The 72,089-nt window shown below is 39.8% G+C and overlaps 1 protein-coding gene across 3 annotated transcripts; it reads right to left on the bottom strand.

Annotated features, from left to right (window-relative positions):
* Nucleotides 1–35,585: 35,585 nt before the first annotated feature.
* Nucleotides 35,586–41,032, bottom strand: LOC109244604. Of its 3 annotated transcripts, none has more exons than XM_019411724.1 (4): nt 40,882–41,032; nt 39,125–39,400; nt 37,849–38,028; nt 35,586–36,444 (listed from the first exon to the last, which is right to left on the bottom strand). In XM_019411724.1, exons 2-4 carry the CDS (start codon nt 39,365–39,367, stop codon nt 35,815–35,817), a joined length of 1,053 nt encoding a protein of 350 aa, XP_019267269.1. In that variant the 5' UTR covers nt 39,368–39,400; nt 40,882–41,032; the 3' UTR covers nt 35,586–35,814. The 3 variants fall into 3 exon arrangements, with proteins under 3 accessions (XP_019267269.1, XP_019267267.1, XP_019267268.1); XM_019411722.1 differs by having other exon boundaries at nt 35,586–36,450; nt 40,882–41,031; XM_019411723.1 differs by lacking the exon at nt 40,882–41,032 and adding an exon at nt 40,061–40,420 and having other exon boundaries at nt 35,586–36,450.
* Between the last annotated feature and the right edge of the window lie 31,057 nt (nt 41,033–72,089).

Genomic DNA, 72,089 nt, shown 5'->3' with positions numbered 1-72,089 from the left:
CTTTGATGTTCCAAGGAGGGTTTTGCATCATCTTCCAGAATAATCTTGTGCATACAGAATGCGGGGCTTATTCCCCGAATATCAGCTAGAGTCCATCCAATTGCCTTTTTCCGCTTTTTGAGCACCGCCAATGTGGCATCTACATGCATGTTAGTAAGACAAGAGGAAAGAATAACTGGTAAAGTTGAATTAGAGCCTAAGAATTCATACCTGAGGTGTGGAGGTAATGGCTTCAACTCCAACACCGGGGGTTCCTCAATTGAAGGCTTCGTTGGAGGGGTCTTTCTATTTTCAAGATCCAAAGATAGTTTCCTAGGCTCATAAGAATAAGAGCCCATACCATGTAAAGCATTCACGCACTCCACTCGGCCCTCATCATCATTGACATCAAGATTCAACAACTCATTGCACTAGTATCATCAATTATCACAGCCGTGACAAGATCCACAAATGAACACACTTCTGTACAATTGGGCTGCTTCATTGACTTGCACACATGAAAAACGACCTTTTCATCACCTACCCTGAAAGTGAGTTCCCCTGCTTCCACATCCACTAGAGCCTTCCCCGTAGCAAGGAAAGGTCTCCCTAATATGATCGGGACCTCATAATCTACCTCACAATCCAAGATCACAAAATCAGCTGGCAAGATAAATTTGTCCACCCGGACGAGCACATCATCAACAATACCCAATGGTCGCTTCATTGATCTGTCTGCCATTTGCAATCGCATGGAAGTTGGCCTCGGTGGCCCAATACCCAAAGTCTTGAAAACTGAGTAGGGCATTAAGTTGATGCTTGCCCTAAGATCACATAAAGCATTAGCAAAGTCTGCACTCCCTATAGTGCAAGGGATAGTGAAAGCACCAGGATCCTCTAATTTTGGAGCCATTTAATGTACTATAGCACTAACTTGGTGGGTCATCTTGATAGTTTCACAGTCCATGGATCTTTTCTTTGTCATCAAATCTTTCATAAATTTAGCATAGCCAGGCATTTGCTCCAAAGCCTCCACCAAAGGCACGTTGATGGATAAGCTCTTCATCATGTCAATACTTTTTAAACTGATTCTCATTCTTCTGCCCGGCTAGCCTTTGAGGATAAGAGGGAGGTGTCCTAGGCAAGGGTGCCTTGGCTTTTGGCACTTCCGGCTCTGGCATGTCAATTACGTGCTCCCTAGACGGGTTCACATCACTTTGTGTTTCCACCTCGGCATCTTGAATATCGATCCTCACTTCTTCATTCACATTTTCATCAACCACATTCTCAACCACCAAAGGAACACCATCTTCTTGCAACTCAACTTCATCACCCAAAACTTGCTTTTGTTTGGAGGCATTCACGTCACCGCCTCTTCCACTCCTTGTAGTTACCGCCATAACATGATTGTTCCCACCCTTTGGGTTCACTACCGTATCACTTGGTAGAGCACCCTTAGGGCGTGTATTTAAAGATTGAGAGATTTGGCCTAGTTGCACCTCCAAATTTCTAATGGAAGTATTGTGACAAGCCAATTGAGCATCTGAATCCGCATTCTTCTTCATCATTTGTTCGAACATCATTTCAATTCTACCCATTTCATTGTTGGATATACTAGGACCCTAGGATGGAAAAGGTGGTGGGTTGCTCGGTTGTTGGTACATTGGGGGCCTTTGAAAGCCTTGCCCCTGATTTCCTTGGTTATGTGCCACCCGCCTTGGTGGTTGTTGTTTCTACCCCAATTGTTGTTGTTGCCCCAGTTTCCCTGATTGTTCCGGTTGTTATTTTGATTTCCCCAATTGTTGTTCCCTTGTTGTTGATTATTCCAGTTATTGTTGCTTTGTTGTTGGTTACCCCAATTGCCCTGAGATCGCCATTGTTGTTGTTGGTTGGAAGAATTGCCTCTTTGGCCTTGATAATTGTTCACATATTGTATCTCTTCATTTTGCTCATCATAGCTGTCATCTTGAAATCCACTACCATCATTGTCAAATTGATCCGAATTCCCTTGATTCTGTTGACCTTTTCGCCTTCTTTGGTTCACTAGCATGTTATCACCCTCCATAGCATTCACTTGGGGAGGATTTTGGACTTGTTGCAACTGTGCCTTTGCTAGTTGGTTCATGGTAGTTGTTAACTCCGCGATCGCCTACCCATGGTCATGTAATTCCTTGTGCAAATGAATGATTGTGGGTTCACCCTGGGGTACATTGGCTCTACTTTTCCATGCGGAGGATGTATCCGCCATCTCATCAAGAATGGCACAAGCTTCATCATACGTCAACTTCACAAAATTACCCCCAGCCAATTGGTTCACTATGCATTGATTCGTTGTATTGATGCCCCGATAGAAGGTCTGTTGTATCATTGCCTCTGTCATATCATTATTGGGGAATTCTTTCACCATAGTTCCGTATCGCTCCCAAATCTCATGCAACGGTTCAGTAGGCTCTTTCTTGAAGGCTAAAATCTCATCCCGTAGTGCTGCCATGTGCCCCGGTGAGAAAAATTTGGCAATGAACTTATCCGCCAACTCATCCCAAGTTGTGATGGAATGGTTGGGAAGTCGCTCAAGCCAATCCAATGCTTTCTCCCTAAGTGAAAATGGGAAAAGCCTCAATTGAAGAGCATCCTCGGAAACATTGGTTTGCTTGCTCCCCCAAAAGGTATCCACGAACCCCTTGAGATGTTTGTATGCATTCTGAGTGGGAGCACCTGTGAAATACCCACGCTGCTCCAATAATGTCAGCATCACGTTGGTTATTTGAAAATTGCCCGCCCGGATCCGGGGCGTAACAATAGCACTTCCATAGCCTTGGTTGGGAAGAACTCTTGGAGCCACTCTTGGAGGTGGCGGAGGAGGGCCTGGAACATTGTCATTTACATTGGCCTGGCGACCTCTACGTAGTCTTTGAGGTACAAGAAGTACCTCTTCATCTCCATTGTCATCTACCTCCTCCCTCGCATTCACATTTCCAAGAGGGTCATTAGCATTTAATGCCATTTTGTACCTGATGTATTGACACAAACAAATTAGTAACAAAGAAGGAAAGAAGAAAAAACACAAATCTATCTAGATAGATAGCCAAAACTGTTAGCTCCCCGACAACGGCGCCAAAAAGTGATCGCGTCCTACTCCGCACTACTATTTAAGTAGCGAGAGAGGGTCGGAGTAGCTTTTACCCGATTTTGGGTCGGGATCGAATCCACGGAGAGCTAGAATTTGGAATCGAGTATCTATCTAGTGTAAAATTGTGTATGTGTTCTTAATTGCACTTCTATTCATTTTTGGGGTTTTTTGTTTACTTCTACTATTATCAAACTACAAATGGTAATTGCAACTAAATTATGCTAAGAGTTATAATGCTACGAGTTTGTTCAAATAGGTTTAAAAGGCACTAGGGGAGTGACTACCGCCTAGGTGGTCAATTGACGGGTACTTGAATCTAAGGCATGCTTGACACGTTTGGGGAGTATGTTATAACCGTTGCACGACTTTACCCACTCTACACCTCTTGGTGGTTCGAGTGATTTTGCCCGAATTGGCTTTCCCAAGACCAATTGGGCATGCAAATTTGCACAAGCAACTAGGGTTCAATTCGGGTATTACTCTCTCGAGGTTTAACCCTTTAATTGGGGCTATCAATCTCTTGAGTACGCCCCAATTCATTGTTGGACCAATTTCGGAGACTTAGGCTCTTTTTCTCAAGAAGAGCTCAAGTCAACTCAACACAAACTAGTGTTTGCAACCACTAATTCAGAAATTTACCATGAAATTGGCCCAAATAACAAACACCCATAGTCAATTTAGCCCTAAATTACAAGACCCATCAATTAACCACACTAGGTTTGAGCCACAACCCTAACTTATAGGTCTAGCTGCTCATAAATAAAGTAGAAAAGCAAGAAATAGATGAAGATAAACTCATATTCATTAGTCACTAAGTTAAATAAAAAGATTCAATGATGAAAAGTAGATAAAATTTCCCAAAATGGCTTAAAAAGTTGAACCCACGAGCGCAGCTCCTTAATTACAATATTTGATACCCTAAAAATGGAAAAAGAAGCTATTTATACTAGGCTGAAAAATCTGGACAAAAATGCCCCTACGGGGTTAGTGCGGACCGCACAAAATAGACCGCGGTCCACACTGGGGCTTTGGCCTTGAAAAATATCTCTCTGAATCTTGGTATCCCAGAACGCAGAGAATGGACTGCGGCTGCGGAGGCTTCTAGTGCGGTCCGCATAAAATGGACTGCGGACCGCATTGGCTTGAAAACTCCAAATTGCAACTTCTCTGATTCTTGGCTCTGCGGACCGCACTAAATCGACTGCGGCCGCATTGCCTTTAGTGTGGACCGCACAAAATCTAGTGCGGCCGCACTGCCTCTTAGCCTGGAAGTTAGCCTCTCTGAATCTCCTAATGCGGACCGCACAAAGTGGTGTGCGGCCGCACTGGGCTTGTTTTGCCTGAGCTTGTCTTGTCTTTGGCACTTGTGCAAGTTTTACTCCTTTTGAGCTGATCTTTGACATCTCGTCACTTTGATGATCAAACCTGCAATCAAGCACAACTTGTGAGCCGTTTGGGACTATTTTGTATGAATTTCTACTCAAAGCATAAGCAAGAAGGAGTATAAAATGCGTCAAAATCTCTATTTATCAATAAGCCTAAGGAACTTTTAACGTGGCAGCCAAGGGGATTTGATTAATGCCCAACTATGTGACTCTTGAATCATATGGCAAGATGGCACATTTAGAAGATTATGTGGCCAAGTCATCAAATTAGTGGGGCCCACACCACTAATACAAAAGGGTTTCTTTAATACACAAAATAGAGATGCTTACATCCCATCTCCAAGTAACAATTTCAGCAAGAAAATTTCAACAAAGAACATATATGATAATAACATGAGTTACTTCAATAAGAATTCATACGAGACTTCTTAGCATAATAGCAACGGGATTTTGCTATTCTAAGAGAATACAGTGCAATCTTTCTCAAAAATATCATATTAATTTTTTCCTACTTTGATTCGCAGTTACATGTTGTCGCGATTAACGCATGTTGGAAGGATTGTCAAGAGAATCGGCTCAGGTATGTTAAGGCTATCCCTTCTTTCTTTTTGGCATGATCTAAATGATAAAACGAAACGAGCAAATGCACAACTTTAATAAATTGCTCTATTCATAGAAGTGCTAGGGTGCCTATGTTCTTGATTCCCTATGTGTCCTATTATTCTATCATCTGTTCATGGGTCTCAAAAAATAAGTAATTTAATAAAGTTTATTTCATGATATTAATCAAAGGCATAATGGTCTTATGACGTTCCGAGAGGTTTTACTAATGTACTTCTCACGCATTGCATTCATTTACATGTACATTGACACATGACCAGATGGCGATATATACGCATATATATATATATATATATATATATATATATATATATGTGTGTGTGTGTGTGTGTGTGTGTGTTGTGTGTGTGTGTGTGTGTGTGTGTGTGTGTATGTATGTATGTATATCAGATATGGAAAAAGGTTACCGCGTTATATACGCACCACCACCTGATCAGTTGGTATACATTGATGATTTTCCCACAGTGGCCGAGATGATATGATGGGATGCCCTTAGAGGCTTGATGATGTTATGTACGCATATACCTATGCATGGTATGACATTTATACGCATATGCATGGCATTATAAATATTAATGATTCACAGAGTTATTGAGACTTACATGTTGAGTCTTTAACTCCATGTTTCTCTCATGTCTATTATTTACTGATTTTCATTCCTTACATACTCGGTACATTATTTGTATTGACGTTCCTTTTGCTTGGGGACGCTGCATTTCATGCCCGCAGGTCCCGATAGACAGGTTGAGAGTCCTCCAAGTAAGCTATCAGCTCAGTGAAAGGTGTTGATGCGCTCCATTTTCTCCGGAGTTGCCTATTTGGTCAGTATGCATTATTGGACATGTATTGATTGGTATGTCAGGGCCCTATCCCGACCTTATGACGTTTATGTACTCTTAGAAGCTTGTAGACCTATGTGATAAAGATTGTATGGCCTTGTCAGCCTATGTTCAGTATACGAGTGATCATTTTGGCCTTATAGGCCGGTATGTCATATGTATAAGTTTGTATTACATGTTGGGTCGTCCTATGTCGAGTGTTCCCTCATGTTTCATTCCAGTTATCCCACAACAGCCTTTCCATTTCATATACCTATGGTAGCATGATACGAAAGATACGTTATGTTGGTACTAGGTTGAGTAGGTACCGGGTGACCGTCGCGGCCTATTGGTTTAGGTCGTGACAAAAAATCATTAATTGATAAAATAGTAGTATGTAATTTGCTTTAACATATTAGAATAATGTTAAATCTAATTTATCATGAGACCTACAAGTTTCCACAAGGTAGCTCCAAAGGTGTAGTGACAAAGCCGTTTACATAGATAACAAGTTAGGTTACTTATTCTCAACGAGGATTGGACAAACTACTAGAGTGAAAAGTCAATTTAGTATTTTACGAAAGGTGTCAAGGTCAAAATAATGAGTAAACTAGGAAGGTCCCTAACATGAGGATTGATTTAAATATTTGATTTTTGGGAGGTGGATGATTATAAGCATTTCATCTTTTATTGAATTTCAATATATTAACTTGTAATTCCTTGCGAGGGATATAAGCTATTTTGTTTCACTGTATATCATTAATGCAACGGTTATTTATATAAACATTTGAATGTGTACTAGAGATATGTTTATGTTTATGTATGGGTCAGAATCCGATCCTACGATAATTAACGAAGGTAATCCCGTCTTAAGCTAATTCATGATTGATTAGTGGTATGACCACTCGGGATTAACGGTATCCAACCCTTATCTGATTCGATCAACAAGGCCACGGCCCGTCCGTCATCGTGAAGGCGAAACCCCAACGTGGTCACGGCCACTTATTGCCAGCTCACGAAGCTCACAGCTATAAATACCAAGAGAGGAAGCCCTAATAAAGGGGGGCTTCTTCCTGACTATAGAGGGGAGAGAGAGAAAGATGTAACGAGACACATATTATAGGAAAGAGGAACATCATTGTAAGGGGCTGAACCTCTTCATGGAGAAGCAGACCAAATCAACACTATCAATAAAGGCTTTTAATGTTTCTCCTCTTAACTCTGAGTATTTATTTTCGTTGCCTTCCTTTGGTCCAATGGATTATTACGGTTTGCTATGATTTTCCCGTGATTTATTTATATTGTTTTATACTCATAAGGTATGTGATAACTTTTGAGCCAAACAATTTGGCGCCGTCTGTGGGGATTTCCTAGCAAAATCGCGTAGTTCTTCCCTGGACCAAAAGGAAAGAAACGCCAAACTCGAAAGGGAACTCGAAGATCTCAAATCAAGATCCAAGTCCTCCCTCTCTCTCCGATCTCAAATAGTGCAAACAAAAATAAGAAGCCCCCCCCCCCCAAGGGAGGATCTCTGTAAAGCATCTCCCGCATCCCCGATACGGGCTCCGTCCGAAAACCGGCACGGAGATATCTCGAGCCGAGAGTCGCTTTAAGACAGCCTACATACCCCGATTGGGAAGGCAATGTATAAGATGCTCAAGGTCTCGAATCAAAACCGAGCTTCAGCACCCGATACCCACAGTGTGAGACTTAGGCCATGAGCCTTCGCCATCAAAATCGACCAAGTTCAACAACAGTTGAACTGGGACTCAGGCCATGAGCCTTCGCCATCAAAATCGACTAAGTTCAACAACAGTTGAACTGGGACTCAGGCCATGAGCCTTTGCCATCAAAATCGACTAAGTTCAACAACAGTTGAACTGGGACTCAGGCCATGAGCCTTCGCCATCAAAATCGACTAAGTTCAACAACAGTTGAACTAGGACTCAGGCCATGAGCCTTCGCCATCAAAATCGACTAAGTTCAACAATAGTTGAACTGGGACTCAGGTCATGAGCCTTCGCCATCAAAATCGACTAAGTTCAACAACAGTTGAACTGGGACTCAGGCTACGCGCCTTCGCCATCAAAAATGACCAAGTTCAACAACAGTTGAACTGGGACTCAGGCCATGCGCCTTCGCCATTAAATCAAGGCCATGTGCCTTCACCACCAAGTTCAACAACAGTTGAACTGGGACCCAGACTGCGCGCCTTCGCCATCAAAATTAACAGTTCAACAATAGTTGAACTGGGACTCAGGCTACGCGCCTTCGCCATCAAAATCGACCAAGTTCAACAACAATTGAACTGGGACTCAGGCTATGCGCCTTCGCCATTAAATCAAGGCTATGCGCCTTCGCCAATAAGTTCAAATACAGTTGAACCATGACTCAGGCTACTCGCCTTCGCCATCAAAATCGACCAAGTTCAACAACAGTTGAACTGGGACTCAGGCCATGTGCCTTCGCCATTAAATCAAGGCTATGCGCCTTCGCCAAGAAGTTCAAATACAGTTGAACCATGACTCAAGCTACGCGCCTTCGCCATAAAAATCAAGCCCATGCACCTTCGCCAAGAAGTTCAAATACAGTTGAACCATGACTCAGGCTACGCGCCTTCGCCATAAAAATCAAGCCCATGCGCCTTCGCCAAGAAGTTCAAATACAGTTGAACCATGACTCAGGCTACGCGCCTTCGCCATCAAATCAAGCCCATGCGCCTTTGCCAGTAAGTTTAGCTACGGTCGAACCAAGACTCAGGCTACGCGCCTTCGCCATCAAATCCAACGAGTTCGACCTCGCTTGAACCATAAGGCTAGACGCCTTCGTCCTCAAATCTAACAAGTTCAACCACAGTTGAACCAGGACTCAGACCAAGCGCCTTCATCATTGAACTCAGCGAAACCCAACCTCCAACGAATCGAGTGCAGGTTAGGCGCCCTCGCCCTTCAAGTAAGTACTCCCAACTCAAACTAAGATTGGGGACACGTAAAGTCCGGCCCCGGTCAAACTATAAGGCCGCGTTTCTGTCATCACGGCTGACAGTTCGATCGCGCCCGAACTGGTACTAAGGCTAAGTGCCGCCATCGCCAAGCAACGGCTCCGACTCGCTCACCCCGAGTCGAAGAAGAAGAGTCGTCAACAATTAAAAACTAACATTCCTACCAGAGTTGAACTCGAAGGCAAATCACCCCTTCGAGCGCATGCAAAGAAAAATCTAAGGGGGGAAAAAGAGGAGGTACAAAACAGATACAAGGCAAATAACGGAACGGAGATCTCATTTATCCACGAAATTAATTACGGGTCATCCCCGCTTACACCCGGCCAAGGCCGATCAATACAAGGAAAGAGAAAAAAGAAAAAAAAACAAGAAACACCTANTATATATATATATATATATATATATATATATATATATATATATATATATATATATATATATTACGGTAGCTATGTCGAACCTTGACGATTAAGGGTTAAAGTGGTCAGTGAGGTGAAAATTTGACTATATAATAGCAAAGACAATATTGTGGGAACGATTAGATATTTTAGGGCTACTAGAGAAAAAAAATAAATAGAATATCTAGGGAAGCAAAGAAAGTTTTTTGGTCTTCCGATATTTATTAACCCGACTAATTCATATTCGCAATGGATAAGCTCATTAAGAGGATAAAACGCTACCGAGAAATTATCGATTCAGAGACTCATCGAAGTTATTGAAGTCATCTTTTTTTGATAACTTTTACTCCTATTATAATTTATATTCCAACATAGTTCTATTCACCTAAAGTTGAAATATAAATAAGTTAGGCAAGGGAACATGTTGGGACCATGATCAAGGTCTGTTTCAAGCAGTGACTGAAGCTAGGAATTTCTTCAAGGGTGTTCAAATTTTAAGTGAAAAAGATTTTCGATAAAGGATGTTCAATATGTGTTATATACCTCTAAAACGTAATATTTTACCTATGTACACAGTGCAATTTTTCGACGAAGGGTGGTCAGTTGACCACCCTGTTATCCATGTGGCTTCGCCACTGGTTTCAAGGATAATTAACTTTGTCTCCTCCTCCTCCTCCTCCCGCCACCTCCCCCCCCACCTCCCCCCCAAAAAAAAAGAAAAGAAAAAAGAACATGGAAAAAAGAGAAGAAGAATTTTGTGTTGTCCCAATCACTAATAATATTGGAAAAATGATACTGTATAGCCGTTGTAAAAATAATTGTCGAAAAAATGTATAAAATTTATATATTTTTTGTATATATATGCATTATATATGTTATATACAAAAAGAAGCAGGAGTTCCTATCCCAGTTCCCATTCAACATTCATTCAAAGTATTCTCCTCTTACCATGCTTCAACCAGCTGCTTTGCGGACTGCTCTTGCTCTTACTGCTCTTTCCTATGCTTCCTGCTTCGGACTACTTGCCTTTCCCTCACCGTCATTGCCTTCCCGCTTGATATCTCGTTTTCCTTATCTTGTTCAATTAAAGGGAACGAGACTGGAAAGCCCAAACTAAGCCAGGCGGGGGAATGCTTACCGATACCGAAGCCGTTCCGCTCATCCCTCTTTCCTTTCGAGGAGGGACTTCGCTTCACTCTCCTTGAAGAAAGCAAGTTTGCGGTTACGTAGATGATAACCGGCTTATACAAAGGTTTGTTTGTTGGAATCTTCTTCTGTCAAAATCTTTTGGGAGGCCTTGGTGGTCTCATATTATTTAAAATAGTTTAGGCCCTTCTTCTTTGCAAAAAAGCTTCTGAATTATCATCACATCAGTAGGCGCAGAAAGCAAATCTTGGTATTGACTTATTGAAAATCTCTTTGAGATTGCTTAGACAAATCTTTTTGTGTGAGGCAGCTGTTCCCCACCTTTCTTACCTTGTTTTTGGGGCTTAAAATACTGTGACTCATAAGCCCTCCGTATCTAAAGATAGATGGCTAAAGTGCGGGTTCCGCGTATAACTAAGAAGGCGATCGATTGGCTTGGAGAGGAAAGGAAACCCGGGACTGAAAACAAAAAGGATAGGAATGAATTGAATAAAGAAAGAATATATAGAACCTTGAGCATTTTCTCCTCTCGGAAATGCAATGGTTGAGAGTAAAAAAGGGGTATCCGCATAGAAGGATTGCTGGTATACCGGGTAGATGTTTATCTTTTCGACTTCAGCGAAAATGTTCAAAGCAGTATATAAATTTTAGGATGAAATTCAAAAATAGCCAGATTTACAATTGGTCGTTCAAAAATAGCCCAGTTTCAAAGTAATCGATATTTAGCCACTTTTCATGTAAAGATAAATCTGAGCGAAAACACTGTTCAAAATCCGGAAAATACGCCAGCATATTATGCTAGAGTTCCAGTATAAGTATACTTGAACTCCAGCATATTATACTGGAGTTCTAAGATAAGTATGCTGGAACTCCAGCATAATATGATGGAGTTCCAGCATAAGCACACTAGAATTCCAGCAAAATATACTGGAGTTCCAGCAAGTATACCGGTCCAGCATAATATACTGGAGTTTGGGGCACCGGTGCTCCAGTCTCCAGTATATTATACCGGAGCCAGCAAAGTATACCGGTCCAGCATAATATGCTGGAGTTCATACACAGGTGCACCGAACTCCAGTATATTATGCTGGACCGGTCTCTGCTACAGCAAAATAGTGGCTATTTTTTATTGACTTGGTAAACGCTGGGTATTTTTGAATGACCAGTCCGAAAACTGGCTATACCATGCTATTTTAACTAAATTTTATCTACTTTTTCGGCTACCAAATGTAAATAGTTTCTAGTGCGGGCTAAAAGTGATAACACCCCATTAATATATGTTCATCACCTAGCTTCAATGTACTAGATATGATTAAGAAAATTTTAAGAAATAACCAACTTTCGACAAATGGTGCCGAACCTCTAAAATTAAATTTAAATATGTAAGGAAAATATTTTATTTATAAATCTCAACAAATCTCCACACTTCTTCACACATAAACTAAGTTGCTAATATCCTTATTTATAATAGTATAAAACCTATTTTAACTAGAAACGGGAAAGGCTATTCCTATATTTATTCTAACTGCAAATCCTATTTAGATATGAATTAAATAAACCAAATTCTAAATAACTAAGGTTTCCTACTACAACTTTGAATTAGTTTTCCAACATTCTCCCGTAATTCAAAGTTGTATACGTTTAACTTGTCGTTGTGCAGTTCTATTGGAGCACTTCTATCCAGCTTTCACTTTTGATGAAGCACATGTCTCCATCCCTCAATTTGTTGAAGCACTTGTCTCCAACTCACGTTGATGCACTTTGTCACCAACACCCGATTTTGTTGAAGCACCTGTCTCCAACTCACGTCGATGCACTTTGTCACCAACACTCAATTTTGTTGAAGCACTTGTCTCCAACTCACGTTGATGCACATTGTCACCAACCCAATTTTGTTGAAGCACCTGTCTTCAACACCCGTTGATGCACTTTATCACCAACCATTGATGCACTTTGTCACCAACACCCAATTTTGTTGAAGCACCTGTCTTCAACACCCGTTGATGCACTTTGTCACCAATTGTTGATGCACTTTGTCACCAACACCCAATTTTGTTGAAGCACCTGTCTTCAACACCCGTTGATGCACTTTGTCACCAACACTCAATTTTGTTGAAACACATAATCAACTTCCAACTTTTTTAAACCTCTCTCAACTTTTAGAGAAGAGTTTCTTCATCTTGTGCTATATTTGTTTGCACCTCTTTAAACTTATTTTTTTTCCTTCTTAAATCTGTCTCGAAACTTTTCATCAAATAATCTAATTTTGTTGACACCTACCTATGATTTTGTCAACATATTTTTTGGCCAGATGAGTGGCACACTTTGGCTAGCGCCATCCCCCCGCAGCGGAAGCTACTTGATTCTCTCCCAAGATCGTAGAAGCTCTGATATCGATATGAAGGAAAATATTTTATTTATAAATCTCAACAAATCTCCACACTTCTTCACACATAAAATAAGCTGCTAATATCCCTATTTATAATAGTATAAAACCTATTTTAACTAGAAACAGGAAAGGCTATTCCTATATTTATTCTAACTGCAAATCCTATTTAGATATGAATTAAATAAACCAAATCCTAAATAACTAAGGTTTCCTACTACAACTTTGAATTAGTTTTCCAACATGCTTAAGTCTAAAATCTGTCGTACGGACCTATTAGAATTTGCAAATTCCAATTCTGTATGATTAAGCTACAAACTGAGGTGTGAAGATTTAGACACGAATGCCCTATAAGTAAGCTAATTTATAAGCAAATTTTTATATATTTTAAATTGAATACGGTGTAGTACCTTTCTAGTTTTATTGATTTAGAAAAAGGAAAAAAGGCTTACTGGCCACCTAAACTTGCACCCATTTGTCATCCCGGTATATAAACTTACAATATTCCATTTCAGCACTTAAACTCAACCATCTAAACATTGATAGCCGCATCTGACCGTTGACCGTACTTATGCGGCAAGGACATAGCTGATGTGGTCAAAGTGAGTGTTAATCACACCTATGAAGCGCGTGTGAACATGATTATTTTAATTTTAACAATATAAAATTAGAAAACCGAAAAATACAATGGAAGTAATTTTAGAAAAAACAAAGAAGGAAAATCATCTTTCCATGCTCTCCGACACCTCCTTTCACCTATTCTTTTCTCCACCCTCTTTCATCCCGTCTCCAACCTCCCCCCTCCCAAATTTTTTTCTCCTACCCATCTCTCAATCATATTGTCATAATATTGTTCTCAACACCAGCATAGGAACATAACAATGAATGCTTACTGGATAATGTCGGCTTCAACGTGTCACGACCCAAAATCACAAGTCGTGATGGCACCTAACTCAACCCGCTAGGTAAGCCAACTAACAAAAAATACAACTCAATTGAGATTATAGGATATTAAAGAATAGAAAACTGATCATCTACTAGTTTACCCAAGACCCGGTAATACGAATCACGAGCTTCTAAGATTTAGAATTTCAAACTGATACAAATAAATACATGTTCTGTTTGAAGGTTACATAAACAGATTAGAAATAACCTAAGCTACCAAGGACAAGTGGAAGCTATATCCAAACACACGAACAACTTCCGAATCAGCACCCGATGTCACCAGCAGCTCCGCTCCAAAATCTGCACGCAATGTGCAGAAGTGCAGTATCAGTACAACCGACCCCATGTACTGATAAGTATTTTGTCTAACCTCGTCGAAGTAGTGACGAGGATTTTAGTTAAAATATGCTAATTGTTATAACCTGTACATTAGATTAGCCGTAAAGCAGTTCAAAGCATAACAGATAAAAGTATCATATACAACTCGGCGAGACAGTCAACAATTACTAAAAGGATCCACAGAAGAAGATTTACGATCTTTCCTGGTATGAGAAGTATATCCAAAACATCAAATCACATGGCACGGTAACACCCTTCGTGCTTTTATATCATCCTCACCATGTATAAATAAATTTATGTAACAATTCAATTAGCAGGGCAACACCCTTCGTACGTTCAACTCATCCTTCTAAATGAACGTATAACAGAACCAACCATATGATAGAAACACAATAACAGGAATTACAAAGCGGGAAATACGCAAGTAACAACAATGGACAAGGATATACATGTGGGCAACAGTAAAGGACCAAACAGAAAGCACGTGAGTAACAACAATAATTTGAAAGCAAAAAGGGGGGGGGGGGGTATCATCGTCAATTAACTAGTATAGGCCTAAGTACAAATATGACAAATAAGAAGGAAACACATGATCTTTACAAGTTAACAAGTAAGGGCATGAATGACTAGCATGATGGAATGCTTAAACTAGAGTGCGACAGAATAGGTATGACATGAGTATAATTTCAAAGTAGGAAATATGCATGGCATATGCAAGTTAAGCAAATAAAAGACATGGACACGCAACAACAATTGAGATAGAGGTCAAGTACGGGACAATAACAACATATGACTCAGAATATTTAATTGGGACAATAACAGCTCAAGATAAAGGCGAAAATGTATACACGGAAAACAGATATCACATCATAATGCATGTCCTTCATCCTCACCTGCACGGAAACATCCTTCGTGACATGACCTCACAATATTAAAAGCATAACAATATAAATAAAATGGCACGACATCACCCTTCGTTCTTTACACTCTTCCTCCATGATAATGTATATGAAATGGCACGGCATCAACCTTCGTGCTTTACACTCTTCCTCACATGATAATGTATATGAAATGGCACGGCATCACCCTTCGTGCTTTACACTCTTCCTCACATGATAATGTATATGAAATTGTACGGCATCACCCTTCGTGCTTTACATCTTCCTTACCCAGCATATGATATCAATAAAATGACAAGGCAAGAAGAATAAATAACATCGAGGAGAGTGTTCAAACGAATATTCCAACAAATTCTCAATCACGAAATTTCCAAGCCAACAATGATTTAATAAGACCTCAAGGGCCGTACAATTCAAGTATTTCCACAAATATCACAATTTATCAGCAACACAAGTATAGAATCCAGCATTTCAAAATATCGACTGTAGCAATGTAGTAGTGATTACGCATAGAGATAACCAAACTAGATCCATCAATGTATTCTCAGAATTCTATCAAATTTGATCAAGTTATATTAGGCTAAGTCTTGATTACTAATGTTGGCCCAAGAACAGGTGTAGTTTTGAAATGACAAAAGAACTCAGTCATGAACCAGGTCCATCTTGTGAAGCACAGTCATGATCAACCTATACATATGAGATGCACGTGAAGGAGATAAGTCCTACTGATAAAGCAGCAATATCTCCTGATCTGATCGAAAAGGTTGCATACTAGATAAGGAGAGAAAGGCTCCTTATATGAAGAGAACACAATCCAGGATAAAGATAGTGTTAGAGTTTGATATCATCATGAACTCTTCTGCGATAGAAGAGCAGCAATTGAGTCCCAATCAAACTTTGATTACTAACCTATTAAATAACAGTGATTGTTCTCTTTTACAGGTATTGCACATACGCAGAAGTTAAACTAAATTGAGAGCAAAAGAGCAAGGCGATTTTGCAAGCAATTTATGTGAAATTTGAGTGTGCACTCTTGAAGCTACTTGAACGAGATAGAAGAATCAGTTCCATTGTGTCTTTCTTTTATTCTAGTTCAATTGTAGTAGGTGGTTTAAAGTTGTACCTTTCAGTTTTCATAGAAGCATTTGTATTAGGTACTTAGAGTTTTCAAGTTAGAGTTAACTTGAAGTTGTCGCAACAGTTGAGGCTGTGTGCTATAACGGGATTAGAGTTAATCCTTAGGTTTGCAAAAAGTTTTGTAAATGCTGTTTTGGCTCAGTGATTTTAGTGGAAGTATGGGAAAATCCTACTGAGTAGTAGGTCGTGGTTTTTTCACCTTTTGAGCCAGGTGTTTTCCATGTAAAAATCTTTGTGTTCTTTACTTTCAGTATTTATTATTCCGCAAATAGTAGTAGTTGGAACACCTAGAAGAACCAGGTTCTTCTATAGAGTAGTTAAGCAAAAATTGGGTACCACACAAATCACCCCCCTCTTGTGTGGCATTAATGTTAAAAACATCAATTGGTATCAGAGCAGGTTATCCTTGAAGAGGCTAACACCTTAGGAAAAGATCAAAATGAGTGCACCACCTGGAAACTGGGAAGGGCAATTCACTGCTAGGCCACCACTCTTTAATGGTCAGTACTATTCTTGGTGGAAGAACAGGATGAGATATCACATCATAGGAGAAGACTATGAACTCTGGGACATAGTCACTGATGGTCCTCTAGCAACTACAAAGAAGAATGCTGAAGGAGTGGACGTGCCAAAGACAAGAGCTGACTGCACTGCTGAAGATTTGAAGAAATGGGAGAAGAATGCCAAGGCCAAGAAATGGATTGTGTGTGGACTGGGTACAAACGAGTACATCAGAATTCAAAGTTGTACAACTGCAAAGGAAATATGGGACACTTTACAAGTGGATCATGAAAGAACTCCTCAAGTAAAGAGATCAAAAGGAACACTACTTTATTCTCAATATGAGTATTTTAGTATGAAGGAAGGAGAATCTATCCAGGAGATGTACATAAGGTTCACAACTCTAACAAATGAACTTAAATCTCTTGGAAGAATTATCCTTGAAGAAGACAAGGTTGAGAAAATCTTGACAAGAGTCTTACCAGTGACTTGGGAAAGCAAAATCACTGCTATTCAGGAATCAAAGAACATTGCTACCCTCAAGCTGGACGAACTGATTGGAAACCTCACTGCCTATGAACTGAGAAGGCAAACCATGAAAATGGATGCACCCAAGAAGGAAAGGAGTCTGGCTCTCAGAATAGCAGAAGGTTCAGATCTGGAGGATGATGAAATGGCCAAGATCACAAGAGATTTCAAAAAGTACCTGATGAGAGGAAAGGGTTCTTCAAGAGGTACAACCTTCAACAAACCAAGGGTTCCTGAGAAACAGACCAATGAGGGTTGCTACAAATGTGGTAAGACTGATCACATGATCAAGAATTGTCCTCAATGGGAAATTGAGTGGAAGAAGGAAAGGGCTGAACGAAGGAACAGGAAGAAGGACCAGGTCCAACCTAAAAGGAACAAAGGATCAACAAAGGTTATGGTTGCTGCTTGGGGAAAAACATCACATGAGGACTCAGAAGATGAAGCTGGAGATGAACAAGCACTTATGGCCATCGGAGAATCAGATGATGAACAAGAGGTAAGTGTCCTTCATCTCAAAGACAAGATTAAATTCTTGTCTAAAGAAAGGTTGTCTGAACTATTACTAGACTTCATTGATGAGTCTGAGATAATTAACAATGAGAAGGAAGATCTATCTAGGGAATGTGTGATCCTAAAAGCCAAGTGCAAAAATCTAGAATCTAGGATAATGAGAGTGATAGTAAAAATGCTGAGTTGAAGAACCAGGTTCTTGAACTTGAGACCAGTGTCCTAGAACTTAGGTCTGAGAACTTGATCACGGCCTACCCCGCACTACTATTTAAGTAGCGAGAGAGGGCCGGAGCAGCTTTTATCCGATTTAAGGTCGGGATCGAATCCACATAGAGCTAGAATTTGGAATCCAGTATCTATCTAGTGTACAATTGTGTATGTGTTCTTAATTGCACTTCTATTCATTTTTGGGGTTTTTGTTTACTTCTACTGTTATCAAACTACAAATGGTAATTGCAGCTAATTTACGCTAAAAGTTATAATGCTACGAGTTGTTCAAATAGGTTTAAAAGGCACTAGGGTAGTGACTACCGCCTAGGTGGTCAATTGATGGGTACTTGAATCTAAAGCACGTTTGACATGTTTGGGGAGTATGTTATAACTGTTGCACGACTTTACCCATTCTACACCTCTCGGTGGTTCGAGTGATTTTGCCCGAACTGGCTTCCTCAAGACCAATTGGNCATGAACCCCAATAGCCACCATTAACTACATGACCAACCGCACACCGGTTCGATTCTACAGAAACGTGCGTCATTATGACAAGCTCCATGAAGCAGCTTTTCAGTCGCCAACCGACGTCTCGCCCTCGAAATGGTTGTAACGACCTATGAACGCTGAGGAGATGTTCCGCGCACCCTCAAAATTTTGGACGTCGCCAAACACGTATCGAGCGTGCCCTTAGTCCCCTCGGCCGCACAACATATGATCCGTCCGCCATGGTCGACGGGTATGCTCCCAAACAAACGTAAGGATCAGAGCACAACAAAGCTCGACCTCACTCGAACGGCGACTTAAAGGGTCAAGTGCCTTCGCCAAGGAGGAGAGTCCAACCTCGATCGAACGGCGACTTAATAACACAATAACAAAACACTGACACTCTACAAGGCTAAGGGCCATCGCCAAAGAGAATTCAGCCTCGACCGAAGCGATAGTCGACCTCCCTATCCGAGTTTCTCAAACTACAGTCGATGAAATCCACTCATCGAGCTCGGCCAAGGCACGACCTCAATAAGCGGAGGGACGAACTGTATGGGTCAGAATCCGACCCCACGATAATTAACGAAGGTAATCCCTTCTTAAGCTAATTCATGATTGATTAGTGGTATGACCAATTAGAATTAACGGTATCCAACCCTTATCTGATTCGATCAACAAGGCCACGGCCCGTCCGTCATCGTGAAGGCGAAACCCCAACGTGGTCACGGCCACTTATTGCCAGCTCACGAAGCTCACAGCTATAAATACCAAGAGAGGAAGCCCTAGTAAAGGGGGGCTTCTTCCTGACTATAGAGGGGAGAGAGAGAAAGATGTAACGAGACACATATTATGGGAAAGGGGAACATCATTGTAAGGGGCTGAACCTCTTCATGGAGAGGCAGACCAAATCAACACTATCAATAAAGGCTTTTAATGTTTCTCCTCTTAACTCTGAGTATTTATTTTCGTTTCCTTCTTTTGGTCCAATGGATTATTACGGTTTGCTATGATTTTTTCGTGATTTATTTATATTGTTTTATACTCATAAGGTATGTGATAACTTTTGAGCCAAACAGTTTATCACTAGACAATCATGTAAAACATAATACTTATTCAATGATTTATAATGAAGTGCTTAAATGATTTTCAGGTTATATAGGCAAATAGAGAGTTCCTCAACTTCATATATCTGTTCGCATATATCATTTTACAGCTTTTCGAAAAGTTAATATCAATAAGCAAAAAGCTAAACAAGTGCAAAGTTAAAATCAAATGTTTCGCTATCTAGTGGCGTAAATGAATAACTTGTTGGATTTTAAAGCATTGGGCTTCAAAGACTTTAAGCATTGGGCTTTAAAGTCTAAGAGTGTGAATTGGAAATGGTGGGAAATAAAATGGAGGGAAATGAAAATTTGAATGAAGTGAGCTTTTGTCTTGAACTTTGTCCCTCATTGGTGAAGGACAACTACATTTGTGTGTGTGTATAGAGAATCACTTCTTAAAGCTCTTAAAAGGAGTTGAAGAGAATGAACCCTCGCGCCGTCGTCGTCGCTCGCTCGGCTTCGGCGGATTTGGATTTGGATTTGTCAATCGATCGATAAGATTATTTTTGGACAAAATTTATTTAATTAATTATTTAATAATTAATTAAATGTCAGTTAGTTAGCCGCTGTCCGGGCGTGAACGCGGTAGGACCGCGCCAGAACACTGCTGCAGATTTAGAAGGCCACTCTGGCCGCGGTCCTGGCGTAACCGCGGCAGGAGCGCAAACTTCTGAACAGACACCTTTTCCAGAACAAACATCACACCTCTTCCAATAATTGCCTATAAATTTTGAGGCATGACTTCGTTTTTAAAACACTAAAAAATTACAAAACTTCCTTCTTTCTGAAAATACTGCATTCTAATTCGCAGTCTCTCTCTCTCAAATTCGTAAGTGTGATTTTGCTCCGTTCTTTGAGTTCGTTGGTATCCTGCAGTTTGTATTGCCACTGTTGAAGGAAGGTTTATTCCGTTTCATCCTGGGAGGATGTAATCCATTACCTTGGCAACGTGTGAGGGGGTTAAAATTCCTTAAGGACGCACAAGCAAATTGTGGACTCGGAATATTTCTTATTCTTTACTGTTTTCCAGTTTCTTTTATTCTTCTAACAGTTTTCTGATTTTGTGTTTTAACACAGTAGCGGATTACATAACTTAGTTGCATTTTAATCACAATATGAATTTGATTGATTCAATTTGTCCCCGGGATTAGAATAAAGTTTGTTGTACTCTTTACGTCATAATAACTACATCACTTAGGGTGTGTTTGGTATAACGGAAAATGTTTTTCAAGAAAATATTTTCTTGGAAAACAAGTAGTAAGCTTATTCATTTTCAGTGTTTGGTACGCAAATTAAGGAAAATGACTTCTCAAGAGTATTCATAAATAATTTAGATATAATAAACATGAAGCCATAAACTTTCAAACCAACAACTTTCCGAATCCACAAATTTCATACACTTTCGAACCGCTAAACTTTCGAAACCGCGGAATTTCGAACTCGTAAACTTTATAATTTCTAAACCCGTAAACTTCCAAACACATAAGCCACCGAACTCATAACTTTGGTACTTGTAAAAAAATTTTTTTTGTCCGGAAGGGGGGGGGGTTGCTGGGGGTAGGGGTAGGGGGTGGGTGGTGCAGAAAAACGGAAAAACAGAAATTTAAAATTGCAAAAAAAAGATAAGATAATATTTTTTTTGCGGGTGGGTTTGGGGGTGGGGGGTGGGGTGGGGTGGAGGGGTAGTAGGATGGGTGGTAACAGAAAAACTAAAATTTAAAAAAAAAAACGTCTTTTTTGGAGGGGGGAGGGGTGGGTTGGTGAGGGTGGGGAATGTTGAGAAGGAGTTTTGGAAAATGTTTTCCCTTCTCTTGATAAGGAAAACATTTTCCTCCAATTGGAGGAAAATGAGTTGATAAGGAAAATATTTTCCAAAACATTTAAGCCAACCAAACATGAAAAAATTTGAAAATATTTTCCGAAAAATATTTTCCTCCGTACCTAACACACCCTTAATTGTTGATATTCTATGGAATTTCATATTGGACAAAGGTGAAATAATATTACGCAAAGATTGGAAGAGGCAGACGGGGAGAAAAAGTTTGTATTTAGGTCAGATTTTTGAAAATCTGACAGTATCATTGCACATGGTGTCTACATCAGTTCACTGAATTACATACAGAGGCAGACCCAGAATTTGAGCGTAACGGGACACCATTATCTTTAACATAAATATGAAAACAATATTAGTTGTAACAAAATTTGGCGTGCAACTCTTTAAAAACTTAGTGATTACGAGTTCGTGGACGAAAGAATATTCAGAAATCTAACAAACTTAAACAAAATCAAGACTAATAAAGGTTTGTTAAGCTGTCCAAAAAGTCTCAATCGACGTCGTTGAGTCAACGGATACTAGCTACTTTGCCAAAGTAAATGTTGAAGGGAGAAGGATAGTTATTTTTATTTTCTCTAAATTAAATAACAATAAAAATTGGTTAGAAATAAAGATTATTGACTAATGGAACTAGTTAAATCTTATCCCCTTTCCTATTGTCTTTAATCATTATTTTTATTTCTCTTTATTAACTTTTCAATGTCTACAAAGATGTAACTTCAATATATGATTATTTTGTGTAGAAAATATGAAAAACTAATTGTGAAAAGAAGTTGAGTTGTGGGGCGTTAGATGGAGAGATTTTCAAAGAAAAATATTAAACTAAGTAAGTACTATGTATTAGTACTTGTGAGCATGTGATTTTTGCCCGACACAAAATATTTCTACAAAACCACACAATAGATCTTTTTGCTAGTTCATTTTAATTTTGTAGAATTTTTAGGAATATTTGTTTAATTGTTTGCATTTTAGTTGCATTTTTGCATATATTAAAAAGCATAGAAAATACCCCAAAATATCAAAATTTCATGCATTAGGATTAGTTGGTTAATTAATTACTTTATTAAAATAAAAATCATAAAAAATATTTTTCAATTTTTAGTTCTTAATATTAGTTGAGTAATTTTCTCTTCATTAATTTAGGATTAATTTATTTTGTAAATATTACAATTAGATAATTGGCTTGATTTTATAATTTAGGCTAATTTAGGATTTAATTAATTTGGTTAGGATTTTTATTTAAAATTAAAGAAAAGAAAGAAAAAGAAAGCTGGTTTTGATTTGGGCCACTCAAAGACCAAAATTAGTGGCCCAAATCCTTTTTCATCTCCAAATCAGCCCCAGCCCAGCTCCCCATACCCGGTCCAACCCCCATTAAATCCAAAACGACGGCGTTTTGGCACACTCTAATCCCAGCCGTTGATTTTATTTGATCAGACGGTTGTGAACTAATCTACCCCTCCCCATATAAGTGTCCGAACTACCCCTCCCCCCTCCAAAACCCCTCAAACGCTCCCCGTTCCTGTGATGACCCAAAAGGTCATCACTTATTTTTAAAATGAATTCTGCGTTCCGAGACCTTAAAAAACCTCTTTCAGCATCACCTCAATTTGCGTGCGCAGTCCGGTCGCGTAGCCGAAAAGAAATTATGTGAAAATCTGTGAAAAATGCTGAAATTTTGACTTAAAATGCATTTAAGTTGACTTCGGTCAATATTTTGGGTAAACGGACCCGGACCCGTGATTTGATGGTCCCGGAGGGTCCGTGAATATGGGACTTGGGCATATTCCCGGAATCGAATTCCGAGGTCCCAAGCCCGAGAAATGAATTTTTAAAGAAAATTATTTTCTAGAAATTTTTATGAGTTTTGGAAATGAAATGCATTTAGAATTTGGTGGCATCGGGCCCGTATTCTGGTTTCGGAGCACGGTACAGGTTTTATATGTGAAATAAGATGAGTCTGTGAAATTTGGTAAGAAAGGAAGTCGTTTGAGGTGATTCGGACTCGTAGTTGTGAAAATTCCTACTTTAAAAGTTTTGAGATTTTTCTTAGATTTCTATGCTAAATTCGTTGTTTAAGAGGTTATTTTGGCGATTTGATTGCACGGATAAGTTCATATGATGTTTTTGACTTAGTATGTATGTTTGGTTTGGAGTCCCGAGGGCTCGGTTGAGTTTCGGATAGGTCTCGGGAGGTTTTTGAACTTAGGAAAATTGCAGAATTTGCTGTCTGCTGGTGTCCAGGTGTTTGTATTATGCGATCGCATAGGGAGGTTCACGATCGCATAGTGTAAATTTCAGGGGGGGTCCATTTTGTGCTATGCGATCGCATTGGTTCTTCAGCGATCGCGTAGAGTAAATTCTGGGAGGTCCATTTTTGTTCTATGCGATTGCACTGTTTCCTCCGCTATCGCAATGGGTTAAACCAAGCCTGGGAAGGGAACCCATTTTCCTCTATGCGATCACAATCCCTGCTCCGCGATCGCAATGCCTAATTCCCCTTAACCTATGCGATCGCAGAGAATAATTTCGCCCAGTCATTTAAACAGTAACAGAACATACAGGATTTAACAAAAACTTCATAACTTCTTCTTCCAAACTCCAAATTGGGCGATTTTTGAAAGAGAGCTTTACCACAAATTCATAGGTACGTAATCTTAGACTCATTTTTTTCAATTTCTATTAACACCCATTTGATTTCTAGGCCTAAATCATGTTCTTAAGGGTAGAAAATTAGGGATTTGGGTAGAGTTAGGGCTTTTTGTATAAATGAGATTTAGACCTCATTTTGAGGTCGGATTTTGAAACTAATTACATATTCGGGCTCGTGGGTGAATGGGTGATCGGGTTTTGGTCCGAACCTCGTGTTTTGACCAAGCAGGCCCGGGGTCGATTTTTGACTTTTTGGGAATAATGATTGGAAAGCTATAATTAAGCATTGGAACTGGATTGTTTAGCGTTTATTGATATTATTAAGTCGATTATGTCTAGATACAATAGATTTGGAGCCAAATTCAAAAGGAAAAGCGGTGTTTTTGAGGCTTGAGTTGGCCGTGGAAGTTCGAGGTAAGTGTTTGGCCTAACCTTAGCTTGAGGGATTAGGAGTTGTGTCCTATTTGCTACATGTTACTTGTTGAGTACGACGTATAGGCATGGTGACGAGTATTTATACGTTGGTGTCAAGCATGACCGTGAGTCTTAAGTTGAAATTGTTGTGTTCTTAAATAATACTACGGATGCTTAAGTTGATGATTCTCTGTATTGAGCAAGGATTTTGATTATTCTCGTGGAAATTACTTATGATTGAGTATTGGTGTTAGTTGAGGTAGTTTGATGTTGGAACAAGTTTGGTTATAGCTGTTTCTCCCATGCCGGGATGTATTTACATATACTGTCGATTCCTTTGCCGGGATAGCGTTGTTTCTTTATTGATCCCTTGCCGGGACTCTACTTGTGCATTAGTATTGAACTGTATATGTGGATCGGGTTGCACGCCGCAACAATGATAAATGATATGGATCGGGTTGCACGCCGCAACAGTAATAAATGATATGGATCGGGTTGCACACCGCAACAATAATAAATGATATGGATCGGGTTGCACGCCGCAACAGTAATAAATGATATGGATTGGGTTGCACGCCGCAACAGTAATAAATGATATGGATCGGGTTGCACGCCGCAACAGTGATAAATGATATGGATCGGGTTGCACGCACAATGAAAATACGAATTGTTATAGATTGGTTGCGAGTTCTTCATTGCTTTGCTGTAGATTCTAAACTGTTCCTTATGCCCTTCTCTTTAATTACTGTTGGTATTGATGTTCCCCCGCAACATGTAACCCCCTCCCATCTTTACTTGTGCATTCCTGTTTTATTTTCCGTTGCATATTATATAACTGCACAGGTTTATTTGGTAATCTGGTCCTAGCCTCGTCACTACTTCGCCGGGGTTAGGCCAGGCACTTACCAGCACATCGGGTCGGTTGTGCTGATACTACTCTCTGCACTATGCGCAGATCCCGGAGCGCCAACTTTTGGACCGTAGCATTGGGTGGCTGCCTTCAGTCCAACTAGAGATCTCGAGGTAGTCCTGCAGGCGTCCGCAGGTCCGGCGTTCTCTTCTATCCTTATATATATTCTGTTTTCATCTACTTTCGAGACAGACAATACTTTTCTTTTGGACGTTTGTATGTAGTATTCGTAGACAGTCCGTGATATTGTGACACCGGATTTCGGGTAGAGATGTATGTTGGCGTAGTCGTACTGTTTATGGTTAATTTATCAGATTAAGTCTTCCACTTGTTTCTATTTATCGTTAATGTTTCACTGTTGATCACATGTTAGTTTAAATTGTTAAAAAGGGCTAATAAATGAGTTAGAAATTCTACAATACGCGGCTTGCCTAGCTTCCACGAGTAGGCGCCATCACGACTCTCGAGGGTGGGAAATCCGCCTCCGGTAGGCCCAGCTCAGGTCCCAGAGGGGTTTATTGCTACCCCAGTACTCCAGGATGCTATGGTTCGTCTAGTGGGCCTTATGGAGAGTGTCACCCGGGCAGGCTTGCTTCCTGTAGCACCAGCGGTCTCTCAGGCTGGAGGAGGAGCCCAGACTCCTGCTACTCGCACTTCGGAGCAGATGGCTCCCCAGTTTCAGACTCCAGCAGCTCAGCCAGTTGGAGCAGTTCAGCCAGGTGTGGTAGCTCAGCCCGGTGATGGAGCAGCTATGTCTACCGATGCTTTGTGGAGATTGGAAAGGTTCACCAAGCTCTTCACTACTACTTTCAGCGGTGCATCTTATGAGGATCCCCAGGATTATCTAGACTGCTGTCATGAGGTTCTCAGGAACATGGGGATAGTGGAGACCAATGGGGTCGACTTTGCTACTTTCCACTTATCTGGATCCGCCAAGACTTGGTGGAGAGATTATTATTTGGCTAGACCAGCCGGATCGCCATCTTTGACTTGGGAGCAGTTTACTCAACTATTCTTGGAGAAGTTTCTTCCCGTTACTCAGAGGGAGATCTATCGGAGGAAGTTTGAGCGACTCCAGCAGGGTTCCATAATTGTTACCCAGTATGAGACCAGGTTTATTGATTTGGCCCGTCATGCTCTACTTATACTTCCCACACACACACAGAGAGAGAGAGAGAGAGAGAGAGAGAGAGAGGAGGTCCATTTAGGGACTTATCCAGCCTATTCGACTTCAGATGGCTAAGGAGACGGGGAGTGAGATTTCTTTCCTGGAGGTGGCCAATGTGGCCAGGTGGGTTGAGATGGTTTTGTCACAGGGAGGTGGTTAGGGGTCTGACAAGAGGCCTCGTCATTCAGGCAGATTCAGTGGTGCCTCGTCTGGAGGCAGGGATTCGTATGGTAGGGGCCATCCCCCTAGGCCGTTTCAGTCAGCACTTCAGGTTTCTCACGGTGCTTCAGGTGGTCGTGGTTCTCATATGCAGTATTCTGATCAGCAGCCTATCAGTGCACCGCCGCTCTAGAGTTTTCGAGGTGGTCATTCAGGTCGCTAGGGTCAGTCTCAGTTTCCTCAGTCGCAGGACTCAGGTGGATGCTTTGAGTGTGGTGAGTATGGTCATATCCGGAGGGCTTGTCCGAGGTTGGTGGGTACTTAGTCGCAACAGCAGGGTTCCCATGCTATGGTTCAGGCACCAGGTGTTCCACCGCCCGCTCTGCCAGCTAAAGGTGGGGGTAGAGGTGCTAGAGGTGGGTAGAGGTAGAGGTGCTAGAGGTGGAGCTCAGACCGCTAGAGGTGGAGGCTAGCCAGCTGCAGGCCGTCCTAGAGATATAGTCCAGGGTGGTGGGGCCTAGCCCCGATGTTATGCTCTTCCAGCCAGGCCTGAGGCTGAGGCTTCCGATGCAGTTATCACAGGTACTGTTCTGGCTTTTGGCAGATATGCTTCAGTTTTATTTGATCCAGAGTCTACCTACTCCTATGTGTCATCTTATTTTGCACCGTATCTGGTCATGCCTAGTGATTCTTTGAGTGCCCCTATATATGTGTCTACACCAGTGGGTGATTCTATTATGGTAGATCGAGTCCATCGCTCTTGTATAGTTGTTATTGAATGAAGAAGGATATCGTTGCATATGTGGCTCGGGGTTTGAATTGTCAGCCTGTTAAGTACGAGCACCAGAGGCCTGGTGGGTTGTTCCAAAAGATTGAGGTTCCTGAGTGGAAGTGGGAGCGTATCACTATGGACTTTGTTGTTGGACTCCCACGGACTCAGAAGAAGTTCGATGCAGTGTGGGTTATTGTTGATAGGCTGACCAAGTCGGCACATCTCATTCCTGTGGCAGTCTCCTATTCTTCCGAGAAGTTAGCTGAGATCTACATCTGGGAGATTGTTCGTCCTCATGGTGTGCCCGTGTCTATCATTTCGGATCGAGGTACACAGTTTACCTCACATTTTTAGGGAGCAGTTCAGCGAGAGTTGGGCACACGGGTTGAGTTGAGCATAGCGTTTCATCCTCAGACGGACGGGCAGTCCGAGCGGACCATTCAGATTTTTGAGGATATGCTCCGAGCTTGTGTCATTGATTTTGGAGGCTCGTGGGATCAGTTTTTGCCTTTAGCAGAGTTTGCCTACAACAACAGCTACCAGTCGAGTATTCAGATGGCTCCTTATGAGGCTTTATATGGTAGACGCTGTCGGTCTCCGGTTGGATGGTTTGAGCCGGGAGAGGCTCGGTTGTTGGGTACGAATCTGGTTCAGGATGCCTTGGATAAGGTCAGGATTATTCAGGATAGGCTTCGTACAGCTCAGTCCAGGCAAAAGAGCTATGCCGTCCGTAAGGTTCGAGATTTGGCTTTCATGGTCGGTGAGCGGGTATTGCTTCGAGTGTCGCCTATGAAGGGCGTGATGAGATTTGGGAAGAAGGGCAAGCTTAGCCCTAGGTTCATTAGCCCGTTTGAGATTCTTGATCGAGTGGGAGAGGTGGCTTACAGACTTGCATTGCCGCCGAGCTTATCAGCCGTGCATCCAATATTTCATGTGCCCATGCTTCGAAAGTATCACGGCGATCCATCTCACGTGTTAGATTTCAGCACTGTCCAGTTAGACAAGGACTTGTCTTATAAGGAGGAGCCGGTAGCTATTCTAGATCGGCAGGTTCGTCGGTTGAGATCGAAGAGTTTCCTTCTGTTCGTGTTCAGTGGAGAGGTCATCCTGCTGAGGCATCGACCTGGGAGTTCGAGTCCGATATGCGGAGCCATTATCCCATCTTTTCCCCGACTCAAGTACTTCCTTCATATGTCCGTTCGAGGACGAACGGTTGTTTTAGAGGTGGAGAATGTGATGACCCAAAAGGTCATCACTTGTTTTTAAAATGAATTCTGTGTTCCGAGGCCTTAAAAAACCTCTTTTAGCATCGCCTCGATTTGCATGCGCAGTCCGGGCGCGTAGCCGGAAAGCTATTATGTGAAAATCTGTGAAAAATGTTGAAATTTTGACTTAAAATGCATTTAAGTTGACTTCGGACAATATTTTGGGTAAACGGACCCGGACCCATGATTTGACGGTCCCGGAGGGTCCGTGGAAAAATATGGGACTTGGGCGTATGCCCGGAATCGAATTTCGAGGTCCCAAGACCGAGAAATAAATTTTTAAAGAAAATTGTTTTTTGAAAATTTCTATGAGTTTTGGAAATGAAATGCATTTAGAATTTGATGGTATCGGGCGCGTATTCTGGTTTCGGAGCCCGGTACAGGTCTTATATGTGAAATAAGATGAGTCTGTGAAATTTGGTAAGAAACGGATTTCATTTGAGGTGATTCGGACCCATAGTTGTGAAAATTCCTACTTTGAAAGTTTTGAGATTTTTCTTAGATCTCTATGCTAAATTCGTTGTTTAAGAGGTTATTTTGGCGATTTGATTGCACGGATAAGTTCATATGATGTTTTTGAGTTAGTATGTATGTTTGGTTTGGAGCCCCGAGCGCTCGGGTGAGTTTTGGATAGGTCTCGGGAGGTTTTTGAACTTAGGAAAATTGCAGAATCTGCTGTCTACTGGTGTCCAGGTGTTTGTACTATGCGATCGCATAGGGAGGTTCGCGATCGCAAAGTGTAAATTTCAGGGGGTTCCATTTTGTGCTATGCGATCGCATAGGTTCTTCCGCGATCGCGTAGAGTAAATTCTGGGAGGTCCATTTTTGTTCTATGCGATTGCACAGTTTCCTCCGCTATCGCAATGGGTTAAACCAAGCCTGGGAAGGGAACCCATTTTCATCTATGCGATCGCAATCCCTGCTCCGCGATCGAATGCCCAGTTCCCCTTACCCTATGCGATCGCATACCCTTGTCCGCGATCGCAGAGAACAATTTCGCCCAGTCATTTAAACAGTAACAAAACATACGGGATTTAACAAAAACTTCATAACTTCTTCTTCCAAACTCCAAAATGGGCAATTTTTGAAAGAGAGCTTCACCACAAATTCATAGGTACGTAATCTTAGACTCATTTTCTTCAATTTCTATTAACACCCCTTAGATTTCTAGGCCTAAATCATGTTCTTAAGGGTAGAAAATTAGGGATTTGGGTAGAGTTAGGGCTTTTTGAATAAATGAAATTTAGACCTCGTTTTGGGGTCGGATTTCGAAACTAATTACATATTCGGGCTCGTGGGTGAAGGGGTGATCGGGTTTTGGTCCGAACCTCGTATTTAAACCAAGCGGGCCCGGGGTTGATTTTTGACTTTTTGGGAAGAATTATTGAAAAGCTATAATTAAGCATTGGAACTGGATTGTTTAGCGTTTATTGATGTTATTAAGTTGATTATGTCTAGATACAATTGATTTGGAGCCAAATTCAAAAGGAAAAGCGGTGTTTGAGGCTTGAGTTGGCCGTGGAAGTTCGAGGTAAGTGTTTGGTCTAACCTTAGCTTGAGGGATTAGGAGTTGTGTCCTATTTGCTACATGTTACTTGTTGAGTACGACGTATAGGCATGGTGACGAGTATCTATACGTTGGTGTCAAGCGTGACTGTGAGTCTTAAATTGAAATTGTTGTGTTCTTAAATAATACTACAGATGCTTAAGTTGATGATTCTCTGTATTGAGCAAGGATTTTGATTATTCTCGTGGAAATTACTTATGATTGAGTGGTGTTAGTTGAGGTAGTTTGATGTTGGAACAAGTTTGGTTATAGCTGTTTCTCCCTTGCCGGGATGTATTTACTTATACTGTCGATTCCCTTGTCGGGATAGCGTTGTTTCTTTATTGATCCCTTGCCGGGACTCTACTTGTGCATTGGTATTGAACTGTATATGTGGATCGGGTTGCACGCCGCAACAGTGATAAATGATATGGATCGGGTTGCACACCGCAACAGTAATAAATGATAAGGATCGGGTTGCACGCCGCAACAGTAATAAATGATATGGATCAGGTTGCACGCCGCAACAGTAATAAATGATATGGATCGGGTTGCACGCCGCAACAGTGATAAATGATATGGATCGGGTTGCACGCCGTAACAGTAATAAATGATATGGATCGGGTTGCACGCCGCAACAGTGATAAATGATATGGATCGGGTTGCACGCCGCAACAGTGATAAATGATAAGGATCGGGTTGCACGCCGCAACAGTGTTATTATGTTTTGGATCGGGTTGTGCCGCAACAATAGAAAATACGAATTGTTTATAGATTGGTTGCGAGTTCTTCATTGCTTTGCTGTAGATTCTAAACTGTTCCTTATGCCCTTCTCTTTAATTATTGTTGGTATTGATGTTCCCCCGCAGCATGTACCGCCTCCCATCTTTACTGGTTTATTACTGTTTTATTTTTCGTTGCATATTATATAACTGCAAAGGTTTATTTGGTAGTCTGGTCCTAGCCTCGTCACTACTTCGCCTGGGTTAGGCCAGGCACTTACCAGCACATGGAGTCGGTTGTGCTGATACTACACTCTGCACTATGTGCAGATCCCGGAGCGGTAGCTTTTGGACCGTAGCATTGGGTAGCTGCCTTCAGTCCAGCTAGAGATCCCGAGGTAGTCATGCAGGCGTCCGCAGGCCCGACGTTCTCTTCTATCCTTATATGTATTCTGTTTTCATCTACTTCCGAGACAGACAGTACTTTTCTTTCAGACGTTTGTATGTAGTATTCGTTGACAGTCCGTGATATTGTGACACCGGATTCCGGGTAGAGATGTATGTTGGCATAGTCGTACTCTTTATGGTTAATTTATCATATAAAGTCTTCCGCTTGTTTCTATTTATCGTTAATGTTTCACTGTTGATCATATGTTAGTTTAAATTGTTAAAAAGGGCTAATAAATGAGTTAGAAATTCTACAATACGCGGCTTGCCTAGCTTCCACGAGTAGGCGCCATCACGACTCCCAAGGGTGAAAAATCCGGGTCGTGACAATTCCCCTCCCCTCCGTCTCTTCAAACCCCAAACCCTAGCCGCCCCCAAACCCTTCACCGCCTCCGCCGCCGGAAATCGCCTCACGGCGGCGGCACGTCGCCAAATAGCCCCAAATTCACAACCTACAACCTCCTTCCTCCTCTCAGCCCAAATACATCATTAACTCTCCCAAAAAAATGCCCAAACTCCATGAAATCTAAATATAGAAATCACAAAAAACGTAAAAATTTCCTTTCGTTTGAGTTGTCTTTATTTTTGGCCTGTTTGGGATCGAAACCTATGCTAGTCAGTTTCTTTTGAGAATTGCCCAAATTTTGATAATTTCACGGCCACAAAACCTTGGTCAAATTCTGTTGGATCGCATTAGTCTGTCCTCGCCTCACCTCGTTTCTTTTATCCGGCCAGTAGGAGTTATTTGCTGCATACCAACACTGTCTCGCATGGAGAAATCCGGCCAGTGTGTGTGTAGCAATTTCTCCAGCTTGCCGGAAATCCTTTTCTTCTAACAATTCGTTGGAGCACTTAGGTATCGCTCCCCTCTGTTAATAGTTCATTAGTTAGATTAGTTTGCATGTTAGTTGCAGTTGTTTAAATTCGTCCATGTTCAGCAACATCCCTCATTCATGCCTTCACTTTGTTTTTATGTTTATTTTATTTTCTTTCTGTTTTCTTTACATTGTTGTCTGTTAAAAGCATATTTTTTGTGTATCTTGTTTGTTTGGTTTAAGATTAATCAGAATAGTATAGTTACTTATTAATTGTAGTTTTGCACTTTTATTTCGTTAATTACTTAATTATATGTTTAAAGCCACTGATTTATTAGCATGATTAAGTTAATGGTAGAGATTTTGGTGCCACTTTCTAGTTACCTCAATCCACCACAGAGTTCCCTGGGTTGGGTTCATGGAATTGTGTTTGTTTTAATTTCAATGCAAAAAGGGTTTGGGGGTAGGAAGGGTAATAAGCAGAATTTAGAGGGGTCGATTGGAAAGTGAAAGTACAAGAATTTCAGATAAGGCATTAGGAAGCTTCTAGAACATGGGCAGCTGGCTCTATTTGGCCAGTACAAAATACTGAAACCAATTAGAAGCAGCCAGTTGTCCAATTCTGTTAAAAAGAAGCTTTTGAAGGCTGCTTTCAAAGGAAATTATTCCCTGACTTGGAGAGCACACAACAACCCTCTTAGAGTATAAATAGAACCTTTTCTTCACTCATTAGGCAGAATTTTCAGACCCTAAAAAACACTCAAAAAGGTTCAGCTACTATTTCATTGGTAGCTGGTTCTATTTTCTTTTGATTTTTATCAAAAAAAAAACTTAGAAAACTTTCTCTGGGATTTCTGGTTTTCTAATTGGAGTATGGATTAAGCTGAAGCTGTGTGCTGCTGTAATTTGCTATTGTCCTCTACTTATTTCTTGCTGAAGTTCTTACTTCATTCTGTTCTTTGCTGTATCCAGGTACCTCATGAACCTTGAGTGACAAGAAATGAAGTTATAACATGTTGTTTTGAAATTGAACTTCAGATCTTTTTCTCTGCCTACAATCTCTTCTAGTTGTTTAGCTTTACAGTTTCTTTTCACCCTTGTTTAAGCATTCTGGATCTGGTGTTAAGTCTATGACTTAGTTGTAATATTTAGTGTATGAATGTTTAAATTAGTTCATTGGTAGAGTATGCTGGTCAGTATGCTATACATGTTCAAAAGTGCATTGTTTGGTTGCTGAATGTATTCAGCTCACTGTCTAGAATTCCAACATTGTTAAAATTGTTACATATTTGAGATTATGGTGATTATTGAGTAATTTAATGTTTAAGTTCATATTGTTATTACAAATAGCATGACAGTGGAGTAAGGCTCATATCATGGTTGTTTATGTATTTTGATCTTCAGAATTTACATAATATTTCTGCCATATGTGCATTAGAGTAAACGGGCCTCGTTGGAACCTTAGCATTAATTAGGCTCTTTGGTTAAAATAATTGGGCCTGGTGTTGGCCCATATGAAGCAGCCTGGTTAAAATCAGGCCCGATCGTGCCCTTGGCTTCTTTCACTTTTGGGCTCAATTTCGAGCCCAATTTCCTTAAGCAATTATCATCCATTATGTTTTCTGTTAATACAAAAAAAATGAGATTTAATGTTGAGGTTTTTTTTTTCCTGTTAAACTGCTGCCCTGATGTTAGCCCATAATAAGACAGCCCTGGTAAGATCGGACCTGGCAAGGTCTGTGAAGATATTTTGTTACTTCTGGGCTCAATTTCGAGCCCAAGCAGCTTCAGTGCTGTTATTTCTTTGACCAAATAACCTTGTGGGCTTACTGCTGGCCCAATTGTTTTCCAAAATAATCAAAGTTCAGCATATCTTCCCAATGCATTTATAATTAGTAACCTTACATCAAATTGCAAATTAGTTTTAAGAAATAAGCATAAATATTCGTAGCTTGCTCTAGGCGCGATTTAATATATTATCGTGATTGTGTACACGTTCGCGTGACATAATTACGATCTTAAAAACAAAATCGGGGTATGCGTTCGCGCAACTTCGACTAAACTTTCTTTAATATTAACAAAACGTTATTAATTGTGGACACGTACGCGTGACATGATTCTTGACGTGCCAAACAAATGGGTACACGTGCGCGTGACCCGTTTTAAGATAATTTCTTAACTAAAAGAGGTAAATACACATAGGTTCTAAAACATGTAATTAAACAATTTAATCAAGCCAAGTATGATTAAAGCGACCGTGCTAAAACCACGGAACCCGGCAATGCCTAACATCTTCTCCCGGGTTAACAGAATTCTTTACCCGGATTTCTGTGTTTCGCGGACTGTAAAACAGAGTCAAACTTCCTCGATTCGGGATTTTAAACAGGTGACTTGGGACACCATAAATTATCCCAAGTGGCGACTCTAAATTTGATATAAATAATCCCGCTTCGATTGTCACTTAAATTGGAAAAAACTCCCTTACATTCCTTTCGGGTAAAAAAGGAGGTGTGACAGTACTAAAATAATGTTTGAATTTAAAAAGAATTAGACCAAGTTAACTACTAAATATGGAGTATTAAACTGTGTGAGCGAACGGCCCGCTGAACTAGTGCTACTATGGGACGTATTTGTTTTGTGGGGGCACAATTACATTATTATAGAGGTCTTCGATGTATTTACCGTAATATATACATGGGCTTTCCCGAGCCTATATGCTGCCAGTGACCCCCACCTCTCCACGTATGTCCGCCCCTGATTACATAATGTCTTACATACATAGTATCACTAAATCATAATTATTTAATAATACATATTTTCACCTTAATTACATGGTTTAGTACAAACATGGCAGGTAAACTTTTACCATAGCGCACCCCGTACGAGCCACACAAATAGAGGTAATTTATATAGTCATTTGACGTCCATACAAAGGGGTAGGGGTGGCAAAATGGTTCAAAGGAATCAGTTAACCACCCATATTATCCGCTAAAAAATGGGTTGGATAATGAACTTTTTAAAACGGGTCAAATATGGATAAGAACCATATTATCCATTTAGAAAATGGATAACTAATGGATAACCAATGGATCTAACTTTTACATTTGTAAAGCTTCAAATTGGGGGTTTCTCAAGTTAGGGAGATTAAAAATTCTCCTAAAAGTGATCATATGCAAGAACTCATGGATAATATGGGTAACCCATATTATCCGCCGGTTAACCCGTTTTTTATCGTATTAAATATGGGTTGGGTCGGATAATTGATCCGTTTTTTCATTACCCATTTTCGACCCGAACCATATCCGATCCGACCCGCCCGTTTGCCACTCCTACAAAGGGGTAAGATAGTCGCGTCAGTTAACTATTACTCCAATATTACATTTATGCTTTGCCAAAGACAGATATTGTACAACTGTTGAAGCAAAACCAAGCTCTTCCGAGTGCCAGAGCATTCCAGAAGATTTTCATAATACAAACCAAAGAAAGAACTAAGATTAATGTAAAAGTTTACCGTACGAGCTGCAAGAACAAAAACACAGAGTCCCAGAAAAGGGAACGTAGCAGTGTAATGTATGCTTAGGATTAGAAACCAAGCAACTCCACAGCCCTGTCAGAGAGGCTCCATAAAGCTGGTGCAAATACAGGAGTGATCCTTGGCAACGTGGGATATGTTAGCGTTCCGAGTAAAAACCAGTTAAAACTTAAGAGAGCAACTGCATCAGATGCGGGTCTGTTCTTGATGGTTGAGAAAAACTGGACAACACTCCACAAGGACATGCCAACGACAGTAAATAGCGCGAGGACAAGAGGCATGCATCCATCTTCAGCTTTCCATACGATCGTTCCAACTAAAAGTGACAATATTGCACTAAAAAGGGTCCGTGTAAAAGCTAGCTCCCTTTGTTGGTGTAACACATTACTTGCGTCAACATCCTCGGAGGTGGTTGGAGTACATGGGTTGACATATTGACATGATCTAGCTCCCATAAAATCATGGTTTAACGTAGTTTCACTTTTGCTTTTGTCTTCCAGGGCTTCTTGCATTCTTTCGTGGTCAATGGTCATACTGTCCATGCCACTTGATCTCCAAGATGGAATTGCATTGCCGTCGCCATGCAATATTTGGCCATTGCCTATATAAACATGGTCTCTGTGGTCCCAAAGTGCTTTACCATGACTTTCATTCAACCGTTGATTTTGTGCTTTCAGATCCTGCAGCTATATCAAATACAAAGTTCAGTCTTTCCTGTCTCAAAAGTTGCATTATCAAGAGCAGAGGAAAAATTGGAACTCAGAGGACCATTATAACAGATTTTGAAGCTACCTATTTTCAGTGATCAATCTACCTCAATGTCTCTCTTAATAAGTCCAACATTTCTCAAGTAGCAAGAAATAAAGATCTGAACATAAAAAGGTTATTCAAAACCAAAAGTGTGACCTCCACCCATCACCCACAGAATTGCAGGGTAAACAGCACTTAAGAAACGAATCCCAACTCATCCACCTTAAGGGGATGGACATCCAGCAGCTACCCCAAACTCAGTTTGCATTGACTCAATAATGAAAAGAAAGAAGTAACTTTGTGAGTTCTGACAATAAATTAAAGTTTAGTAGTGTAAAAGCTGCACTATCATGATTTCAATCAAATGCACGAGCAAAATCAGCAAACAGTGGTAGATGGGCAGTTAAAGCTTCACTTAAGGCGTCCCTGCCTTTATTGACATCCCTTACTATTAACTTTAGTCAACTTGAGTCTGGGTCCTGAACACTTCCAAGGGCAATTGAATAGCTGTAAGATTTAAATACCCGATACGTAATTTTTCTAGGTTACCGTGGTATAATTGATATTCATAAGAAACGGATGAGAAATCAACGTCAAGGACACAACTATGCAAACAGGAATGTTTGGTGAAGAATAATGAAACAAAATGCTATTCAGGACTTTTCAGACGCAATATGATGTGAAAGCAAGAACAAGGAGGGAAATATGAGCCCTTGAAGCATGTACTTGTGGCTTTTGGTTAAGTTCTAGCTTTTTAACAACTATATATTGCTGATGGTATTTTGTGAAAAATGCACGTCTATGGAAGTTTCTTCTAATATTCCCCATCCTATTTTGCCTCTTACTTGCCCTTTAAGTCTAGAAATGGAAGGCTTTTTTTTAACAAAACGAATTCTTTTATGGTTTTGTAAAGAAATAAATAGGTTGGGTATGTCGTAAAACATAAGAGGATAAGGTGCAACTCAGAAAATTAAGCGTGCAAAACACAACGAACACGCCTATTCATAGACTATTATCCTTCCTTCTGCCTTTTTCCTCTAAATTAACTATCGACCCAGCACCCATTAACAGAATGCTGAATGGTCACCATAATCACATTGCTCTTTGTTCTCATTCTTGGTCCCTATATTTCTAAACATCCATTATTCATCCAATGCCCTGAAAGACACAGATTCAAAACGAATCTCTAATTCATAGAGGGAAGCAGTGATCATGTAAACTCTTTGTCTATTCAGCTCCTCTCCTTCCTAAGTTAAATCAAATGTTACACTTCCTTGATAGAATATTAACCTGGCCCTCCAATTGACAAAGAAAATTGGAAAAGATATATCAACCTGGCCCTCCAATTGCTCAATTTTGAGTATCGCCTCATCATGTTCATCCTCAAGTTCTGCTAACATGACCTGCATTATCTTTTTATCTTTGATGGCTACCTGCAGTCTCTTCTTATGTTCCTTCCTTTCCCATACAAGGTTCTCTATCTCTGTCTGCATTTGCTGAAGATGCATTTCCAGCTGCACATGTATTCTACTCATGTCAGTTGAGAAAATCAAGTCATACCATAACTCCTCAAAATGAAGAGTATGCATTTAACACATATCATTAACTAGATATATGTGATACTAAACGAAAAGGAAAAGCTAGATATAAAGAGAGTATAGTAAGACAGCCATTATAGGTGATTCTTCTTGCATCCCGTAATATCCTAATAAACTAAAAGTTTTTTACTGCCAAGGTCTGAATGAAGAACCTGCCGATTTGAATGCAACAGATCTTTATAGGGAAGAAAGTAGTAGCTTTCAACTACTAACACGGCAGAGAATTTCAAAGTTAATGTGGCATTAAAGTTTTGGTTCAATGGGGAATATGACAGAAGTGCCGTAATGATACTAAAGTACTTAAACATGACTCTTTCACTTGAGAAATCATTCCATGAAGACAGCAGGTGAAATTACAGCTGCCTGTGAAATCTAAGAGAATATGCAGGACTACGTGCAAGGTCTAACTAAAAGGAAAAGCAGAACCGATCCTCTATGGTAGAAAAGGTTATGGTTCCCCTCCACAAAAGGTCTAACTAAAGTATCTTGTCAACACCCCTACTCCTCTTCCTTCAGATTTCTTCTGCTAACACAATTCCAGCTTGCAGATCTCTCCATTTAGAAGCTTCGGTACCGAGGAAGAAAAATTAATGACAGCATTATCAAGTGGGCCTTATAAATGATTTTGACATTAAAATTCAAGCATCAAATTTCAGAACGCTATTTTTTAATTATAAAAGCATCCTTGAAAAACTATGAAATCCAGAACAATTAAAAAAAAAAGAGCCTTCAGGTCTCCACTAGAAGCCCCCAGAGGAGAAACACTGAGGGTCTCCAATCAAAAACAATTAACAAGGAAACAAGCGTAACAGGGTTATATATACACAAATCGGATCCATACATATGTTTGTTATGTGTCTTTTACTAACAAGAGGCGGACCAGAATCTGAGGAAGGAAGCAGCAGGATAAATAAAACATACAAAATGGAAGAAAAAAAACATGTTTCAGCAACATCTCAAAAACTAAAATGTTAGAAGGAAACACAAGAAATTTTTGCAAAATGAAACTGACCATCCTTTCCCTCTGTAGAGCAGTTAAACTTCGTATTGGCAGGGACAGAATAGCAATAGCCCAAATTATCAGTCTCCAGAGTAAGCTGGCATGAAAACCCATAGCAGCTCTCAGCAGCTCTGTCCAGGTTTGGATAACAATGCATATCGTTCTCACACCAAAGAAGCAAGTGAACTTGAGCAGTGACAAAGGCTTGATCAGCACGATCATAACAGTGTTGACCAATTCAAGAAACAGTCCCATCTATACTTCCCAAACTAGTCAAATAAACGCCATCTGCATAAACGTTCAAGTCCTCAAAATCCTGGTAGAGATGTAAATTCACAGACTGAACAAATTACAGCTTTCAATAAGAGTGCACCAGATATATTTGACAAAAACTTAGAACTTTCTCGTATAAGGCAATAATACTGAACCACAACATAGAAAAATATACCACAGTTATTGGGAAAACCGGTTCCTCAAACTTGGGAGCAACAAAACTAAAAGGCATTTATCCTTAGTTATAATGCAAGAGGAAATAGAACAGTTGCAGACTTGCCACTGCCCAATCAGTTCAGTCATCTCTGAAAATGTCCAGTGTAGTAAAACCAGTGAAACCATGGTTTATTTTTTCAGATCGAGACCTAGCTAGCTAAATATCTTCTAGAGTTATCTTGATAATTCGATCATTGAACAGAATCGACCAATATGATTTGCTACGGAGACTATATGGGAGTAAGGCAGAGAATTTCTCCCACATTTTTCATACAGTTTAAATAACAATGGAAATTACCAGGTAACTTGAGACCAGGTGAATCAGAACTAATATTCAACACTAATTCATCTTTCCATATTGAGTAAATTCAGCGTAATTTTACTATAGATATGTCTTCGATCACTACAAAATGTCTGTTAATAATGGAAGCTTCTTTGATAGTATGAGTTATGACTAACCTCCTCGAGACTGACAGAGAATTTCATTTTCTTAACTTTACAGCCGTCATCATTGTTCCAGTCCACCTCTCCAACTACACTATAAGATGTAACTTTGTTTTTTCTCACTATAATCAACAGATGCAAGTTAGGAAGTAAATTAAACTATCATTAATTAGTGCAAAAATTGAAATTAATCTTAACGATACTCTTTTAATATCAAATTTTTAGTATGATGAAGCACTGATTTACTAACACTATAAGGTGCATGATGGGCGAGTATTGAAAATTTCCTAATTAATGACACAACCGTATACATGATGACTCTAAATCTAGTACTAGGGCAATACCTTATACTCTAAAGGGACTCTTTTCCGAAGCCTAAAAAGGGATGAAACAGTGATACTTATGATAAGAGAGAAGTCCCCATTGATAAAACAGTGATAGTCTTTTCCATATTATTGTGAACTGTTTCTTGAAAGTGTATAAAAGCTGGAAAACATATAATAGGAACATTTTCCACGCTCCATTTCCTATCACACCAAACTAGAAAAGCCTTACATACTGAAAAGCTCCTCACAAAAATCTCTAAAAATAAGGGGAAAAGAGTGAATGACAATGCACTTCTTTCTAGAAATGAAGACACACTTAAGACAGTCAAAATATCAAGCCTTGAAACCAAGAGGTCCAAGACCCTCCCACTCACCACCCGAGACCAAAACATATAAACTCAGATAAAATAAATAAATAAATAAATAATTAAATAAATACACACACACCACTGAATGTAACAACGAAGCACATAACTAATTTGCAGTTTAGCAGAGTTTAAAAGAGTTTACTTTGTGAGCGATGGGGATTTTGGAAGCAGAATGCGGAAGCTGGAAGACGGAAGGGTCTGAGCAAAGATCTTTTTCCAGAGTGGGGTCGCAGCCAAAAGGAAGAAGTGGGCTGTTGACACGTCCATCCCCCAGAGACTGACACGTTATCTTAAAAAAAGGTCTACAAATCTTTGAATGGATAATGAAGAGCGCCGCCATCTTTACAAACTGATGTCACCTCCTCCAAGACTGGTCAGAGGTGTTACGTTGCACCTGACATTTTGAATTCATGCTACTACTCACATTCTAACAACAAATTTGCGTTAAGAAAATATATAAGATCATAAAATTGAGAAAACAAATATAATAAATACTATTTGATTTAATATTAAAATCTAATCTCCATTCTTTCCAATAGGAATTTAAACTATTTTGGTGAGCTTGACTTTATTTTGATTCAAGAGCATAAAAACTTGATTTTGAATTATATTTTTGAACTTAAATGTATTTCATCTATTCGTCACGAGTGCCTTGATAGAGCCATGAACAATAACTATTTATAGAGAAAAATAACTTTGATATGAAACGCTTCTTGTAATTTATAAGAAAATTTATAACGATCTGGCCGGTCGTTTTGTGTATTGTAGCCTCGTTCTCCTATTTATTGCCTCTTCTATGTTCATTTATGGTTACGTGACTAGTCGGGATGGTTGGATTGATTTCGGGGAGGTTCTGGTGTGAATTGGGACATCTAGTCCTAAGGTTGGAAGCTTAAGTTGTAAGAGTTTAGCGGAGTTTGACTTTTGTGTAGACAACTCTGAAATGGTATTTTGATGATTCCAATAGCTTCGTATTGTAATTTTTGACTTAGGCGTGTATCTGGATTTGGATTTGGAGGTCTTTAGGTTGATATGGAGCTTTTTGGCGAAAGTTGGAAAGTTGAAGGTTTGGAAGGTTGAAGGGTTTGACTAGGAGTTGACTTTGATGGTATTAGATTCAGATTTTGGTTCCGAGATTTGATATAGGTCTGTTGTCTCATTTGAGACTTGATGCAAAATTTGAGGTCATTCCGGGTTGGTTTGATGTGATTTGGCATGAGTTTGGGAAGTTGAAAGTTCACTAGTTCGTTAGGCTTGAATTGAGGTGCGATGCGTGATTTTGATGTTGTTTTGTGTGAATTGAGGCTTCGAGTACGTTCGTGTTATGTTTTAGGATTGGTTTGTGTGATTGGACGGGGTTCCGGGGGCCTCAGATGTGTTTTGGATGGATTTCAGACCATTTCTTCATGTTTTGGCATAGCTGATTCTGATGTCTGGTTTCCTTCTTCGCGATCGCGAGAAGGGAGCACCAATCGTATATGGTGTTATGGATGGCAAGCGAAATGCTCTTCGCGTTCGTTAAGTGGTGACGCCAATGGCCATTGCGACCGCGGAAGGACAGTCGCGTTCGTGTAGAAGGGGGAATTCAGCTGGGCGTCAGGATATAAGCCTTCCTGATAGCGACATGCCGCCCGCGTCCGCGTAGATTCAGGATGGTCGTGCAACGCGTTCGCATCCTGGGTCTCGCATTCGCCTAGGCCATTTTTGGGGCAATGATTGATTGTACTTCGCGATCGCGACTTAGGTCCCGCGATCGCGATGAATACACATGGGTAGACTATTTAACATCTCTATTTCGAGGGTTTTGGTTAATATATAACATTTTAAGTTAGAGGGCTCGATTTTGGGCGATGTTGGAGGAGATTTTCACGATTTGGATTGGGATAAGTATTTTTCTTACTCGGATTTGTTTATGTTCCATAATTCCATCATTGTTTTTAGCATTTAATTGATGAAATTAAGTGAAAATTGGGGATTTTAGTAAAAAAATTTCTTAATGATGATTTGAAAGTCGATTTGAGGTTAAAATTGGGTGAAATTGGACTCGTAATTAAATGGATGTTCGGAATTTGTTAGTTTTGTCGGGTTTCGAGGTAAGGGCCCGGGATTGACTTTTTGATTTTGATAATGATCGAAGATTTATTATTTGAGGTTGTTTTCTACAGTATTATATGATGATGTTAAGTTGTTTGTGACTAGATTCGAGTCGTTCGGAGGAATTCACGTGGGAAGAGCTTTTTGGAGTATTGATTTGCACGTCTTGAGGTAAGTAACATATCTAAACTTGGATTTGAGGGTAATTAATCTTGGGAACTATGTTATATGAAACGTGTTTGGGTGACGCACATGCTAGGTGAGAGGCGTGCGTGCATGCACCGGAGTATTCATGATGCGGGACTTTAGACTGTTACCAGCCCTATTTTACTATCATGCTCTATTATATCCGTGCTTTCTTTACTCGCTTGATTATTTGAGCTATGATTAATGTTAGAAATCATGGTTAGGATACGTGCTTATTTAGTTGAGACATAATGGAGATATTCTTGCTATTTTGAGTTGTATGTTGTAAGTTTCAGTCATGATTCCTTATTTGCATATCATATCTCAATCTCTGTACATTAATTGTTTGTTACATCACACGTTGTTGTATTTCATATGTAATAGTGCTTGGGCTGAGTTCTATGAGATTGTGAGCCATATATATATATATATATATATATATATATATATATATATATATATATATATATATATATATATATATATATATATATATATATACACACGTGCTTTGGTGAGGGCTATTTATGCCAGGCACCCGTACTGTATTGAATGTTGTTGTATGTGTGATATTGAGGGGTTTTATGCCAGGCATTGTGAGTGTACTGAGTGTGGTCATTCTTGATAGTCCTACTGTGACGATATTGACTTGAAATGTATATTCGACATGTAGGAATAGAGATGTACTTTTCTCATGCTATTTGGTAAATAAAATATTTATCTGTGTTGGGCTTTAACTGTTATACTTGGAAAACATGTCTAAATTTCTGTAATATGAACGAACTGAGCATGATATCATTGAGTTATTTACTTATACTATTTTCTTTATATCCTGAGTTGTTACTGGTTATTGATATTGGTCTTTGACTGTTTCTTCTTAGTTTGTCAATGCATTCAACCCAAAGTTAGGTTTGTTACTTATTGAGTACATGTGGTCGGTTGTACTCATACTGCACTCTGCACTTTGTGTGCAGATCCAGGTACTTTCGGACGTGGTGATTACTAGAGTTGTGTTGATACTAGCTTTTGGGAGACTACGAGGTAGCTGCTATGTCGTCCGCAGACCTTGAATTTCATTTACTTCAGTTATTACTGTTATATTGTTCATACAGTTGTATTGGGGATTCAGCCCTGTATTTTGATATTCAGTAGTGCTCATGTACTCGTTGACACCAGATTATTGGGATGGTTGTAGTGGTATTACTGTTGTTTCGTAGTTATTTCATGATATTTTCGTTGTTGAGTTCATTAATTACTATTTTATTGAATCATTGTTATTGTGAAACTGTTGGCTTGCCTAGCAAGTAGAGTCAAGCGCCATCGCGGATCCGGTAGGAGTTGGACATGACAAGTTGGTATCAACATACTAGATTGGTTAGATCTCACTAGTCATGAGAAATTTTAGTAGAGTCTTACAGATCGTTACGGAGACGTCTGTGCTTATCTTCAAGGGGCTACCGAACTATTAGGAAACTTCACTTTTGTTACACCCCACATGTAAAAGTTCAGAATTAATAAGCTTGTTTTCTAGTCTGGCCAATCGATCAGCGACACCTAGGGGGACAAAAGGGATTACACGCTTTTATTAGACTTGCGTCAGCTGCCACTGGGTGTTGTAATCGGGGCAGGGCGACCCGTTTTGCATGTGGAATGGCAGAAATTCTTGTGCTTGGTGGGGTATAAAAAGGCAGTGCAACTCATTCTCTTAAATTCTAGAAAGTATCACCCACTTTAACTCACCTAAAGAGCTCTCAAGTCTCCTAAGAAATTCCGTAAATGATTCGGGGCTATAATCAAAAGGCAACTTAGTGACAAGATTAGAGTAAAGCTCTCTCATTCTTTCCTGTATCAAACGTTCCTCTGTTATCTTGAATTTGAAGATTCCTTAGAAGTAAAGCTTTCCGTTATAGGAAGGTGGGAACCCAGAAGGTGTAACTGGTACTTCAAAAAGGTAAGTAAGGTAGTATTTCCTTCTTGGCATGACTTGATATAAGTGTTTCTTTCTAAATGATCCATATAATGTAAACTTCACTGTCTTGAGCCTTCCATGGTAAAGTTTTCCATGTTCTTGTTTATTGTTACCGATAGCGCTTTCTTTTGAGTTATGTATATTTCCGAATGGCACCGTAAGGCTATAAGGTGCAATCTATTCTAAGTTTAATTTTAGAAGTCGATGTAAGTTAAACGTCTGTTGCATTTAAATATATACATTTATACATATTGTGATTTACCGAGCCCATGCGATTCGGGTATGAAAGGATATAAAATGTTACCGAGCCCATATGTGGCCGGATATGGAAAGACGTGGAAACGAGTGTTATCGAGCCCATGTGAGGCCGGGTACGGAATAACGTAACATGAGATGGTTTCGAGCCATGTGTAGCCGGGTATGGAATAACATGATGTTAGATAATACCGAGCCCATATTTGTCTGGGTATGAAATGATGTGATATAAGTAACTACCGAGCCCATGTAAGGTCGAGTAAGAGATAATATTACCAAGCCCATGTGTGGCTAGGTAGGGTGTTGATGTGATATACCCCAAAGAGAGGCTGAATATCACCTGATACGAGATGATATGTCCTCGAAGAGTGACTTTATTCTTTTACAATACTTGCATGCATTCATGATTTGAGGTTATACATTGTACGTTCCCCGATATCTTGCCACCGGTACTCAGGTTGAAGTCGTAAAATCGTATCTCCTATGTTATGTTTTCGGTTTACAAGTATGTTACCAGATTTATATACTCAGTACATTTTTTGTAATGATGCCTTCTTTTGGGCGTTGTGTTCATGCCCACAGGTACAGATAGACTAGGTGATATCCCTCCTCAATAAGGTGTTTGTTCCAGCGGTTGGCCATTGCCCTCCACTCATTTGGAGTAGCTGTTCCAAGTCAATAGGTACTAATGCATATATCCTAGATATTTTGGGTACGGTGGAGCCCTGTCCTGACCAAGTTAAGTCTATATTTAACTCTTTTGGTTCTATTAGAGGTTTGCAGACTAAAGTTTGGTTGTATGTAGAAAATGATATTATGACTTTATTACAGTGAAAAATGTGTATGAAATGACAATGTTTATTTTGCTAATTAGTTGTACACAATTAAATTCTGGTGTCATAACTAGGAGAAGTTAGTTACCCAGGTTTGTGAATAAAAAAATATGTAAGATCAGAAGTCGGTTCGCACGGGCCTTCGCGCATCCTGTGCCTCCCCCCCCCTCGAGGTTAGGGTGTGACAACTTCTTGCATTCTTGTCGTGCGGATTTGTTAATTCTGAAGTCTGAACTTTCACTCTTCTATTCTCTCATAGATGGCGAGGACACATTTAGATGGATCAGGCGGACAGACACTGGTACCATTAATTAGGGCTGCGAGAGGTTGGGGCTAAGGTAGGGCTCGCACAATAGCTAGAGCAACACCTGTGGAGCCACCAGTGAAGGAGCAGGTTCCAGATATTTTTGAGTCGGTGGGTCCATCTCAGACACCGGCGGTACCTATTATTATACCTGGTCTTTAGGAGGCATTGACTCAGATCTTGAGTGTTTGCACGGGCTTGGATCAAGCAGGTACGACACTAGTTGCACTAGCAACCTCACAAGCTGGGAGAGGTACCCAGTCTCACGCCGGCCGTACTCCGAAGCTGCTAGCTCGGGGTTATGAGACACCAGGGGTATTACCAATTCAGCTAGTGGTTGCTGCTCGGGCCGAGGTTGGCCCACCTATGATTGATGAGGAGCAGAGGATATTGGAACGGTTTAGAAAGCTTGATCCGCCCCAGTTCAATGGAGAAGAGTCATAGGATGCTCAGGATTTTCTGGACCGATGTCATCGGATTCTTTATGTCACGCCCCGAACATGGGGGTAGAGACCGGCACCTGGTGCTTTACTCAACCGAATACTAACGTAACGTATCTTTCATATTACATCATCATGGGTAAGTGGGACAAAAGGGACGTATGAGGCAACAAGAATAAAATATGAGGAAACACTCGACATAAAATGACCCAACTTGATATAGAAACTTATACACGTAACATACGGGCCTATAAGGCCACATGATCATTTGTAAACTCAAAATATAGGCCGACAAGGCCATACAAGTATCTGTATACATGACATCTGTCTACAAGCCTCTAAGAGTACATAAGTAATATAAAGGTCGGGATTGGTCCCCGCTATACCAATCAATACAGGTCCTAATTATACTGACCAAATAAGTAACTCCAAAGCAAAATGGAGCGCACCAAAACCTTCCACTGAGCTGATAGCCTACTTGGAGGACTCTCAACCTGTCTATCTGGACCTGCGGGCATGAAATGCAGCATCCCCAGGCAAAAGGGACGTCAGTACAAATGATGTACCGAGTATGTAAGGGATGAAAATTAGTAAATAATAGACATGAGAGAAACATGGAGTAAAAGACTCGACATGTAAGTCTGAATAACTCTGTGAATCATTAATATGTATAATGCCATGCATATGCGTATAAATGTCATGTTGTGCATAGGTACATATGTTCATAACATCATCAAGCCTCTGAGGGCATCCCATCATATCATCTCGGCCACTGTGGGCAAAATCATCAACGTATACCAGCTGATCAGGTGGTGGTGCGTATATAACGCCGTAACCTTTTTCCACATCCCATATACATATAACATACATATGTATATAACGCCATCTGATCATGGGTCAATGTACATGTATAAATGAATGCAATGCATGAGAAGTACGTCAATAAAATCTCCTAGAATGTCATAAGACCATTATGCCTTTGAATAATATCATGAAGTTAACTTTATCAACATACGTATTTTTTGAGACCCATGAACAAACGATAGAACAATAAGACATATGGGAATTCAAGAACATAGGCACCTCTAATACTTCTACGAATAGAGTAATTTATGGAAGTTGTGCATTTTCTCGTTTCGTTTGTGTCGTATAGATCATGCGAAAAGAAAGAAGGGATAGCCTTAACATACCTGAGCCGATTCTATTGACAATCCCTATAACACACTTCAATTGCGACAAATCACATAACGGCGGATCGAAGTAGGAAAAAATCCATATAATATTCTTGAGGAAGATTGTACCGTATTCTCTTAGAATTGCATCTTACGATGCTATTTCATAATATCGTATGAATTTGCTGAAATAGATCCGTTATTATTGTTGAAGATCTCATCATTTACCTCTTTCTGAAGCCTTCTTCCATTTTAAACATAAGGAAATATTCATGTAGAAGTCAAACTAATGTTGAAAGCAATTTATGTATGCCATGGCAGATCCATATGATCTCTTTCCTCAAATGAATGAAGGAATTCGAAAGGCTCCTTATTATAGAGGTGTGGGCCCCACTTGATAAAGGATACTTGGCCAAAGACTTTCCCAAATATTGACACTTTTATGTGAACTTAATAGTCACCATTTCCCTAAGGAAAGCCTGCCACGTTAAAGTGTCCTTAATCTTTATCCCAAAGAACTTTAATTTCTCAGCTAATATTCCCACCAAAATCATTAAGTAACCCAATTATCCACATAATTAAGAATTATCTCAAATTACTTAAAATACTACTCACTTTTAGCATACCTTATACACCTCACTATCATGGTCATGTGGTACATTGTATTACACTAATCCATAAATACCAGGTATTGTAGCTTGGACCGTATTTATCCCAAAATGTCAAACTTCAACGAAATTCACTTCCTTCAATCTGCTTACCCTCTCACCTTCACGAATTTACTTATCACTTGTTTGAAGTAGCATAATACTTATAATCCCAAAATAGTCTCATTCCTGAACTTACATCGATTAACTTACGATGAAACTTTAATGTACGAAAATGCGGGATGTAACACTTTGCACAGCGGGTAGTGTGGACACTAATGGAGTTGCTTTCACTACTTTTTAGCTGATAGGGGTAGCCTATAGATGGTGGCAGACTTATGAGCTGGGCAGGCCAGCCAGTGCAATCCTACTTACATTGCATTAGTTTTTAGTTCTCTTTTTATAGAAGTTTGTTCCACGGACTCGCAGAGAGGAGCTGCATAGAGATTATAAGCAACTACACTAGGGAGATATGACTTGTTCTCAATACGAGATGAGATTCGTAGATTTGGCCTGTCATTCCATATGTTTAGTTCCCACTGAGAGAGAGAGGATCAAGAGGTTCATTGATCGCCTCAACTATGGCCCGTGTTACAGTTTGGCTCGTGAGGCGGAGAGGAATTATAGGTTTGACTAGGTGGTCGAGATTGCTAGATGTTTGGAGCAGGTTCGTAGGCTTGAGCGTGATGAGCGAGAGGGCAAGAGGCCCCATGGTTCAGGTGGTTTTGGTGGTACCTTGTTTGGAGGTCAGTCACATCACAATAGGGGTTGCCTTTTTAGGCCCGCTCAGACAGCTCATAAGGTTCCTTGTGGTTCTTCAGCTAGCCATGGTTTATATAACACTCGTACATTTTAGTCATCCTTCAGTGCACTCCCAGCTCAGAGCTCTTATCGCAATCCATTAGTACCAGGTTCTTCCTGTTGCTATTCTAGTTCACGGAGTCGAGTTCAGCCACCGTAGTCATCCCTAGGTCGAGGTTGCTACGAGTGTGGGGAGTTGGGGCATATGAGGAGGTATTGACCCCGTCTTATCAGAGGTCCTGTGCAGTCGGGAGGTCAAACTATGACTTCCGTGGCAGTTGCTACATCACCCGCTCAGCCAGCTCGGGGTGGGGTCTTACGGGTCTAGGTCACCCTAGAGGGGGAGGTCACCCAGGCGGTGGTTTGGCCCATTGTTATTCTTTTCTCACCAGGCCAGAGGTAGTTGCTTCCTATGCCATGATCATATGTATTGTTTTAGTGTGCCACAGGGATGCTTTATTATTATTTGACCCTGGTTCCATTTATTCATATGTGTCATCATACTTTTCTCGTTATTTGGATATGCCTCATGATTACTTAGTTATGCATGTTCATGTATCCAAACTGGTGGGTGATTCTATTATGGTGAACCGTGTATATCGGTCATGTGTGGTGACCATTGGGGGTTATGAGATGAGAATTGATCTTTTATTACTCAGCATGATGGATTTTGACGTAATTTTGGGCATGGATTGGTTATCGCCATATCACGCTATCCTTGATTTCCATGCTAAGACTGTGACGTTGGTGATGCCGGGGTTGCCGAGGTTGGAGTAGAGAGGCTCCCTGAATCATTTTCCTAGGAGAGTGATTTCATATATGAAGGCTCGACAGATAGTTGAGAAAGTATGTCTGGCGTACTTGGCCTTCCTGAGGGATGTTAGTGGTGATACTCCTACTGTTGAGCCGGTTCGATAATGAGAGACTTCCCAGATGTGCTTCCAACAGACCTACCGGGCATGCCACCCGATAAGGACATTGATTTTGGTATTGATCTGGTGTCGGGCACTCAGCCCATCTCTATTTCACTATATCACATGGCACCTATAGAGTTTAAGGAACAGTTACAGGAGATACTTGATAAGGATGGTACTATGAGGATGTGTATTGACTACAGGCAGTTGAACGAAGTTATAGTTAAGAACAAGTACCCACTACCACTCATTAATGACTTATTTGATCAGTTTCAGGGTGCTAGGGTGTTCTCGAAGATTGATTTGAGATCGAGATATCATCAGTTGAAGATCTAGGATTCAAATATTCTAAAGACGGCTTTCATGACCCGCTATGGTCACTATGAGTTTTTGGTGATGTCTTTTGGGAAATTCCCTAACAGCTTTTATGCACTTGATGAACAACGTGTTCCACCCATATCTTGATTCCTTCATCATATTTTTCATTGATGATATATTGGTGTATTCATGCAACTAGGAGGATCATGAGCAACATCTGAGGATGGTGCTCCAGACTTTAAGGGAGAAGAAACTATATGCCAAATTCTCTAAGTGTGAGTTTTGGCTTAATTTGGTGGCATTATTGGGTCATGTGGTATCCACTGAGGGGATTAAGGTGGATCCAAAGAAGATTGAGACAATTTAGAGTTGGCTCAGAATGTCTTCTGCTATTGAGATCCAGAGTTTCCTTGGTTTGGCCGGGTACTATCCCCATTTTATGGAGGCTTTCTCATCCATTGCTGTACCTTTGACTCGATTTACCTAGAAGGGTGTCCCATTCATGTGGTCTGATGAGTATGAAGAGAGCTTTTAGAAGCTCAAGACACCCTTATCTATGGCTCCAGTTCTAGTTCTACCTTCAGGATCGGGTTATTACATAGTCTATTGGGATGCTTCGCGGATTGGCATTAGATGCGTGTTGATGCAGGAGGGTAGAGTTATTGCTTATGCTTTGCGTCAGTTAAAGCCCCATGAGAAGAACTACCCTGTACATGGTTTGGAGTTGGAAGCCATTGTTCACACGTTCAAGATTTGGAGGCACTATCTTTACGGCGTGTCTTGTGAGGTATTCTCGGATCACAAGAGTCTCTAGAACTTATTCAAGAAAAATGATCTGAACTTGAGGCAACAAAGGTGGTTAGAGCTACTAAAGGATTACGGTATCGCCAGTTTTTATCACCCGGGGAAGGCAAATGTGCTGTCCGATGACTTGAGTAGGAAGGCTAAGAGCATGGGTAGTCTTGCTTATATTCTGGTTGGGGAGAGACCATTAGCATTGGATGTTCAGGATTTTGCCAATCAGTTTATGAGGTTGGAAATTTCGGAGCCTAGTCGGGTTGTTGCTTGCATGGTTTCACAGTCTTCCTTGTTTGGGCACATCAAGGAGCGCCAGTATGATGATCCCTATTTTCTTGTCTTGAAGGACACAGTGCAATGCGGTGATGTTAAGGAGGTTACTATTGGTGATGATGGGGTATTGAGGATGGAGGGTCGGATCTATGTTCCAAATGTGGATGGGTTGCGAGAGTTGATATTGGAGGAGGCCCATAGTTCGCGGTATTCCATTTATTCAGGTGCCACGAAGATGTATTAGGATTTGAGGCAGCACTACTGGTGGCGAAGGATGAAGAAGGATATTGTTGAGTATGTTACTCGGTGTTTGAACTATCACCAGGTGAAGTACGAGCATCAGATACCCGGTGGTTTACTTTAGAGTCTTGATATTTCGAAGTAGAAGTGGGAGCGTATCACTGTGGAATTTTTTGTTGGACTTCCATGGACCTTGAATAGATTTGATACAGTGTGGGTCATTGTAGATAGACTGACCAAGTCCGCACACTTCATTCTAATCATGCTACCTATTCTTCAAAGCAGCTTGCTCAGATTTATAATCGTGAGATTGTTCACTTTTATGGTGAGCCCGTGTCTATTATCTCAGATCGAGGCAACTCAGTTCACATCACATTTTAGGAGCGCAGTGCAACGTGAGTTGAGCACACAGGTTGAGTTGAGTACAAAATTCCATACCCAAATATACGGATAGTTCGAGCGCATTATCCAAATCTTGGAGAACATGTTACGTGCCTGTGTTATTGATTTTGGGGGTTCATGGGATCAGTTTCTGCCATTAGCAGAGTTCGCCTACAACAACAACTATTAGTCAAGTATTCAGATGGTTCCTTATAAGGCCATATATGGGAGGCAGTGTCGTTCTCCGGTCGGTTGGTTTGAGCATGGTGAGGCTAGGTTGTTGGGCACTGATTAGGTCTATTATGCTTTGGAGAAGGTGAAGTTGATTCAGGAGCGGTTTCATATAGCGCAGTCCAGGCAGAAGAGTTATGCCGATAGAAGGGCTCATGATGTTGCATATATGGTGGGCGAGACGGTCCTACTCAGAGTTTCACCCATGAAGGGTGTGATGAGGTTCGGGAAGAAGGGAAAGTTGAGCCGTAGGTATATTGTTCCTTTTGAGGTACTTGAGAGAGTTGGAGAGGTGGCCCACAGACTTTCCTTGCCACCTAGTCTATAGGGAGTTCACCCAGTGTTTCATGTTTCTATGCTCTGAAAGTATTATAGTGATCTGTCACATGTTCTGGACTTCAACACGGTGCAACTAGACGGGGAATTGATTTATGATGTGGAGCCGATGTCCATCTTGGATCGGCAGGTTCGGAAGTTGGGTCGAAGAATATAACATCAGTGAAGGTCCATTGGAGGGGTCAGCCGGTCGAGGAAGCTACTTGGGAGATCGAACAAGAGATGTAGAGCAGATATCCCCTTATCCTATTTATTTTCTCTTCTATGTTCATTTGTGGTTATGTGACTTATCGGGGCGGTTGAATTGGTCTTGGGGAGGTTTTGGGGTTAATTGAGATACTTAGTCCCAAGGTTGGAAGCTTAAGTTGTAAGAGTTGACAAGAGTTTGACTTTTGTGAAGATGACTCCGAAGAGGTACTTTGTTGATTCTAGTAGCTTAGTATTGTGATTTTGGACTTAGGCGTGTGCCCAGATTTGGATTTGGCGGTCCGTAGGTTGATATGGAGCTTTTCGGTGAAAGTTGAAAAGTTGAAGGTTTGGAAGGTTGATAGGTTTGACCAGGAGTTGACTTTGATGGCATCGGGTTAGTATTTTGGTTATGAGAGATAGTATAGTTCTGCTGTGTCATTTGAGATTTGTATGCAAAATTTGAGGTCATTCCGGGCTAGTGATGAGATTCAACATGAGTTTTGGAAGTTCGAAGTTCATTAGGCTTGAATTAAGGTGCGATTCATGGTTTTGATGTTGTTTTGTGTGATTTAAGGCTTTGAGTAGGGTCCTGCTATATTTTGGGATATGTTGGTGTGATCGGACGAGGTCTCGGGGGCTTCGGTGTGTTTCAGACCATTTCTCTACGTTTTGGCATAGCTGATTCTGATGTCTGGTTTTCTTCTTCGCGATCACGAGAAGGGAGCCGCGATAGCGTAGGGTGTTATGGATCGCATGTGAAATGCTCTTCACATTCGTGAAGCTTTAGATGGCAGTGGCCATCACGATAGTGCAAGGGTAGTCGCGTTCACGCAGAAGGGGGAGTTCAGCTGGGCGTCAAGCTGTAAGCCTTCGCGATTGCGAGATGTCGTCCATGCTCACGTAGTGTTAGGATGGTCGTGCATCGCATTCGCGTCCTAGGTCTAGCATTTGCGTAGGCCTTTTCTGGGGCAATTATTTGATTGTGCTTCGCGAACGCGACATTGGTCCCGCAATCGCGATGAATGCACCATGTAGACTATTTAACATCTCTATTTCAAGGGTTTTGGTTAATATATGACATTTGAGTTAGAGAGCTCAATTTTGCGAGATTTTGGAGAGGATTTTCATGATTTGGATTAGGGTATGTACTTTTAAATCGAATTTATTTATATTCCATGATTCTATTCTTGATTTTTAGCATTTAATTGGTGAAATTAAGTGAAGAAATTGGGAATGTTAGTAAGAACTTTCTAAATAAAATTTGATGATTTGAAGGTCGATTTTAGGTCGGAATTGGATGAAATTGGTATGGTTGGACTCGTAATTGAATGAGTGTTCGAAATTTGTGAGTTTTGTTGGGTCCCAGGGTGCGGGCCCGATGTTGACTTTTTGGATTGATTTTTTGATTTTGATAAAGATTGAAGCTTTATTGCTTGGGGTTATTTCCTATGGTATTATTTGATGATATTAAGTTGTTTGTGACTAGATTCGAGTCGCTCGGAGGCCGATTCGCATGGAAAGGGAGTTTTGGAGTATTGATTTGCATGCTTTGAGGTAACTAACATATCTAAACTTCGAATTGAGCTATATGAGATGTGTTGGGGTGACACACATGCTAGGTGACGGGCGTGCGTGCATGCACCAGAGTATTCATTATCTGAGTGGACTTTATACTGTTACCAGTCCTATTTTAGTATCATGCTCTATTATATTCGTGTATTCTTTACTCGCTTGATTATTTGAGTTATGATTCATATTAGAAATCATGTTTATGCTATGTGCTTATTTGGTTGAGAAATAATGGAGATATTCTTGCTGTTTTGAGTTGTATGTTGTAACAACAATTATTTACCCGGTCATTCATTTGCATGTCGTATCTCAGTCTTTTTACATTAATTGTTTGTTATATCACACGTTATTGTATTCCATATGTAATACTGTTTGTGCTGAGTTCCATGAGATTCTGAGCCCCTGAGACTTAAGAGGTTGTTGACTGATTGGGTCGTAGAGCCGTATTGTGAGTGATATATGAATCGGGTTGCACGCCGCAATATGCTATATTGGCTATTGATTGGTATTTGGATTGGATTGTATGCCGTAAAAAGCCATATTGGCTATTGATTAGCGCTTGGGCTAGATAATTTTGATTTACTTTTCTTTCATTTATAACAGGAAAGTCACTCAACTATGCATATTGCATATAAATAGTACCAAATTATCAAACTATTCGGTGAAAAATTCTGGCATGGCAGTCCACATTGACTTTTAATATGTTTGGACCATATAAAAATATTAAAACCAAAACAAAATATAGAAACTCATCCATACACTCAACCCGACTGCTAAAGGTAAAAGCTCAGCTGCTAAATATTTGTTTAGATCATAGATGCAGTATAACCACGTCTTTATAAGAAAGTATTCCAGTGATATATCAGCGACTGAAATCACTTCCTAATTTGAAAAGCAAAGTAAATGATGTGGCATAAACACCTACCAGGTTACACAAACAAATACGATCACAAACATAACATTTTCCAATAATTGAACCAAGTTTCAGCAGTGGGCATAACTAAAACCTGATTTTGCCGAGTGATTATTGTCTTCATAATTTCAAAGTGACCATCTCAATATGAACTCTATGAGATAGATGTAGTACAAAAATTATTAATAACTTCACCTTTAGGCAGTTGAACCCAAGATAACATAAATCCTTGACCACCTCTAAAAATACTCAAGTGCAATTATGTGCAAGATGACATTAACTCTACTATTTTGATTGCTACTATTTGGTTATTTATTGCATCGGTTGGATATTGGGTTTGGATTACGGGTCGCCCATATGGACTAACCCTACCCATTTAGAAGAGATAAAACCTAAAAGAGGTTACCTAGGGAGTTAAATACAGATAAATAAAAAGAAAAAATTGCTGCACGTTAGAAACATAATGAGAACGTGCAATTGGTAGAGAGGCAGTTTTTTTCTTTCTTGAAACCTCTCTCTCTCCTTAATATATCTTCCTTCCTCAACAGAGAAAAAGATAATGAAGTGATTCGCCCTAAAAGAAAGAAACATAGTGTGATAAACAAAGAAAAGGTATTTAGTTCGTGAACAAGGATTACGTTTCCAAGAGAGACGAAATTGGATTCGGGCAATTGAACAGATTCTACAAAATCTTCCTCTGTTGTTAACAGGTACACAAATTCGATGTTCCTGTTACTCAATTTTAACTATCAATGGTATCGGAGCGCGGTGATTGCGTGCTCTGTCAAGATGAACACACATTGATTATGTATTTTTTTCCCCAGTTTCTGTCTCGTTTGCTAATACAGTGAAGTGGTAATTGTGTGCTCTGTCAAGATGAACACACATTGGTTCTGTATTTTTTTCGAGTTTTTGTGTTGTGTTGTTCAAATTTCAAGAATGAATTAATTATTTTTTTCCTACATTGTCCTTGGAGTAAATAGTGTTGGAATATGTGTTAAGAGTGTTTATGTGAGATAGTAAATGTTAATATGGTCAATTCCATTGCTAATTAATGCTAAAAGGTGGATTTCTTAATCTGTGTGAAAACATCCAAAAAATCACTTGCATTTTTTTTTTTTTGTGCCAGCGATTAATTTAAGTTCTGATAATGAAAGTAGAGAGGGTCTTAACTCTTAAAGCATTAATTGAGTGAACCAGGAAGGAACTGAACAAGAAACGAAATCTCATGCTATAGATTATATCTTTTTGATGTATTGAAAAGAGAAGGTAATTTTTGACATGAATAAAATGTTGAATTAACAACAGGATCAGAGATGAACTAGTGATAGGATACCACAGTCTCAAATGACTAGGAAAGCTCACTTCAACTTTAATGAATTGGTCTCTTCACAATTTTTTTAAAAATTATTTAGTCATATCCCTTACATTGATATACTTCTACGAGTTATTGTGATATATGTTGTCACATTGAGTGGTTGTAGTCATTCTTATTGTTTCCTTGGTCCTATTTCAGATATGGCTGAACAGTGACAAGTTTAAATTACTCCAAGTGGGAGTTCTCGAAGTCAAGGGAGGGACAACGTAGAAGGATACGTCGTCGCAGGACTTATTTCTATAATGATTCAGAATCTGAGCCTAAAGTCATCAGGAATGTCCCAAGGGCGAGGCAAAATGAGTTAAGGGATCGAAGGGCTGAACGAAGGGAAAGAGAAAATTTTTTTAGGGAGTTTAAGGAATTTAAAATGGGCCCTGATGCTTCCGTCCCTGAACATGTACACCTTTTTAAGATAAAAAGAGCTGAATTGGCTAATTACATAGAAATTACTAATTGGGAAGCATTAGCTATTTTAGTGGACTCTCTTCGAGAGCCTTGGGGGTGAAACTTTAACTGAGATTTATCACGATGTTTGGCCTAGTGCACCTTTTAGCGTATATGAGCAAGAGTTAGTGTTCGATTGGTACATGTATGTTCTAGCAAACATGTAAATTGTTATTATGTGTTTTATCTTAATGAAATTTGAATTGTGTTATTTGTCTCACCAGTTACATACATTGTTTATCATTTTGTTTGTGTAATGGATTGAGACTTGAAATAAAGTACACACTAAGAAGAGATTTTTTAATATTAATTAAAATATTTAGATATAGATGATGAATGAAAACGTAGTGACCGTTCGATTCTATACTAAATATAGAATTAATATTATAATTAATTTACTTAAGTGTGTAATCACATTCATAAATTGACTGAAGTATATATTGATGAGTTAAACTTGTAATATTGTCTCTAATAACAGACATGGCATCGAAAAGTATCATTGCTGACTTGAACAAGGGTGACAAACTGAATGGTGAAAATTACGATATCTGGAGTCGTAAGATGTGGTATGTACTTAAAGAGCAAGATGCTCTTGAAAGTATTAACCATGTTATGAGTCACTCAGAGGAGGGTAACACTGCCCAACACAGGAGGGATCTGGAAACTTACAATGTTTGAAAAAAGAAAGATTCCACTGCACGTGGAATTATTGTAAGTTCAGTTGCTGATGATCTCATCCACGAATGTGAGAAATATCCTACTGCTCAAGCCATGTGGGCACATTTAAGAGAGGCATATGGGGGTACGACTGTGACTCGCCTTCGACAGCTAACAATCAAGTTTGACACGTCCAAAAAGCATCATGATTACGGTGTCAAGCAGCATCTAAGGATGATGTCAAATATGATTGCTCAACTCAAAAGTGCTTGCCATGTTCTCTCTGATGAGCAGCAGGTTCAGGCAGTGATTCGCTCTTTCCAATAATTGGGAACATCTGAAAGTTAACTTGACCCACAATGATAGCATCAAAACTTTTGCTGATGTTGCCCGTCATGTGGAGCTTGAACACGAGCGGCTTGGTGCTGCAAAAGCTGTACCTAATGCCTTTGTGGCAGAATCAAGTGGTACAAAGAAATCAAGCTTCAAGCGCAAGAGAAACTGGAAAAATGATGGAAAGGGTAACGAGACCGGAGAAGGATCCTCCAAGAAAAGAAACAAGCCAAATTCCAAGAAAGTAAAACGGTTCTATAAGAAGAAAGGCAAGAGCAAGATGAAGTGTTACAATTGCCAAGTCCCAGGACATTTTGCTCGTGCGTGCACTGAGCCAAAAAAGGTAGCATTTCAAAGCGCATCTCTTAGTGCTATATATATTTCTAGCACTGTTCCTGTGTGGATTGTAGACTCAGGGGCCACCGACCATATGAGCCGCGATAGAGAAGCATTTATAGAGTTTCGTTGAGTTCCACCCGCATCAAAGCATGTATATGTGGTAAATAATGCAAAGCTTGAAGTCAAAGGGATAGGCACTTGTAGAATGGACATACGTGGTGGCCAAACTTTGATGTTGCATGACATCCTATATGTTCCAGAGATTCGACAAAACTTAGTATCCGTGTCTGTTCTTCTAGATTTAGATTTCAATTTGAACTTTAGTCGCAGTGGTCTTAGAATTACTAAAGATAATGTTTTTTATCGTTTTGGACATCACTATGATGGTTTTATTGTGTTAGATTGTCATCCTTCTACGTATAACTATTATGTTGACCGTTGTGTTATGGCATGTTATTCTAGTAACAATGATGTTGATGTTATTACATGGCATGCAAGATTTGGTCTCATAGGGAAGGATCGAATGAGTAGATTGTCTAAGGAAGGACATCTAGGTCCTTTCTATAAAATTGAAATGCCAACTTGTGAAAATTGTCTTACCGGAAAGATTACACGTAAACCATTTGGAAAGGCTAAGAGAGCTGATTTTCCATTGCAACTAATCTATTCTGATATCTGTGGTCCAATGAATGTGAGGGCTAGGTCTAGTGCTTTATATTTCATTACGTTCATTGATGATTTCACACGCTTTGGTTATGTCTATTTGATCTCTCATAAATCTAAAGCACTTGAATGCTTTAAGAAATATGCGAATGAAGTTGAGAATCAATTAGACAAAAGGATTAAGACCTTAAAGGCGTGAATATCTTTCAAAAGAATTTGAAGAATTGTACAATGAAAAGGGAATCACCAGACAGTTAACTATTCCGTACACACCTCAACAAAATGGTGTAGCAGAAAGGAGGAATAGAACACTATTGGACATGATAAGGTCCATGATGGCACAAGCAAATTTACTTATCTCTTTTTGGGGAGATGCGTTATTGACAGCAACTTACATATTGAACAAAGTGCCTTCTAAATCAATTTCTTCCACTCCATATGAGCCATGGACTGGTCATAAACCAAACTTAAAGGATTTACGACCTTGGGGTTGTGCTGTATGTAAAAGATTCTTTTAGCAAGTTTGTTAAATTTGGTCCAAAAGGCAAGAAATGTATCTTTATAAGATATTCAGAACACTCCAAAGGGTATGTGTTCATTGGTGAATTAGAAGATGGAAGTGTTAGTGAGATTGAATCATGAGATGTCACATTTTTGAAAAATGATTTTCCAAAGAAGGGCGAGGTAAAGAATGGAGAACCTCTTTATGAAATGTTGAACTTAGACAGTCAGCAAGTCTTCTGACACAGTTAATAATCAAATTGATCAAGATCTTATTCTTGATCCGAATAGGAGTGGGAACTCTCAATCCCTGTCACACCTCCTTTTTTACACACCTACCCCGAAGGATAAATGTATAAGGGAGTTTTACCATTTAAAGTGACATTATTCGAAATGAAATTATTTATTTATTTTTTAGAGTCGCCACTTGGGATAGGATTGGCTTTTGGTGTCCCAAGTCACCGATTTAACTTAAATCTCAAATCGAGAAAAATTGTCAACTTCCCAATTGGAGTCTTCGAACCAGAAATTCTGAATAAGGAATTCTGTTGACCCGAGGGAAGGTGTTAGGCACCCCCGGATCCCGTGGTTCTAGCACGGTCGCTTAAATTATTATAATTGGCTAAAATCTAATTTTTTGCATGTCCCAACCTATAGTGCAATTTTAAGATTATTTACCGCTTTTTAGTTAATTTTTAAGAAAGTGAACAGTCGTTTAAAAACGTGTTTTTGGATCACGTCACATGAAATGCACCCGGATCCTCGACACATTTTTATTCAACGTTTTAGGATTTGGATTTGGGTTTCATGAAATGCACACCCGTATTTAAGAAGGTAAAATTATTAAAAAGCGCGCCTAAAGCGACTAACGGGTTATTATCTTTGCGGAGGGCCGTGAAATTCGCTAAACGGTACACCCCAAATTCTAAGTATTTTTTATATAGATATTTAATGAGGGCCCCGCAATTTATGCATTTTTGTTCGGCGAGGCTCTTCTCATTTTATTATTTAAAGGCCGACATAAAGCAAACTACGATTTTTTATTTATTTTTTATCTCTAAAAGGGCCTAATTAATTTGCATTTATAAATTCGGGCCTCAAGTTCAAGTCCGAATTCAAACAAAAGGGGGACCCTCTTAATTTGAACCCGCTACCTAACTCGAAAACCTAAATTCATATTGCAACTTAATTCCCATATTCCTAATATAATTTTTAAAGGGTTTTTAACTTCTAACAATTTTGGGCCTTGTAATTTGAAATTTCCAGCATTTATTGGGCCTAATTTGGGGCTGAAACATCCGGTCTGTAGTCTAGCAGGGTATTTGGGCCAACTGATGAACATTTGGGCCCCAAAGTAGAGTCATGGTGCTTTTAATTCTATACACCTATTTACAACCAATTCTGGACTTGATCCTGTGTTTTAATTTAATTCTTGGGCTTCGAATTGGCACAGACAGATGTAAGGAATACAAAACAACAAATGATTAACTAATATGCGTATCAACTATACTGGAATATTGAGCTCACAACTGATTTAACATGCTGAAACATGGATTCTTCGATNCGAAATGGTCCAGACCACCTTGACTTTAGCTTTCCTGGGAATAACCGCAGTCTTGAGTTATAAAGTAGTACCTTGTCTCCAGGTTTGGAATTTCGTTCAATGATGTTCTGATCGTGAAGCCTCTTCATTCTCTCTTTATATAGCCTTGTGCTCTCAAAAGCAAGATACCGGAACTCCTCTAGCTCATGTAATTCCGTGACTCTCGACGTGCCCGCAGCTTCCAAGTCTAAATTCAGCTGTTTCAGTGCCCACCACGCTTTATGTTCCAGTTCTACAGGTAGGTGACAAGCCTTCCCAAACACCAACTTATATGGTGACATACCAATTGGTGTCTTGAATGCTGTCCTGTAAGCCCATAGCGCATCATCCAGCTTCCTTGACCAGTCAGTTCTTGTAGCATTTACAGTTTTTGTCAATACGCTCTTGATCTCTCTGTTGGACACCTCAACCTGTCCACTGGTCTGTGGGTGGTACGGAGTAGCCACCTTGTGGCGCACATCATATTTAGCCAACAACTTCTCGAAGGCCCGGTTACAGAAATGAGTTCCTCCATCGCTGATAATTGCACGTGGTGTCCCAAAGCGGGTGAATATGTTCTTCTTTAGAAACCCGACTACCACCTTAGCATCATTGGTAGGTAATGCAGCAGCTTCCACCCACTTGGACACGTAACCTACAGCAACAAGAATGTATTTATTGCCATAGGAGCTGACGAAGGGACCCATGAAATCTATCCCCCAAACATCAAACACTTCCACTTCTTGAACTGGGTTCATGGGCATCTCGTGACGCCGGGAAATGTTCCCGGTGCGTTGACATTCATTGCAACTCTTGACCCATAAGTGAGAATCCTTAAATACCGTTGGCCAGAAAAATCCGGCCTCTAGGACCTTAGCTGCCGTCCTGATGCCTCCATAGTGACCGCCATACGCTGAAGCGTGACAGGCCTGCAAAACAGAAGATTGTTCGATCTCGGGGACGCATCTCCGGATCATGTTATCAAGGCATATTCTAAACAAGTAGGGCTCATCCCAGTAATACCANTTTTCTGAGAGTTTTCTACTGTATTTTTGTTTGTTTTGGGTTTTTTTGGAAGGGAATTAAGATCTGAAATTCAGATTTGAATTCCTTTGGATTTGAAATTCAAATTTAGAAGATCAGCTTTGCAGAGATTGGGTTTTTTTTGGGGGGGGGGGGGGAATTAGAAGCTGGAAGCTTTTGGGGAATTTTTAGAGGTTCAAACTTTTTTTGGGAATTTTTCAAATTGTTCAAACTTTTTGGGAATTTTTCAGATTGTTTAAACTTTTTGGGAATTTTTCAGATTGTTTAAACTTGCAAATGAAGGCAGGTAGGCTGCCTTTTATAGGCAAGAAAGGGGCAGGAAGATTCTAGAGGTTTTCACTCATTTTCCCCCCTTTTATTTTCAGAAATTGTACATTAATCCCTAAATTTGTGGCTTGTTGCCCAAGTTACTGCATTAAGAATGCAGAAACTTATACTAAGACCCCCTTCTAGAAGGACCTAGGGTGTTCTAGCTTTGTTTTCTACCTATGGAATACCTATACTACCCTCATTTTTGTTCTAAAATTACAGAGCCTTAACAAAATAACCCATTTTAGGTGCCCAAACTACCGTTGATTACCCCTGAAATTACTAACCCTAGTATGAAACTATAACCCCCAGCCCTTTTTACCTTAGTTAGTAACTATGGTTAATTAACAGACCAAACTATTCAGCTATATCCAACCAGGTTCAAAACTATAGAATTGAATTATCAAAACTAAATAAAACTGCAGATTAATCCTAATTCTCACTTTACCAAACCATCAAGCAAACACAATTAACAATCAAAAATTTTAAACTAAGCAATTAAACATAAACTAACACAGAATCATCAATCAATAAGAAAGAAAAAGAGAAAAAGAGAGAACAGAATAATAAAAACGAATACAAATCATGACTAAAATTCTGGATGGAACAGGAATCACACATGAATGAGGCATGAACTAAACGAGAGTAAGCAGGAAATCAAAACAGGAATCAAACAAATTTAAACAAAAATCAATCAAAATGATGCGATAGAAAACCAGAATAATCAAAACTAAAAAATAATAAAACGAAACTCACTATTGTTTTTCTTTTGGTCTTCGTTTTGATTGATTTATCGAAGNTACCCTTGATTACCCCTGAAATTACAAACCCTAGTATGAAACTATAACCCCCAGCCCCTTTTACCTTAGTTAGTAACTATGGTTAATTAAAAGACCAAACTATTCAGCTATAACCAATCACCTAAAATTAGTCGAAATTAAACTGGAATAAAAGAATTATTAAACACAGAATAATAAAAAGATCAAACAATGATTAACAGGACTACCTAGGGATCAATTAATGAAAGAACAATTTTACTAAATTTAAAGAAGCTCATAAGACCAATCAACAACTAACAGAATCAAAATTAAGCTAAAAAGAAACAATTACTAAATCAATCTTATTTATACTAAAAGAAATCAGAAAAACTAAGAAAAACAATTAACGAAATTGGAATTAAAACTTAGAACATGCTTAACCCTAACTTTAAAGAATTCAAACCACAACTAGATTAACAAACGAACAAATTATTACCATTAACAGGAAAGCAAACACATCAGAATCAAAGTAAAACTAAAAGAAAATCCAACTCAACTAACAATTTGAACTAATCAGAATTAAACTAACACCTAAACACTTAAACTAACAAAAATAAAAATCAAATCAAGATTAAACAAAACTAATGAAAAATCAGAGAATTTTAAAGAACTTACTGATTTAGAATGAATAGCCCTTGCAAAAATCCGGACTGAAATTTGTCCTTAATCATGTGTTTCCATGAGAAACACAAGATTAAAGACTATTACAGTCCAAAATCAAACGAAATTCGGAGTTTGAAAAAATTCGGGTTTTGAAGTCAACCTTCGATCTAAAACTTGAGAGGATAGGGTGATGTTTGAGGGTTATAGGCTACGAATTTATGAAGAAGGAGATGAGGAGGATATGTGGTGTAAGTTTAGACTGGTTTGGAGAAAGTAGGGTTTTGGGTCAGAGCTTAGATCTAAAATTCGAGACAATGGGTTGACATTTGAGGGAAATGGTTTGGGGGTTGGCAAGAGGAGGAGAAGACGGTTCTAAGGTGTATTTTTGGGGTTGATTGGGGCTTCGCCGCCGGCGGAGACGATTTCCGGCCGGCGGCGTACGGCGGAAGACGGCGGAGACACGGTGGTTTTACGGTGGGCGGCGGTGGGAGACGGGGGGTACGAGGAAGAGAAGGTTTTGTCTCTAATTTGTAAAGGATGTTATTACACGGACCGTTGGATGATAGGCGATGGGCGGCTTGGATTTACCTAGCCAAAACGGTGTCGTTTGGTAGCCTGGGGGCTGGACCGGGTTATTGGATGTCTGGGCTTGGCCGGGCAACGGGTCTGGAGGGGTTTTGGGTTGGGAGTGTGTTTGGTCCGTTTGGGCTTGAGCTGTGTATCAAGTAATGGCCCAAAAGGTAGCCTGACCCCTTTTCTTGCTTGTTTCAAATTCTCTTTATTTGTTTTATTCTTCTTTTCTTTTTGTATTTTTGTTTTGTATTTTATTTTCTGATTTTATTAAATGTAAGATTTAGAATAAAGACCCAAATTGACTCTAAAATTATATTAATTCCAAAATTAACTAATTTCTAATTTAAAGAAAACTTAAGACAAATTCTAAAAATTGAAAGTAGAAATGCAATTTGTTATTTTCTTTATTTTTTGTAATATTAAAATGGGTACTATTTTGTATTTTTAGAATTATATCCATTAAAATGCACACAAAAATGCAAACAAGACACAAAATCATGCAATTAATTCCTAAAATTCAAATAATAAAAGAAAAATCCTAATTCTAAGGAATTTTATAGGAGTAATTTAAGCGTGGCAAAAATCACGTGCTCACAGCTGCCCCTCTTTGCTCGAAGACACAAAGGGTTTTCGGGCAAAGATAAATGAGCACCATGAAGGATTTTTGCCTGCTCTGCACTCTATGAGAAGCATTTTGGAAACCGTCTGACCGAACCCTGCTTCAAAGGTTGCCTACATATCCTTGGCTATAAAGGAATCAGGTCAGTGTAGTTCTGGAAGGTTTGGTAGCTGGGACTACCAGGAGCTGTAATTTCACTGCTGCTACTGCTGCTGCTTGCTGACCTCCTTATTACACCAAAAGGAAAATCAAAGCTATGCCTATCAACTATGAGTTACAAGATTCCTATCTATAATTCTCTTGAAACTTGATCTTGAGTCTTAGCTGATTTTGCTATGGACTCCGATCTGAATCTTGATGCTCGCGAGCTGTAGGTTTTTATTTCTTTCTGCAGCATTGGATCAAAACGGGATCAACGGAGCTTGTGACTTCTATCAGATTTTGAGCAATCTGCACCCTTGCTTGCTTCACATTTGAGTTCATTTCTTTTTGTTCTTTTCTTCCTTTCTTTATTCTGGATCGAAACTCACTCCATTGGTCATCTCGCACCCTATGTTTTGAGGTCAACCTACTGTAAGAAGTCAAAACAAACAAACGAACGAAATTTTCTGCCCCAGTTTTCACTAGAAAAAATTCGTGAGTTAGTTGTGATACATATCTAAGCAGTCAAATTAGGATTGTGTATTCTTGTGAATGAATCCAGGTTATGCTGGAAAATGACCGGGTTATGCCGGAAAAAGAAAAAGGGTCTCGGGTTATGCCGGGACGAAAAGAAAAAGATCCTCGGGTTTTACCGGGATTTGGAAAGAAAAAGCTCATTGGGTTATGCCAGGGAGATCCTCGGTTTTTGGCCGGGATTTGGAAGGGAAAAGCTCCTTGGGTTATGCCAGGGAGATCCTCGGGTTTTTGGCCGGAATTTGGAAAGAAAAAGCTCCTTGGGTTATGCCAGGGAGATCCTCGGTTTTTTGGCCGGGATTTGGAAAGAAAAAGCTCCTTGGGTTATGCCAGGGAGATCCTCGGTTTTTTGGCCGGGATTTAGAAAGAAAAAGCTCCTTGGGTTATGCCAGGGAGATCCTCGGGTTTTTGGCCGGGATTTGGGAAAGAAAAAGCTCCTTGGGTTATGCCAGGGAGATCCTCGGGTTTTTTGGCCGGGATTTGGAAAGAAAAAGCTCCTTGGGTTATGCCAGGGAGATCCTCGGTTTTTTGGCCGGGATTTGGAAAGAAAAAGCTCCTTGGGTTATGCCAGGGAGATCCTCGATTTTTTGGCCGGGATTTGGAAAGAAAAAGCTCCTTGGGTTATGCCAGGGAGATCCTCGATTTTTTGGCCGGGATTTGGAAAGAAAAAGCTCCTTGGGTTATGTCAGGGAGATCCTCGGTTTTTGGCCGGGATATTTAAGGAATGGGATCCTATGCTACCATGATTTGTTTTTCTTTTCGGATTTTCATTTTTATTTCTTTTCTTCTTTCTTTCTTCTTCTTTTTCTTTTCTCCTTATTTTTCTCTTTTTATTTAGTAAAACGCATGGAAGAATTTGGGGAGAAACTTCCCTTTTTGGTCGGTTCCCTGCTGCAAAGCTGTTTCAGCGCTTGCGCATTTCTTTTCTCTTTTGGGCTGCACCTGCTTCTTGCGTGGTTGCTTTGAATTACACCTGTTCTAACTTTCAAACAAAGAACAATTTGTTAGTTTGAAATGGTGGTTGGTTTTGTGGCCTTGACCATCTCAGTTGCTTGATCCCGACCCAATTTCCGTTGAGAACTTTGCTGCTTGCTGGCTTTGAGGGTGAATCTCTTTTCAAACCGACTGGACTCAACTTTTAGGATTTCATGATGACTCGCCCGTGTGGGCTCTGGCCTTTTCACTTTATTCTGCTCTTAGGACCTTTGTCTTTGACTTTGATTCCTTTCCAATGTCTTTGCTTTGGCCAGTCGGGATTGGTCTGACGCACCCGCTGAGGTTGGGTATTTAATTGGCATGTGATCACGCCCAACTATGCCGTATAAAAGGACAATGCGGTCGCTGCAAATATAATCCGGTTTACAAGTCCGGAGTCGAATCCCACAGAGAGTTAACCTATCAACTGCTACCTTCAGACCCACCAAGTCTTCACAACCAGCTTCCCAAATATTCAAATTCTCAGTTGAGTGTTCTTTAATAACTAACTTGCAAGTAAATAAAAGGCTATAACTAAATTAGAAGGGTTGTAAACAATTATGAGAAAAAGCTAAGGCAATGATTTCCCCTATTGATGGAATCCCTTCTGTTTATGCTCATACAAATTTACCCACACATCTCTATCAATCATGAACGCTAATCTTACCGCAAATCTCTCCCGAGTAATCACAGTAATCTACTATTGCACTCTCCCGAGATACACTAGCTTGCTTTATTTCGCACAATTCAATTTAAATTGCACCCAAGGCTTCGTTATTCCTAATCCCGCCTTTAAACCCGCAATTATAGATTCCTCTAATAATCTAGGAGTGGTGTTGTTCAACAATACCCTAAATATGCACTCTTTTCCAAGTTATGCACACTAAATAGGCACAGCTAATTGAGGATCTTGTCAATTAACTACAACGAACACGAAGTTGAACAAATAAAGATTTAACTAGCAATTTGTATTCACATAAACAAGAAGTTCATCACCCAATAGGTTCCATCAAAGCCTTAGACAAGGAATTTTGCTACTCATGACTATGGGAGAATAAACTAAGCTTGAATTCATCATAAAATCAAAAGAAAAGAAGAAAGATGTTTAGAGTACTTTCTCACAATTGTTTTTCTTGCTAAGAACCATTAGAAATCAATACCTCCTTCTCTTGAGCGAAGTCTAGCGTTTTAAATAGGGTTTAGGTCTAAAAATCCCGTATTTTACACTTAAGTCCCCGAAGTTTACTGTGCCCACCGCGGTTCTACCGTGGTCGCGGTAGAACCGCGGTCAAACGCCCTCGCAGAATCTTCAAACTTCAGAGACTGCCTTCCACCGCGGTTTCACCGCGGTCGCGGTAGAACCGCGGTGGAACTTGTACCCGGGCATTTTGGCCTGTTTTGAATGGGTTACTTGGGAAATTCAACAATTAGCCTCTTTTTATCAATAGTTGACTCCAAAACCGCTCCTTAGCCTTCCTTACACCTATATCACCTGCAAATCATGAAAATCACTAATAAGAGCATTTTGTTGTCATTTTCCACATTAAAAGTTCACAAGAAGGTGATTATTTGGTGCGTGATTATAGTCAAATTTACCTATTATCAGCATGGCACGTCTCAAATCCTTTTCTATAAGTGTTAGTTCTTGAATCTAATCTTATGAGGGCCATGAATTATAAATTTTGTTTGGCATGGCACGCCTCAAATTATTTCAAAGACTTGTACTCAATTAAAGCAACCTATGAATGTTCATGAATTGTTCTCCTAAAACTAATTTGAGATTATACAAAGTAACAAAACTTAGGGCAATAACATTTCCTTCTTAACAGCTAGCTAACAAAATCAGAATAAAGTAAAAGAACTTGTTTATTTAGTAGGAATCCAAATTACTGAAAAATGATAATCACATTGTCATTCCACTATTCTGAAAATTAATCTCTAGATTCAAAACTTCAAATACACTCTCCTAAAAAAAAAAAAATTCAACAGGCACTAATTTCGCATGGAACAAATCTCAAGGATCATATCCTGCTCCACCATTTGTAGAAAAACAAAGCTAAACTGAAAAATGATAATCACATTGTCATTCCAATATTCTGAAAATTAATCTCTAGATTCAAAACTTCAAATACACTCTCCTAAAAAAAAAAGAAAATTCAACAGGCACTAATTTCGTATGGAACAAATCTCAAGGATCATATCCTGCTCCACCATTTGTAGAAAAACAAAGCTAATAAACTACTATGCACTCCTCCAATCTTAACGTTCATGAAAAAGAAAAAGAAAATAGCATAGCACATACTTCAATTCTAACATGACAACTTAAAATAAACCAAGACTAGTGAAATTCCTATATGCTGCTTCAAATCAGTGACGCCATTTTAACCGTGTGCTAAGCATTTTGAGCAACGGAGGACAAGAGAGTTAAGATAATTATCGGCAGCCAAAATGTAAACAATCTCATTCAATCTTTAAAAGACAAACGGCCATAAACAAACATAACAAGGTAAATACAGTGAGCATACAAAATTAAACATAGACAACAGCATGGATAATTCTAATTTCATTTGCCTAGTTAAAATGCATTACAGAGAGGTCTAGACATACCTAGCAGCCGAAATTAACTGGAAAAAAAAAACAACGAGCAAACTTCTGAAGTAGGAGAGGAGATCCGACAACATAACAGCAACAAACAGCCTCAATTGTAAATCCAACAGCAGCCTGAACACCCAGAAATCATTGAAACACTACTTCTATGAAATTTATTTGATATGTTGTAAGAGATCTCCGGCAAATACATGTGGTTGCTCTGGAACATCGAAAGAAAATGAGAAATACTACTGAAAATCTGGTCGGAACCTCGCCGAAAACCTCAATCGAAACTTTTGAAGCTCGAACGCGAGAATCAAATCGAAAACTTTATTCTATNCCCCAATTTACACCTCAAAAACATGTAATCTAGTCGGATTATTCGATGATAATTCATTATTATGGAGTAGAAATAATCACAAGTGACTTAACTCAAGATTTCCCATGATTTCTTGCTCAAAATCGCCCCAAGCCGTGTTATTTCGCAAGAAAATAGGTAAAAAAAACGAGCAGAAACGCAGCAGCTTTTAATAAGCAAATCTGGTCGCTAAAGACCCAAATCTGGTCGCTAAAGGTGCTAATCTGGTCGCTAAAAGTGCCACGCCAGACCTGATGCACCAGCACTCTTTAATTTCACTAAAAAGGCTCTAACTCCTTCGTACGAACTCGGAATTAGACGATTCTTATTCCTATGAGTCACAAATAATAATACGAACACAACCCTTCAATCGAAACTCAATTCGGAGCTCATTTGCCCAGTGCGATATCCATTTTGCTCGTTAAACAATTACTCATGTTTCGCGTCAAAAACCCAATTGCGACTTGATGAAATCAGACCAAAATTTCCAGATCAGTCCTATAATTCATTATCAAAATTCTGGAAGTCTCGAAATCAAATTTGGATCTCTAGAACTAAAAATGAACCTTTAGATCATTACATTTATGCTCAAAATGGCAAAAATCTTTCAAAAACTCTTCCAAAATTTATCCGAGCCTCATGGGATCCCAACAAAGTATACTAACAAGTCCCATAATATATTACGGACTTGCTCGAGGCCTCAAATCACATCAAACAACGCTAAAATTATGAATCAACTTCCAATCCAAGCTTTATGAACTTTAGAACTTCCAACTTCTATTTCCGATGCCGAAACCTATCAAATCACGTCCGATTGACTTCAAATTTTGCACACAAGTCCAAAATGACATAACGAAGCTACAGCAACTCTCGGAATTCCATTCCGACTCCCGGATCAAAATTTCACCTATCAACCGAAAATCGCCAAAATACTAGCTTCGCCAAAATAGGCTAACTTCTTCACCGGACCTCCAAAATTACTCCCAATTGCGCTCTTAAGCCTTAAATCATCACCCGGAGCTAACCGAATCATCGGAATTCAATTCCTAGCCTTCTAACTCACAAGTCAACTTCCGGTTGACTTTTCCAACTTAAGCCTTCTTAAAAGAGACTAAGTGTCTCATTTCTTATCAAAATCATTCCAAATCAATTCTAACGCACCCAATACCGATAATGAAACATAAGAAAGCAGAAAATGGGAAGAACATGGTAGTAACTCATGAGACGACGGGTCGGGTCGTCACATTCTCCCCAACTTAAACAAACGCTCGTCCTCGAGCGTACCCAGAGTTGTCCTAGAAGACAACCAAAAGCTGAATAACCTTACTAAGCATCCACCCGGGGTGATCCTACGTCACCCTATGTCATATAGGTCCGATAACACATTTAAATCGGATTTACACAATCCAGCATAGCCCATAAATCATAGAACTACCTTTTTACTTCTGAAACCATCGATATGATCAAAACCTCACACCTATACCTTGAATAGCCTCGAACCAGCTGTAATAACCCATACTTGCACCCTCAGGTGAAAACATATGATATACCGCCTAAACCAAACACTTGGAACCATAACTTCTATTCACAGCAGTTGTCCCCAACAACCAATTATCGGCAGAGAACCTCTTATTAGCTAGAGCCTTATTCCAACACTTTCATATACTGCCAACGATGAATGAAACACGCTATAAATCGTAGTCATCTCTCAGATCAACCATTCCTGAAACCACTTCCCTTGACTGATATCACAACAGATTTCCGGGTCAAACCTCGATATTATCTTCCTAACAAGCTAAGATCAAATCTGTCCGTATTCATTAATGAACCCAACGATCACCTCGAATCCAATACCACTCTAGTGATATGATACCTCAATACAAGTCTAAACCACATCTTGCATAATACACGCACCAGTAAGAAACGATCTGAACACATTCAAATCATAACAAATGACTCAAACGAAAGAGCTGTACCTCAAGCTCATCAATACCATTACAATACAAGGCTGAGACCCCGTTTCACAT

The sequence above is a fragment of the Nicotiana attenuata genome, unplaced genomic scaffold, assembly GCF_001879085.1.
Source record: "Nicotiana attenuata strain UT unplaced genomic scaffold, NIATTr2, whole genome shotgun sequence".
NCBI classification, from domain to species: domain Eukaryota; kingdom Viridiplantae; phylum Streptophyta; class Magnoliopsida; order Solanales; family Solanaceae; genus Nicotiana; species Nicotiana attenuata.
The sequence above is the reverse complement of the archived record's forward strand: the minus strand, read 5'-3'. Positions and strand labels throughout refer to the sequence as shown.

What these genes read in the sequence shown, in the direction of transcription:
- LOC109244604 (XM_019411722.1), bottom strand. Translation starts at nt 39,367, where the DNA reads ATGGGACTGTTTCTTGAATTGGTCAACACTGTTATGATCGTGCTGATC. An exon ending in CTCTACAGAGGGAAAGGATG is followed by an intron (nt 38,029 to 39,124) that starts GTCAGTTTCATT and finishes ATACATGTGCAG; the next exon opens with CTGGAAATGCATCTTCAGCA. An exon ending in TTGAGCAATTGGAGGGCCAG is followed by an intron (nt 36,451 to 37,848) that starts GTTGATATATCT and finishes TATTTGATATAG; the next exon opens with CTGCAGGATCTGAAAGCACA.